This window comes from Mytilus californianus, unplaced genomic scaffold (genome assembly GCF_021869535.1).
Source record: "Mytilus californianus isolate M0D057914Y unplaced genomic scaffold, xbMytCali1.0.p SCAF_12, whole genome shotgun sequence".
NCBI classification, from domain to species: Eukaryota; Metazoa; Mollusca; class Bivalvia; order Mytilida; family Mytilidae; genus Mytilus; species Mytilus californianus.
In genome coordinates this window covers 64675482-64747570 of record NW_026262604.1, presented here as the reverse complement: position 1 = coordinate 64747570, position 72089 = coordinate 64675482, and positions in this window count along the sequence as shown.

Genomic DNA, 72089 nt, shown 5'->3' with positions numbered 1-72089 from the left:
TTAAGCTTTCTCGTATTTTTAAGGTGTCATGGATGACCCAAATTGTTACGGAACTACAAAATGTAAACCATGCTGTATTAGAAGTTGGATAAGGTGTAAATGAAGGAAAAGATTATTGGCTAGTAAAAAACAGGTAAATCATTCGTAATAATCTGAGACTAAATTTGAAACGCCCCCAAAACCTACAAAAAAAGAGCCCAACTTGCAAAATATTATATATATTCTAATAGCGGCAAAATATTCCAAAGGGACATTCATACTAAAATACCGAAAGTAATCTAAAAACGCCATGGCAAAACACGAAAAGTAAAAGACGAATAACAGTATACAAAACACAACACAGACATATGATGACTGAGCGATATCATCTTTTTACTGCTAATATCATACATATGCTGGTTATATTTATTATCTTATCACTTTGGTATAAAAGGGCAAGCCATACATGTACAAAACCCTCGTTTCATGTATAAAATGTAAAAGAATAAATATTTAAGTTTTAGCCAAAAGCGTAATGTGAACAATATCTGACAAAAGTATACGTAGATGAGAGCAAACATTTTTTTTTGGAAATTCTTGACATGAATGACACTGATACACAATTTAACATTAAATATATACATTTATTTGAGCATTTTTTCGTTAAATTATCATATAATCCTACAGCACTAAATGAAAAGTTTAATTGCAAACGGGTGTAATATGCTAATTATATATCAAGGATGTATGTTTCAGCTGGGGAACCCGTTTTGGATTTGGAGGGGTATATATTGATGTCACGAAATAAGAATAATCAATGTTCCATAGCGTCGTATGCTGTCATCCCAAAAGTAAAACATTCCAAAACCAATATGTTGAACCATGGACAGGCGTTGGATTTGAGATTTAAGAAGTGAGTTGTTTTGCCGGCCATTTTCTACTTGATCTTACTACATTTCTACATTTAAAGATACTTGTTGGCAGAAGGCACACACAGTATTGTAAATATGACACACAGGACATAGATTTAATAATGGTCATGACAGTATATCAAACTTCATAACAAATTTAAAACATAATATATAGAAGAAATTAGTATACTAACTTTTTCCTTTGCTGTTTTATGTTTTCTTCGTGAAAGATGTGGAATGATATAAGTTTTTGTTTTAATTCCATTTATTCAATATACATCATATGTTATGTTTACTACTTTCTATAGATGGATATTACTGTATTTCTAAATACATTACTTGTCGTGTTGTTTTACCATATGATGTTCTTTCTAGCTTATTATCTAAATAAGGGCGCAGTGTTAGTTATTCATGCGATAACCTCATTGTTTATATATATATTCAAAATCAAATAATAAAAGTCATAAATCTATAGAAGTAATACCACCTTTGTTTTCCTCTTATATTCTCTGTTAAAAAATTGTGCAGAATTTATCTTCGTTTCAAATAAATAAACACTTGGCATGAGTGAAGTTTGATCCTGTCCAGTACTACTGACAAAGTTTTACTTCACATTACAATGCATTTAAGGATGTTTGCTACTCTGTTTCAAATAACAAGCTTTTTAAAAGACTGTTATAAATTGATAGTATATGAATAAAGGAACTAAACAAGCAGACAAAAATGAAGGGTCCGTGTACTTGATTTCGAGATATAAGCCTTTGAAAATTTGAAGGGAAATGATTATCTCTAGATTTTTCAAACATTTAACATTGGCACCTTTCAAAAACAATGAAAAATAACAAGGATGTTATAAGATTTTCAAATATGGCTTTTCAAACTATATGTAATAAAATTATGAAAAGAAAAGTAGGGGTTAGCAGGCAATTTTTTTTTAATGGCACTATATAGATACAACCAGAGGATTCCGAATATCTGGCAAAAACTCAAAAACATGTGGAGCGAACATCCGTAAGATAATAACCATCACCAGAAGTCAACCAATCAAATGTTCACCCCCTTTTTTTCTGTTCACAAGCCTAGTTACCACGTAACCTCAAATTGCCAAAATATCTTAAAGAAGCACAAAAAAAAAATATAAAAAATGGCGCTTTGAAACACCCACGATACCTGTAAATTAATCAAAAAATATTTGATGCATTGAAATGCAGGGCCAACTTCATACAACTGTCAAATTCAAGAGAATATTTTCTTTACCCTTTTTCGTATGAAACCGGATGTGACGTACTATTATTTGGTAGTACTACACCTAAGGTAGACATTTTTGTTGAAGTACTTGTTATTTCAAGCAATTATGTCAAGTCTTGTTATTATCAGCTCAAAAGTTTGACAAGCAGTATGCATTTTTTCTTTAAATATATACATACATAATCTAGAAGATTCAAGTAAGCATGTTTCTTTAATCAATTTCAAAGGTCTCCTTCCAAACCTCAACCCACAGGGATTAAAACCAAGGGACTGCTGATCAGCCTCTCCGACCGCAAAAAGTAGAATACCAGTACCTGTCAAATGGAAGACAAAAAGTTTAAATATTAAATGTTTGATAAAAACGCTCTAAGGCACCTTCAGATTCTTGAAGATAAGCACTTGAACTATACGTATTAGATAAAATACAAAGGTAACAAAGAAACAGGCTGGTAACAACCGTTGCCCGATAGTTTTTCTGCACGAATAGTCAGGTCAAGGTCCGAGGCGATAGCCGAAGACCTTGACCTGACTACAAGTGCAGAAAAACTATTCGGCTGGTTGTTATTGGCGTGTTTCTTTTGTTACTTTTGTTTTTTATCTGACTTGTACGACGCGTCTAACTAAAAACTATTACATTTTACATTTTAAAGATAATCGCATATTAATAAAAGAAGATTTTTTTTAAAATTCCATACCGGTTTATGTACTACAATGTTTGGATGTATTTAGTCTTTAATTAATTAGTACATTTGCTTTAACTTAAGGGCTTTTCAAATATTTAAGTAGTGTCAGAATAAAATTTATACTATCTTTAAATATATATATGCATATAATCTCCACACCACTCCAAGAAACAAAGAAAGAATTCAACAAACAAAAAAAAAACCCAGTTCTTACAAATATAACGACCCCCCCCCCAAAAAAAAAAAAAACACAAAAAAAACCAAAACAAAACAAAAAAAAAAACAAAGAAAAAAAGAAAAAGAAACATGAATAACACATTTTAGAGTTTTATGACGTATAATAATCAAATTAGAAAAAAAAATCCATCAAACGTAAAGAAATGCGTACATATGAAAGCAATGAAATAAAGACATATATAAATAAAGACAAAAACGATTATAACTGTTTTATCAGACATTAAAGAAAAGAAAAGTATTGAATTTTGACTCGTTTTTAACTTTTTGTGTGGAAATCATAATGTTCAGTCTATTTTCGTGCTCGTTGGAATTATTTGATATTCGAGTAGACCCAGGAATTGAACACGTAACACACTATATTGGCATTTACCAAATCTTGATTGTTTAAAATGGGTGATAGTCTATTTGACGTGGAGACGGATTTCGCTTTGTCACAGTTCAATCTAAGCAAGTTTCTTGAAAATGAAGAAAAGAGGGGACATCTTCCGTACAGTTTAGATTTAGACAAAACGGAAGATTTTAGCCTAAATTACAAGCAAACCAATGAGAGGTTTGGACGACCAGCTACAATAGACGAGGTGCAGCTAACCATGCTAAAGAGCTTTCCGGCAAACACAGTCAAAAACACTAACTGGGGCATAAATACCTACGACGCATGGGGCAGATGGCGTAATGAATATGTTGGAACAAACGGGCAATCTTCTAGTGAACAATATACCCTTGTGCCTCCTTTAAATTCGGAACTATCTACCGAAGAATTGGATTTCTGGCTTACCAAGTTTGTTGTCGAGGTAAGTAAAATTTAATTGTCCACTTCTTATGCCATGAAAGTATTATAAAAAAAAATATGTTCAGCTAAAAAAGTATGTGTATCGGAATCAATGGACCCATATTTTGTTCAAGGCCAATCTTAAAGTGTTATACTATATTCGTGATGTTTAACTGTTTAATTTTATCAAATATTTGGATGATATTTGCAAACAACTCCAGACTTTTGTTCTGCTTTTATTGTTTTTTCTTTATTTTCTTTTTTAAGACCCTTTTTTATAAATTCACTAGTCTGCCATAACTATAAGAATTTAAAATCTACTGAAACATGGATACCCTTATCAGATAAAAAAAAACGACAAAACATCATGACAATCTGTTATTTTAAAAGATGTTAGTATACACGTCATATTTGTGCTAATTATGTATATAACAGTCGAGGCAAATAGGAAATTGCATAATATTATGAAATATCCTAATTTAACACATTATTATGAAACTTCATAATATTAGATAATCGGCTAATTTTGTAACTATATTATGGGATTTCGTAATTCATAAAATTATGGAAATACATAAGATAAGAAAAATTTTATAATTTCAAATATTTTTTTCGGTCGTTTTTTGGACCCCGTGACTAATTTTGGGAAATTTCTAGAAAAAAAAAGTTATTTTTGAGTGGCGTTTATACCAGGTCATAATGAACAACTGTCAGATTTTCATCGACACGCCTTAAATTCTCCCGACACCACCCTCTTTATTTGTTGTAAATAATTTAACAAAGGGAGACAACTAGTATCGGTTTAAAATACAACTTGCGGTTATAGTTCTTTGATAAATCGATCTTTTTATTGCTAATCTAAGGTTGAAGATGTGTTTTTGTTATATTTCTAATCTAATTTGCATGTGATTTACAGCTGCATATTTCATTTTCATTGTTGAAATCTTGAATTATCTAGTTTAAGACGTTTGAAATGAATATACTTGAAATAAATTTTAAAGGTTTATCTAAACAATTGTCTGTTGTCATATGCATGTTGAAACAATAAAATATCAAAACACCAAATAAAATATTATCTATCAAAGTTTATTTAATGCATAACGATGTATTTGTTAACTAAAATAATGCCAAAAAACAAAATTATTTAACAACTAAAATCATATGTCTGATCTTAATTTTGTAAATAGCGATATTTTCTTTACCGCGTGTAGAAACTTTATATTTCATTTAATTTTAGAATTATTTTTTAAATATTTTACAGTGTTCTTTTGTTGATTTAGGTACTATTAATTGGATCATGGAAGTATCATATTGTCAATAAACTACTTCCATGATCGGATAATTATGATAAGATTAAATCGTAAGATACGGCATTTAAGTGCATAACGATGTATCATGGTTTATTTTCATCACTGCTGTCAAGATATGTAGCGTGTACAACATGTAATAACAACTCATCTTGGTATGATTCGACCACAAAAGTTACTGTTTACAAAAGAAACGATTGTAGAAAATTTATGTTGTAAAAAGGAGTATTTGTTTTAATAACACACATTTGTACATATTTTTAACGAAACAATTGCTATATTACGCACACGTTTTGATTTAAATGATTCATTAAGTTTTGAATATTTTATAATTAAAAACTTTTTTATTGAATTTAAATTTTATGTTTTTTTATTTAATTTGAAAGTGGTGTTTTGTAAACATCTGCATTTGCATGTCCGTCTGCCTGTTTGTGATTTAGTTAAGAAAGAGAGCATAAAAATCAGACAAACTCATTATAATAAATATACATAAGAATAAAGGAATACTTGTATCACAATTATACACAAATTAAGAAATATTTTTGTATCAGAAAATTATTAACGTGAAAATTGATATGGAATAGAACAATTGTAATTGAAAGACTACGCTTTCGATAATTTTAATTTACAGGGAAGTGGCAAAGTAGGGAAGAGCAACAAAAAAGTTCATACAATTGCGAAACTCTCGAGTCAAGTAGACAAAACGATCTTTCGGCTTCAAAATGATTTACTTTGAAGAAGAAAAAAAAAATAGTGCTGTTTTACGAAATCGTTTATCGAATTTCAGTATATGATAAAGTTTCTTTAATTGACAAAAATATGGGGATTTTGAACTTCAATCTAGTAAGGTGATTATTTAAGATGCTTGCGTAGAAAATTATTATAGACTACATAATTATGATAATAAGAAATCGTCATATTATACATTTATTTCAATATGGTAGTTTGTAAAGATCTAACCAATCTTTCACAATGCTCAAACAAGCGCTTACTTTGGAAGTGTTTTTTTTCGGCTACATTAACAGGGACCCCAAAGGGTGACTGGGGGATAGAAGTATGGTCACGTAGTCTTCTTTCGACCGGCAGTAAAACGCTTGACAAAGTCCTTTTGGCTGTGCGGGATGTACGTATTTGCAGTCACATTCAGTCAGAATGGGGACGTTAAGTCTGATGCCTCATGTAAAGAGAGTGTAACGCTATCAGTAAGTTAAGAACCCTTAAAACAACTCTTTGAGGGGTCCGTAGGTGGCCTGTTGCAAGGCAAAATTTCTGTCCCTATCCAAAATACTCTCATTTTACAGTGCCAGTCCAAATTTCCCCGACCTTCATCCTGGATGGCCACTTATACAAGACCTGCCTATATATTGTATTTATTGTTAACTTGTTCTCGTCCTAAACATGCATTAAATATTTTTCACTGGACGTTAAGCAACGAAAAATCAATCAATCAATAATTACCAGTTTATATATATATATATATATATATATACAGCACAAACAACATTTTCCAAAAGACCAAAAGAGTGAAAAAGTATATTTTAACAAAACGCATTTGACTAACAGGTCGAACAACAAATGTTCTTAAACCCTGCTGACTGCCATTGGCGATTGCCAAATAAACGGATCACCGATGTAATAAATGGATCTTAAATATAAATTTAATACTAAATAGAAAACAATAAACTTGCGGAAAAGATGTTATACCGCAAACAAAAGGTGCAAAGGTTTTTGTACACCATATCCGGATTTCGACAATTAATGTCTCTTCAGTGATGTTAGGAATCGAAACGGTATTTGGAAAGCCATACAATTTACCTCAATTTAGGATAGACTCTTGAATTTTGAGGAGTCAAAATAGGATGAACGGATCATATAAACCCGAAGGCAAATATAATACAAGCCCAAACGAAAAAATATAAACAAGTCTAAATTGAAAACAACGTTCAAACCTATGATTGCGTTGGATAAAAACCGCAATTTTTATACGTGTGCATGCAAAACAAATTTCTTGTTAGAGGGGTCTAAATACAGCACAAACAACATTTTCCAAAAGACCAAAAGAGTGAAAAAGTATATTTTAACAAAACGCATTTGACTAACAGGTCGAACAACAAATGTTCTTAAACCCTGCTGACTGCCATTGGCGATTGCCAAATAAACGGATCACCGATGTAATAAATGGATCTTAAATATAAATTTAATACTAAATAGAAAACAATAAACTTGCGGAAAAGATGTTATACCGCAAACAAAAGGTGCAAAGGTTTTTGTACACCATATCCGGATTTCGACAATTAATGTCTCTTCAGTGATGTTAGGAATCGAAACGGTATTTGGAAAGCCATACAATTTACCTCAATTTAGGATAGACTCTTGAATTTTGAGGAGTCAAAATAGGATGAACGGATCATATAAACCCGAAGGCAAATATAATACAAGCCCAAACGAAAAAATATAAACAAGTCTAAATTGAAAACAACGTTCAAACCTATGATTGCGTTGGATAAAAACCGCAATTTTTATACGTGTGCATGCAAAACAAATTTCTTGTTAGAGGGGTCTAAATACAGCACAAACAACATTTTCCAAAAGACCAAAAGAGTGAAAAAGTATATTTTAACAAAACGCATTTGACTAACAGGTCGAACAACAAATGTTCTTAAACCCTGCTGACTGCCATTGGCGATTGCCAAATAAACGGATCACCGATGTAATAAATGGATCTTAAATATAAATTTAATACTAAATAGAAAACAATAAATCTTTTCCGCAAGTTTACGTAGTTGTCCAAGTCTAGCATTTTGCGTATTTTCAGTAGAGCATATTCTCTTGATTCGCAATGCCTGGCTGAATGGGATGCCACGGGAGCAGTGTTTAGGATGGCAACTTTTAGGAGAAAGGAATTGATGTTTGTCCGTTTGTTTGGTATGAAGGTCCGTTATAATGGTTCCGTTCTTGATGTAACTCGTAGTGTCGAGGAAGTTTATTTTCTCCATAGATGATTCATATGTAAATTTTATTGAATGGTGGAAAGAGTTACAGTGTCCTAGAAATTCATTAAGATGTTCTTGTGAGTCTGTCCATTTGAAATCAATATCGTCAATGAATCGGAACCATGATAAGGGCTGGTATGGAGCACTAGCCAAGAGGCGTTTTTCAAGTTGGCCCATAAATATGTTGGCATATGACGGGGCCATTTTTGTGCCCATACTAGTACCGTCTATCTGGAGATAATGTTTTTCATTGAAAGAGAAGTTGTTGTTCTCTAGCACTAGTTTCAGAAGTGTAACAAGGCACTCAGTTGGAGGATTTTTTTCACTACGAGTGTTCCATACCTCTTCACACGCTGCTATTCCTTCGTCTTGTGGAATGTTGGTATATAAAGAAGACACGTCCATGGATGCAAGTATAGTATTGCTTGGTAGAGGATTGAGGCTTTCCATTTTCTTTAGATAATCAGTCGTATCTTGGATGTAAGAGGGTAGTTCTTTCACGGCGAGAAGGAGAAGAGAAAATTTTTGGATCCACCAACTCCACACTTTAGAACCTGATGGTCTTAACGAAAAAGATGAGAAAAGATACAGGAAAGATAAAGAATAATTTAGTACACAGCATCGTCCTTTTTATCCTGTAATATTGGCCAATGGACGTTGCTAACTTCAACTACCAATTTTGTAAAAATCTTGAACTTCATCCAAATTATGTATTATTTTCAAGGCAGCTAAATTCAAGTGCAACATATACATTGAGCTGCAAAAGTTTCTTATCATCTACATCCGATTTCACCTGGATAGATGCACGCTTGATAAAGCTAGTTAGTCTAGCGAAATATTGCGTTTATTTTCATCATTTTGTAAATATTTTAAACATTCTTATATTTACATACTAAATAGTGTGTTAAAATTACATTGTTAGGCAATCTATAATTTTATTTGTGTAATTGAATTAATCTCTGTACTGATTAATCCACACTCCCATACATTTTTATGTCATGTGCTGCTATTTATAGGCACTTATATATATATATATATATATATATATATATAAAGGTTTATTCTTCTCCTCATTGTTATGCAATGATATGTGCATAACACTCGGCATTTTACTTTGCAGTAAGTACACAGGGTGGTTAATTTTAATACATGTACCTTTCTTTATTTACAACAGCTTATTCCCTTAAATCTAACATAAGAAACAGAAAGAAAAAATAATGTTTGCGTTATATCGCACAGGTTTGCCTTATTTCGCAAATGTTTGCGTTAGTTCGCAAAGGTTCGCATTATACGCAATTGTTTGTGTTATTTCGCAAAGGTTTGCATTATAACGCAAACATTAGGAGACATATAAGAAAACAAATGTATGGGATTTTTACGCTTCCGTAAAATAACGACAAAAACGAAGTTAAATCTTAAATGACATTGCCTATTTATCTATTTTTATTCATGGGTAGATCAAAACATTTTTTTTAAGACTCATCGTTAAAGGCCATACGGTGACTGTTAGTTCTTATCCTCTACGTATTTTGGTCTATAGTGGACTGTTGTCTCATTGGCAGTCTTACAGCATTTTCGTTTTATAGTTATTATATGAATATCTTTCGACAAAACCGTATTAATATATAATAGATATCTACCCAGTATATAATACTGCTTCCTGTTTGTTTTCATTAGAAATACGAGATTGCAAGTGTCGTCCGTATCATACTTATTTATTATGACATTCTTCTATTGAGTATTTATACCTTGTTATGAATCCAGGAGTTTCGTACATATTGTGCCGAATGTAGGTTTATAATTTATTATAATTACTTACCATACACCACTAGATCGGTATAAACATTGTTTTACCTTTTTAGTTTAATGTTATTTCTATTTCTTTCGAATGTAAAATGGTAGAAAGAAAAACAGTTGATGAAACCCATTTGAATAACGTATACAGGATGTACAATGATATATTAAAATGTCTATAGAAGTTGGATCTTTGAACGTGTAGTTGCATATACATTGTACACAAAGATACTGTTAAATGAAATTAGATATCCTGCATTTATCATGCTTTTCAATTATATATATGGTCGAATCGCAGAAAGATCCCTCCTTTAAAGTATTGACAACTACAAATCTGCATTGACAATAATATATTGGTGTACATTAGATACACCTATTTGGACTAACGCCCTCAAGGTGTATATAAAACAAACAAGTATAAATTAATGTCTACAGAAATGGAAATAATACATGTACATGTAACTGTGCGTATTGCTTTTTGTTTCTTTATTCTACATTGGCTAGAGGTATAGGGGAAGGGTTGAGATCACACAAAACTTGTTTAACCCGGCCGCATTTTTGCGCCTGTCCCAAGTCAGGAGTCTCTGGCCTTTGTTAGTCTAGTATGTTTTTTAATTTTAGTTCACTTATATGTTTTGGAGTTTAGTGTGACGTCCATTTTCACTGAACTAGCACACAATTTTAGTTAGGAGCCAGCTGAGGACCACCTCCGGGTGCGGGATTTTCTGCATTGAAGAACTATTGGTGGACTTCGGCTGTTGTCTGCACTTAGGTCGGGTTGTTGTCTCTTTGACATATTCCCCATTTTCATTCTCATGTATGTGTAACACATGGTTAGAAGATGTCAGGAATTATGTACAATTGATCCATAATAGCTTAATATTCGATGAAGTTGAAATTAAGATTGCGAAAAAAAAGACAGATGTCAAATGATAAGTTGAACAGTCACAATAGTCAGAAAAATAAAAATATAACTATGATGAATATAAACAATAATAAAATATTGATACAAACAATATTTTCTCTTAATTCAAAAACGATAAAATCCATATATCATGTGTTTATATTCTACATTATGAGTAAACAGGACATCTGAAAACATACCATATAGCTTTGATTTATCGAAAAATACAAGATTGTGCATTATATTTTTTAATACAAACTGGGAACCTGTCTACAATCCAAATTATGCAAGAAAAAAGAAGCATAACAAAAAAAGCAGCGTATTTGTTAACGAATGATAATCTTCTGAATATACGACATTCTTCACAATCTATATTATAATCTAATCAGATTTGGGAGACACACTCCTGTAGAAAAACGTTCTGTATGATAAGCTTACAATTATAGCATAATACTTAGCTACATTATTAGAAACAGATGTTTGCGATGATTATTAAAGGAACATTAGTTACTATTCTTATCGTTATGAAAGTGTTAAAACTTTGCTATTCAAAACTATTTACTTAATTAAAGATTAGAAGGGATATTGAGCAATAATTGGAAAAAAACACAGTATATCATCGATATAAAGCATTTGATATATCATTGTTATAATTTATTTATTGTGTACATGTATCGTTAATGATACAGTGCCCTCGTTAGAAAGGTCGTTGGCAAATATCTAGACGTTTTATACATATTGTGAAAATTGATCTAGAAAAAAAAAACAAATGTTAAACTCTTTAAATACATTTATTTTCAACTTGTTATATGACGTAATTGGAATCTTATTTTCACAAAGTCTTTCATTTTTTGACTACTCAGTTTTTCAAGCACACCGGTCTATTCACTTTCGTTTAAACTTTTAATATATTAAAATATTGAAATGTCTAGGTGAATATTATAAATTAACTAAGTGTGATCAGGGGCGTTGTTTATCGAAGCTGTCTTAGGATCTGTCCTAAGATCTATCTTTGAAATAAATTAAGTTTATTTTGAGTACCGACTTACTGTATATCGAAGCTATCTTAGCTAGGATGTGGCCTCACCACTTTTCTAAGTGTTACAGATAAGAAAACTGGGACTTAAACAAAATTTGTTTTTAGAATGCATCGAATTTCACCTGTAGTAATACATTCTAAGATTAAGTGTCCGATTCCCCAAAACGTGTCTATTCTCCCCAAAAGTGTTCGTAATATTCAATTGCCCAAACGTGTCCGATAATTGTTATCGCCAAAACGTGTCCACTGTTAAACGCCAGAACGTCTCACGTCTTTTAGCACTAATACATGTATGTCCTTAAATTTTGACTGAAATTGCTTATTGTTCAGTTGCAATTATTTCATGCTCATTTAGAGCGAACATACAAACAGTTCTAGTGTAGTTGAATTAATCGTTTACTATGTAAATTAAGTGTTACTAATAAACTCTGATGATGCCTTTTATATTAATCCCACGGCGGGCCTTCAGCAGACTTTACTAACCGTTCAAATCAAAAACTGTTATCAGGTTTTTTAATAAATTTTAGGTTTCGAGCATCACTAACGACACACAAACAAGAGCCATAACGTCCAGTGCCAAATATTTCATGCATTATTTCAACGACATTATGTTAACAATAAATACTGTAGATAGCGTGATTGGTATGATTGCCAATTAGACAAATCTCTACAACAGACAAATGACACAGAAATTAACTACTATAGATCACCGTACTGCCTTCAACAATGAGCAAAGCCCATATCGCATAGTCAGCTATTAGAGGCCCCGAAATGACAATGTAAAACAATTCAAACGAGAAAACTAACGGCCTGATTTATGTACAAACAAAAAACCGAAAAACAAATAAGTAACACATAAACAAACGACAACCACTGAATTACAGGCTCCTGACTTGGGACAGGCACAAACATGCATAATGTGGCGGGGTTAAACATGTAAGCGGGATCCCAACCATCCTCCAAACCTTGAACAGTAGTGTAACAGTACAACATTAGAACAAACTATAAAAATCAGTTGAAAAAATCTTAACTCGTCAGATGGATATAAATACAAATACAACTGTACACAGAGTGGACGTGGCAGGGTACTTGTACATCCCAACAACAAAAAGACAATATAAGTACAGATCTGAGAGTACTCGCAGTAACTGACAGCTAGTCCAAAGCCACTAGCAACTAATAAAAAAAATCATGCATCTAATACTAAATCTATAGGCGGGTTCTTGTCTCTTTGACACATTCCCCATTTCCATGCATAATTTTATACAATACTTTCACGAATGTTTAATACAATTTAGTTCAGACTAAAACAATTTACTCTGTAATAACGCGTTAATTTCACATTATGTAAAAATGAAACTATGTTAAAATATAATGTTATACCTAAAAAAAATTGCAGTTAATGAAAGTATAAGCCTGAAGATTCCATACGTTTCAGCCATTGGCCTTTTTATTGGAATTAAATAAATTACAATCATAAAGCTTAGATTCATTACGTATAACTACAACTTTACCACGCTTTTTCTCTTTTAATTTTTTTTTTATCGTTTGTACACAATGTTAAGTCTGTCAGGTCCTCACGTTTTTATTTATTTTATTCGAAGGTCTTTTTAGTTTTTTGATAAATTGCTGTGCCAAATACTCTTTTTTTTTCGCAGTGACTTTTATATTTTTCATTTATTCTGGAATGATGTAGCAATATTAGTTTGAATCAAATCATGTTTTCATACGAATGTCGGTTATTTCAAAGACTGTCCACTATACATCATTTTTATTTTGAAATATTCTATAAACATGCTTAACTATCAAATCTTCTATTTTCACTTGCAGCTTGACTCTTTCAAATCGCACTTTACTTTCGTAACTCGCAACTCGACTTTCTATAAATAAGAAATGTAGATTTTTTTTCAGTTCGATAATGACTTTCTTTAAATTTGTTGCCTAACAATGTAAATTTGTGGTTGTATTTTTTACTTCAAACTTTACGTCTTTAGGAAATTTAATCAATTTTTAATAAAGTCATCTATATCTGTCATAATTCAATAGAAACCCTTCAAAAGAATACGGGAATTCAAGGCTTTTTACCAGAGATACCGCTATGAATATAGAAAGATGTGAGAACAGAGGGCTATGAAATTAATAAACAATATTTGGTGTGCTAATGATATCGTTAGGTACCAACCTTCATTATTTTTTTACTTGATCTGTACGCAGCAGTAATACTAGGACTGATAGTTGATGGTTTACGTCCAGTGTCAAATATGTCATGCATGTACAGTATGCGATATGTTGATTTTAAAAGAAAGGGCTGTTCCGTTTGAAGGTTAGGAATTGGAGACAGCCACTGCTAGGGTATTGATAAGGACAGATATTTATCTAGCAATATTTCACCAGCATGTCAACCCTCAGGAACATATAGACATAAAGCATCCATCCAAGTTCCGATCGAACGTGGCTGCGTATTTATACATCCCGCACAGTTAAACGGACGTCCATCTCAAGCAAAGGTTACGATACCAGAATATAAGACGTTCAGCAGTTTTATTCAGAAAATAGACTAAAGTGTGAACAAAATCGATTGCTATTCAGGAAATATTAATACGAATTGGAAATTTAAGACACTAGGCAATTTCAAACACGGACTTAATTAAGTCCGATTGAAAATTTAAATGCATCTCAAAATGTATATGTACATATACGTGCACACATTGACACATTCTCAATATAAAAACACTAATACCCTTTCATTGAACAATTATGTCCTGCTAGTTAATCAACTCATAAAATCTATTTTCTTATTTTTATAAATGTACATTGCAGCATACTGTTTGAAAGCGGCAAACATACATTTGTATATATTCAATCGTACGGTCTTGAACTATGAGCAATACCAGTAGAGTGTAGTTTACTTTAAAAAGACACTGGTACAACATAATGTGAAATATTCTTTTCAAAAGAGCAAACCAACGATCAAATATATGTTAAAAACTATAAAAAAAAAAAAAAAAAAGTAATTAACGACCACTGCTAGTTTCGGAGACATAATAAATATTATAACAGGTCTAATCATATTTTGAACGCTTAATCCTCCCTCATCTAGTGACAGGCGTGTTGTGGCAGTACTCTTGTCATGCTTTAAGTTTAAAATAAATCATATTCTATAAACCGCTATACAGTATGGGTTTTCCTCAATGTTAAAGGCCGTGGTGTTGACTATATATATATATATATATATATATATACCCCTCTACCAAGAAATTTGTTTTGCATGCACATGTATAAAAATTGCGGTTTTTATGCAACGCAATCATAGGTTTGAACGTTGTTTTCAATTTAGACTTGTTTATATTTTTTCGTTTGGGCTTGTATTATATTTGCCTTCGGGTTTATATGATCCGTTCATCCTATTTTGACTCTTTCAAAATTCAAGAGTCTATCCTAAATTGAGGTAAATTATATGGCCTTCCAAATACCGTTTCGATTCCTAACATCACTGAAGAGACATTAATTGTCGAAATCCGGATATGGTGTACAAATGTTTGCACCTCATGTTTGCGGTATACCATCTTTTCCGCAAGTTTATCGTTTTCTGTTTGGTAATAATTTAATAATAAGATCTGTTTTGTTACAACTTGTGATCCGTTTATTTGGCAATCGCCAATGGCAGTCAGCAGGGTTTAAGAACATCAGTTGTTCGACCTGCTAGTCAAATGCGTTTTGTTAAAATATACTTTTTCACTCATTTGGTCTTTTGGAAAATGTTGTTTGTGCTGTATTTAGACCCCTCTACCAAGAAATTTGTTTTGCATGCACATGTATAAAAATTGCGGTTTTTATCCAACGCAATCATAGGTTTGAACGTTGTTTTCAATTTAGACTTGTTTTTATTTTTTCGTTTGGGCTTGTATTATATTTGCCTTCGGGTTTATATGATCCGTTCATCCTATTTTGACTCTTTCAAAATTCAAGAGTCTATCCTAAATTGAGGTAAATTATATGGCCTTCCAAATACCGTTTCGATTCCTAACATCACTGAAGAGACATTAATTGTCGAAATCCGGATATGGTGTACAAATTTTTGCACCTCATGTTTGCGGTATACCATCTTTTCCGCAAGTTTATTGTTTTCTGTTTGGTAATAATTTAATAATAAGATCTGTTTTGTTACAACTTGTGATCCGTTTATTTGGCAATCGCCAATGGCAGTCAGCAGGGTTTAAGAACATCAGTTGTTCGACCTGCTAGTCAAATGCGTTTTGTTAAAATATACTTTTTCACTCATTTGGTCTTTTGGAAAATGTTGTTTGTGCTGTATTTAGACCCCTCTACCAAGAAATTTGTTTTGCATGCACATGTATAAAAATTGCGGTGTTTATCCAACGCAATCATAGGTTTGAACGTTGTTTTCAATTTAGACTTGTTTATATTTTTTCGTTTGGGCTTGTATTATATTTGCCTTCGGGTTTATATGATCCGTTCATCCTATTTTGACTCTTTCAAAATTCAAGAGTCTATCCTAAATTGAGGTAAATTATATGGCCTTCCAAATACCGTTTCGATTCCTAACATCACTGAAGAGACATTAATTGTCGAAATCCGGATATGGTGTACAAATTTTTGCACCTCATGTTTGCGGTATACCATCTTTTCCGCAAGTTTATTGTTTTCTGTTTGGTAATAATTTAATAATAAGATCTGTTTTGTTACAACTTGTGATCCGTTTATTTGGCAATCGCCAATGGCAGTCAGCAGGGTTTAAGAACATCAGTTGTTCGACCTGCTAGTCAAATGCGTTTTGTTAAAATATACTTTTTCACTCATTTGGTCTTTTGGAAAATGTTGTTTGTGCTGTATTTAGACCCCTCTACCAAGAAATTTGTTTTGCATGCACATGTATAAAAATTGCGGTTTTTATCCAACGCAATCATAGGTTTGAACGTTGTTTTCAATTTAGACTTGTTTATATTTTTTCGTTTGGGCTTGTATTATATTTGCCTTCGGGTTTATATGATCCGTTCATCCTATTTTGAATCTTTCAAAATTCAAGAGTCTATCCTAAATTGAGGTAAATTATATGGCCTTCCAAATACCGTTTCGATTCCTAACATCACTGAAGAGACATCAATTGTCGAAATCCGGATATGGTGTACAAATTTTTGCACCTCATGTTTGCGGTATACCATCTTTTCCGCAAGTTTATTGTTTTCTGTTTGGTAATAATTTAATAATAAGATCTGTTTTGTTACAACTTGTGATCCGTTTATTTGGCAATCGCCAATGGCAGTCAGCAGGGTTTAAGAACATCAGTTGTTCGACCTGCTAGTCAAATGCGTTTTGTTAAAATATACTTTTTCACTCATTTGGTCTTTTGGAAAATGTTGTTTGTGCTGTATTTAGACCCCTCTACCAAGAAATTTGTTTTGCATGCACATGTATAAAAATTGCGGTTTTTATCCAACGCAATCATAGGTTTGAACGTTGTTTTCAATTTAGACTTGTATATATATATATATATATATAGAAGTCTATAAAAAGGACCAACCAGCAAATTTACTATGTACCGGATCGTCTAGAATAGACGATACTGTGCAGATAAGGAAAAAATTATAAGAGTCTAGAGATTTGCACAACGATACTAATATAAGATGGTATTATACGAAGATGTTGTTATTAAATCGTGTTGACAAATATTTCGGCTTAACAAATATTATATATATATTTTTACAATACGCATTTGGATAACAGGTCGAACAACAAATGTTCTTAAACCCTGCTGACTGCCATTGGCGATTGCCAAATAAACGGATCACCGATATAATAAATGGATCTTAATCAAAAATTTAATACTAAACAGAAAACAATAAACTTGCGGAAAAGATAATATACCACAAACAAAAGGTGCAAAGGTTTTTGTACACCATATCCGCAAGTTTATTGTTTTCTGTTTGGTAATAATTTAATAATAAGATCTGTTTTGTTACAACTTGTTTTTTGTTTATTGTTTTCTGTTTAGTATTAAATTTTTGATTAAGATCCATTTATTATATCGGTGATCCGTTTATTTGGCAATCGCCAATGGCAGTCAGCAGGGTTTAAGAACATTTGTTGTTCGACCTGTTATCCAAATGCGTATTGTAAAAATATATATATAATATTTGTTAAGCTTTACCACGCTTTTTCTCTTTTAATTTTTTTTTTATCGTTTGTACACATTGTTAAGTCTGTCAGGTCCTCACGTTTTTATTTATTTTATTCGAAGGTCTTTTTAGTTTTTTGATAAATTGCTGTGCCAAATACTCTTTTTTTTTCGCAGTGACTTTTAGATTTTTCATTTATTCTGGAATGATGTAGCAATATTAGTTTGAATCAAATCATGTTTTCATACGAATGTCGGTTATTTCAAAGACTGTCCACTATACATCATTTTTATTTTGAAATATTCTATAAACATGCTTAACTATCAAATCTTCTATTTTTACTTGCAGCTTGACTCTTTCAAATCGCACTTTACTTTCGTAACTCGCAACTCGACTTTCTATAAATAAGAAATGTAGATTTTTTTTCAGTTCGATAATGACTTTCTTTAAATTTGTTGCCTAACAATGTAAATTTGTGGTTGTATTTTTTACTTCAAACTTTACGTCTTTAGGAAATTTAATCAATTTTTAATAAAGTCATCTATATCTGTCATAATTCAATAGAAACCCTTCAAAAGAATACGGGAATTCAAGGCTTTTTACCAGAGATACCGCTATGAATATAGAAAGATGTGAGAACAGAGGGCTATGAAATTAATAAACAATATTTGGTGTGCTAATGATATCGTTAGGTACCAACCTTCATTATTTTTTTACTTGATCTGTACGCAGCAGTAATACTAGGACTGATAGTTGATGGTTTACGTCCAGTGTCAAATATGTCATGCATGTACAGTATGCGATATGTTGATTTTAAAAGAAAGGGCTGTTCCGTTTGAAGGTTAGGAATTGGAGACAGCCACTGCTAGGGTATTGATAAGGACAGATATTTATCTAGCAATATTTCACCAGCATGTCAACCCTCAGGAACATATAGACATAAAGCATCCATCCAAGTTCCGATCGAACGTGGCTGCGTATTTATACATCCCGCACAGTTAAACGGACGTCCATCTCAAGCAAAGGTTACGATACCAGAATATAAGACGTTCAGCAGTTTTATTCAGAAAATAGACTAAAGTGTGAACAAAATCGATTGCTATTCAGGAAATATTAATACGAATTGGAAATTTAAGACACTAGGCAATTTCAAACACGGACTTAATTAAGTCCGATTGAAAATTTAAATGCATCTCAAAATGTATATGTACATATACGTGCACACATTGACACATTCTCAATATAAAAACACTAATACCCTTTCATTGAACAATTATGTCCTGCTAGTTAATCAACTCATAAAATCTATTTTCTTATTTTTATAAATGTACATTGCAGCATACTGTTTGAAAGCGGCAAACATACATTTGTATATATTCAATCGTACGGTCTTGAACTATGAGCAATACCAGTAGAGTGTAGTTTACTTTAAAAAGACACTGGTACAACATAATGTGAAATATTCTTTTCAAAAGAGCAAACCAACGATCAAATATATGTTAAAAACTATATAAAAAAAAAAAAAAAGTAATTAACGACCACTGCTAGTTTCGGAGACATAATAAATATTATAACAGGTTTAATCATATTTTGAACGCTTAATCCTCCCTCATCTAGTGACAGGCGTGTTGTGGCAGTACTCTTGTCATGCTTTAAGTTTAAAATAAATCATATTCTATAAACCGCTATACAGTATGGGTTTTCCTCAATGTTAAAGGCCGTGGTGTTGACTATATATATATATATATATATATATATATACCCCTCTACCAAGAAATTTGTTTTGCATGCACATGTATAAAAATTGCGGTTTTTATGCAACGCAATCATAGGTTTGAACGTTGTTTTCAATTTAGACTTGTTTATATTTTTTCGTTTGGGCTTGTATTATATTTGCCTTCGGGTTTATATGATCCGTTCATCCTATTTTGACTCTTTCAAAATTCAAGAGTCTATCCTAAATTGAGGTAAATTATATGGCCTTCCAAATACCGTTTCGATTCCTAACATCACTGAAGAGACATTAATTGTCGAAATCCGGATATGGTGTACAAATGTTTGCACCTCATGTTTGCGGTATACCATCTTTTCCGCAAGTTTATCGTTTTCTGTTTGGTAATAATTTAATAATAAGATCTGTTTTGTTACAACTTGTGATCCGTTTATTTGGCAATCGCCAATGGCAGTCAGCAGGGTTTAAGAACATCAGTTGTTCGACCTGCTAGTCAAATGCGTTTTGTTAAAATATACTTTTTCACTCATTTGGTCTTTTGGAAAATGTTGTTTGTGCTGTATTTAGACCCCTCTACCAAGAAATTTGTTTTGCATGCACATGTATAAAAATTGCGGTTTTTATCCAACGCAATCATAGGTTTGAACGTTGTTTTCAATTTAGACTTGTTTTTATTTTTTCGTTTGGGCTTGTATTATATTTGCCTTCGGGTTTATATGATCCGTTCATCCTATTTTGACTCTTTCAAAATTCAAGAGTCTATCCTAAATTGAGGTAAATTATATGGCCTTCCAAATACCGTTTCGATTCCTAACATCACTGAAGAGACATTAATTGTCGAAATCCGGATATGGTGTACAAATGTTTGCACCTCATGTTTGCGGTATACCATCTTTTCCGCAAGTTTATTGTTTTCTGTTTGGTAATAATTTAATAATAAGATCTGTTTTGTTACAACTTGTGATCCGTTTATTTGGCAATCGCCAATGGCAGTCAGCAGGGTTTAAGAACCTCAGTTGTTCGACCTGCTTGTCAAATGCGTTTTGTTAAAATATACTTTTTCACTCATTTGGTCTTTTGGAAAATGTTGTTTGTGCTGTATTTAGACCCCTCTACCAAGAAATTTGTTTTGCATGCACATGTATAAAAATTGCGGTGTTTATCCAACGCAATCATAGGTTTGAACGTTGTTTTCAATTTAGACTTGTTTATATTTTTTCGTTTGGGCTTGTATTATATTTGCCTTCGGGTTTATATGATCCGTTCATCCTATTTTGACTCTTTCAAAATTCAAGAGTCTATCCTAAATTGAGGTAAATTATATGGCCTTCCAAATACCATTTCGATTCCTAACATCACTGAAGAGACATTAATTGTCGAAATCCGGATATGGTGTACAAATTTTTGCACCTCATGTTTGCGGTATACCATCTTTTCCGCAAGTTTATTGTTTTCTGTTTGGTAATAATTTAATAATAAGATCTGTTTTGTTACAACTTGTGATCCGTTTATTTGGCAATCGCCAATGGCAGTCAGCAGGGTTTAAGAACATCAGTTGTTCGACCTGCTAGTCAAATGCGTTTTGTTAAAATATACTTTTTCACTCATTTGATCTTTTGGAAAATGTTGTTTGTGCTGTATTTAGACCCCTCTACCAAGAAATTTGTTTTGCATGCACATGTATAAAAATTGCGGTTTTTATCCAACGCAATCATAGGTTTGAACGTTGTTTTCAATTTAGACTTGTTTATATTTTTTCGTTTGGGCTTGTATTATATTTGCCTTCGGGTTTATATGATCCGTTCATCCTATTTTGAATCTTTCAAAATTCAAGAGTCTATCCTAAATTGAGGTAAATTATATGGCCTTCCAAATACCGTTTCGATTCCTAACATCACTGAAGAGACATCAATTGTCGAAATCCGGATATGGTGTACAAATTTTTGCACCTCATGTTTGCGGTATACCATCTTTTCCGCAAGTTTATTGTTTTCTGTTTGGTAATAATTTAATAATAAGATCTGTTTTGTTACAACTTGTGATCCGTTTATTTGGCAATCGCCAATGGCAGTCAGCAGGGTTTAAGAACATCAGTTGTTCGACCTGCTAGTCAAATGCGTTTTGTTAAAATATACTTTTTCACTCATTTGGTCTTTTGGAAAATGTTGTTTGTGCTGTATTTAGACCCCTCTACCAAGAAATTTGTTTTGCATGCACATGTATAAAAATTGCGGTTTTTATCCAACGCAATCATAGGTTTGAACGTTGTTTTCAATTTAGACTTGTATATATATATATATATATATAGAAGTCTATAAAAAGGACCAACCAGCAAATTTACTATGTACCGGATCGTCTAGAATAGACGATACTGTGCAGATAAGGAAAAAATTATAAGAGTCTAGAGATTTGCACAACGATACTAATATAAGATGGTATTATACGAAGATGTTGTTATTAAATCGTGTTGACAAATATTTCGGCTTAACAAATATTATATATATATTTTTACAATACGCATTTGGATAACAGGTCGAACAACAAATGTTCTTAAACCCTGCTGACTGCCATTGGCGATTGCCAAATAAACGGATCACCGATATAATAAATGGATCTTAATCAAAAATTTAATACTAAACAGAAAACAATAAACTTGCGGAAAAGATAATATACCACAAACAAAAGGTGCAAAGGTTTTTGTACACCATATCCGGATTTCGACAATTAATGTCTCTTCCGTGATGTTAGGAATCGAAACGGTATTTGGAAGGCCATATAATTTACCTCAATTTAGGATAGACTCTTGAATTTTGAAAGAGTCAAAATAGGATGAACGGATCATATAAACCCGAAGGCAAATATAATTCAAGCCCAAACGAAAAATATAAACAAGTCTTAATTGAAAACAACGTTCAAACCTATGATTGCGTTGGATAAAAACGCAATTTTTATACGTGTGCATGCTAAACAAATTTCTTGGTAGAAGGGTCTAAATACAGCACAAACAACATTTTCCGAAAGACCAAATGAGTGAAAAAGTAAATTTTAACAAAACGCATTTGACTAGCAGGTCGAACAACTGATGTTCTTAAACCCTGCTGACTGCCATTGGCGATTGCCAAATAAACGGATCACAAAATGTAACAACATAGATCTTATTATTAATTTATTACCAAACAGAAAACAATAAACTTGCGGAAAAGATGGTATACCGCAAACATGAGGTGCAAAAATTTGTACACCATATCCGGATTTCGACAATTAATGTCTCTTTAGTGTATATACATATACAACTCGTCTAAACATCAGCCCAACAATGTATGTGAAGCCAAGGTGGTCGAGTGGTCTAGCGCGTCGGATACAGTGCAGGCGATTTGGTGTCACAATATTTCAGTAGCATGAGTTCGAATCCCGGCGAGGGAAGAACAAAAAAATTGCGAAAGCAAATTTACAGATCTAACCTAGATGGGCTGATGTTTAGACGAGTTGTATATACAGAATATACAGTAACACAGCCATATATCACCATCACTGCTGGTGATCCGATGAATAAATCTGTTGTAGAGTTGTCACTTGTTCAGACGTACTTATGTATATATAAATATATAATTGCATGCATGTTCTTTGTTTCAAGCTCGTTAGAAGTTTTCTTGAATACATGTAATGTTTAATAAATGAGGTTAACCAATCAAATCACTCACATTGCATTCCGATGACGTTTTCTTTTGGTCAACAGGCTATAAATTGCCAAATCGTCCTACTTTTTTTTTTCACTTGCGGACAAAAAAACTGATTTTTTAAGAACATTAATTGACATTTATTTTGCGTCCAACTTATATCTTAAAGAGATGCTTAAGCGTTCAATATTTTTAGATGTCAATTTGCCTGTTTTTGATGACTCCATCTTGCGATAGTTAAAATTGTGTAGCTAGACAAATGTCTGAAATTGTTTACCAACATACCTTAGCAAAATACGTATATCGGTAAAAAAAAATGACTTTAGTTCAATGTAATGTATTTCCTTTTAAGGTTTCTTGTATTCATTCAGTCAATTGGAGTTTAGAAATATTTGTTCTCCTTTTTGTATAAAAAAATAATGACCTGTTTTGCAGACATAACTGCACCCCCTTCCCCTCCCCCTTAAAAAAAAGGAAAGGAGACAACGTACGTCTAGTTCACAAAGGATACACAAATGTATGTTCCTCAATATATGAATGATTGTTGGTTGCACAACGTCCAGTGGCAAATATTGCATGCATATTTAGGACGATTTCTTGTCCTTTTTTACTAAGAACAACATTGATAGTACTATTGCTTTTATAAGCAAGTAAAAAAGAAAACAAACCATTGTAGTTTCCTACATATATTAACTGTATAATTAATCTGCAATCTGGTCATTTGTCAATTTTTTTGTCATTGAGTTACTGTCTTGTTGATGCATACGACATTTTTCTTTTTATTCATATTTAAAGTCTGTCCTTGATGACACTTTGTTTTCATAATATTTGCTTAATATAAAAGGACGACCATTTGATTTTCTCTGGGGATATAGGAGGATTAAGAAAATGATATCAAATGGTCGTCCCCTCTCTGTAAGTGTCCAAATTAAAAAGTATGATTTAACAATAAGAGGAAAACACAAGAATAATTTTAAAGATAATATGTTCACAGCAGCTATGATAATAATACATTACATGAATGAATTTGTACGAAAGCATTACAAAAATATCTACTTTTTAGACATAATATAAACAAATCATTATATATATATATATATAACGAGATCTACTCTTACATCGTTAGGTTGATTTTCTAGGCACTTTATATATACATATATAATTATATCCGAAATATCTGAAATTTGTTCATGATTTAATAATTTTTTTTGTGATGTTGTACCCTTTTAGACTTGTTATATATATATATATATTATATAGTTTGTTCTACTGAATAAAAGTAAAGATCCCGCCAGAATTTTTAGATCAAGGATAGGCTTGGCATTTGATATCTTTGTGGTTAGAAAACCCCATTCATGCAGTTACAACAGTTTTGACATGATTAATTTGATGTAATCGAGATAAACTGCTGACTTCTATATTCCCAGACTATAAGTACATGTGTAACAGTTAATCGGTATAGTATTGAAAACACACAAATGATATATTTTGCAGTCGCACTTGATTTATACAACGAATCCTATCTTACAAAAGTCTTGGCTTGATAATTGATGCAAAATAGTTTGAATGATACATCCACTTCGCTTTCTTTCTCTCTTTCTCTCTCTTGAATTTAAAAAAAGATAGATTGCATTTAAAAAGATGAATTTAAGGCAGACAAAAGTTTCGAAAAGGATACCTATATAATTAACTTTTTAAATAAAATGGTTGAAACTATCGTTTTAAAATTATTCGTTTATTTAATTACTTTTAATATTAATTGGAATTGGGGTTCGCGTGAAGAGGTAATGAGTAGATAGCATTTTTTTTTTAGATGAGGGGGGGGGGGGGAGGGGTGATGAAAATGATATAACGGTTGCCTATAGCTATAATATATACCTTTTATTTCAAACATTAAGATTTTAGAATAAATACCGTGTAATTATAAATAGTTTTTACAAAAGACAGATGCAATGCCATTCAGTGATATTACAATTTAATTAGATGATCTATAGGAAGATGAGAATATCAGATGACTTAAAAAATGTATAACCTATTCCAGCGGCACGTCCTATCACCTTGTATGTAGAACGTATCCCCCCTTTTTTTCAAGTCAACCGACTGATTTAATGAGGGGGGAGTGAAAATAAATATACTGCTGGCCTGGTAAGAACTGTTGATAAATAATCTGACACAAGATGGGATTAGAATATTTTGCAACACAAAATGCAGGAAACAATAGTGAACAGAAGGTTAAGCTTTTCTCTGACTATCAACGCAGTCTTTGTACTAAAACCAAGGTGAATGTGTTCTGATTGATATTTAAGGGCATACAATACAGTTTCGATCCCACAATGAATACATTTTACCAAAATTTGCATACGAGTTATTTTACAATTCAATTATGTAATAAAAAGTATACCTTATTATAGAATTAAATTATACGAAAAGAACCTCAGCGGCATCCCCTGTCACTGAATTAAGTATTTTAGTACCCCCTCCCTAATCTACGAAGTAAGTTACACACAAATTGATTACAAACTATTGACTGGATATTGTTCTGTAAATATAAACATGCAAAAATTAGTTAGGGAACGACAATTTAACTTCAAAAGAGATTTTTTTTTCTTTAAAAAAACAGTATGAAGCCAAGATTACAAAATTATCTTTTCTACCAATAGGAAAATAATGTAAAAAACAATCTTACTAAGGGCAAAAGAATAGCATGAAATTGTAATAATTAGAAAAATAGTTAATCTAGAGGAAGCGGGATAATAACCTTTACCGTTGGTCACTAAATAAGCATAACTCATAGAAAAGATCTGAAAAAAACCAACATTTTAGTCCACTCAAACATTTTTGTGTGTGTCTTTTAATGCTTTTAGTCTCTATCGCATGTTCAGGAGGATATATACAGCACAGAACATGCGGTATGTGGTTAAATAAAGATAACAAAAATTGAATCCATTCATCTATATGTTAAAATGTTTTAATTTGTGTGTGTATGTGTCTGGTGGGCTATACATATACTTCTTTATATTTTTGTTGTTTTTTCATATTCTTTCTTCTGAATACAAATATAATTATATATAAGCACACCAGTATTCACTTTTCTTTTGACATATTTACCTCTACCCTTTATGTTTTTGCCTTTTATCCACTTTTTGTGCACCCTATACTCTCTATTTCTGCCCATAATTCTGTATTTTGTTAACCCAATCAAGCCTCTTTTCTTTTTTGTCACATACAAATATATTTCCTACATTTTAGCTTAATTTTAGACTTGAACAAATGTAATGAAGAAAAATGCACTTTTCAATTTGTGTGGTCGTTATTATTATGAAACACCGAAAATAGTACCTCAACTACATTTTATAACGAAACTGGATTTAAAAAAAAAAACAAAATGACTGATATGAAAGATTTTGAAGAGCTTCCATGAATATCAAAATTAGAAATATGCTACAATTTAATTACAGTTCCATGTAAACGCCTATTGGTTTGTAGAAATGAATGACTAGTAAAAACTATTTCCCAATTGTATAGAGCATGACATATGGTATAGACTATTGTTTAGTGTATGTTCACTGGTGTTAATATGTCCTTTGATTGAGTTAAGCTATTTCAGTTGATATTTTATAGTGTGTCTTTCTATGTTGTGATGTTACACTATTGTTTCAGAAAAAGGGTGAAGGATTGGTACCATTAAAACGTTTAAACCCGCTGCATTTGTTTGTACCTGTCCTAAGTCAGAATCTGATGTTCAGTAGTTGTCGTTTGTTGATGTGGTTAATAAGTGTTTCTCGTTTCTCGTTTTTTATATAGATTAGACCGTTGGTTTTCCCGTTTGAATGGTTTTACACTAGTAATTTTTGGGGCCCTTTATAGCTTACTTGTTCGGTGTGAGCCAAGGCTCCGTTTTGAAGACCGTACTTTGACCCCAAATGGTTTACTTTTATAAATGTTGACTTGGATGGAGAGTTGTCTCATTGGCACTCATACCACATCTTCTTATATCTATGTATTGAAAACCATTTGCTATAGATAGTTTTTGGCTTGTGAGTTGTTGTATTTTTTGCCTTTTGGGTATTATATTGTTTTCTTATTACATATAATTCATCTTCCTCAAATCTTATTTAAGTCATACTCTGAAATCTACAGATTTTAGACACCAAAGAGCACTTTTGCAACTCTATGATTGATTGATAGATTGTTGGTAATTAACGCCACATTCATCACTATTGGCTCTTTATATTGATGAAGGAGCCGGCGTTCCAGGAGAGAACAACCGACCTTCGGCAAGAAAACTGGCATGCAATTCTATTCAATTAAGATGAGAGTCAAACGCAAATGTTTCATGGGGGTTTGAACTCACAATCTCAAATTGACAGTACAGCCGAGTCCAACCAAAGATTTGAACATTGCTATTTGATGCGTCTTCATTGAGTACGTGTCCTTTAGGAGTAGGAGCAAACACTAGTCGGATCGGAGTCAGAGTAACGTGTTACACATGTAATGTTTACTGTCTTCCAATCGATTTATTTGTTTCCATATTTTTTTAACTAACTACTCTGTTATAGCGGGAAACTGTTCTTACAATTGAAGAGTTCCGTTTTAGAGTGTTTACAAATTGTCTCATGATTGGGAAATTTCAACCTTGTCTTAAAAAAATTGCCTCATTTTACGGATTGGATTTACACCTACAAATATAATGCATTAAATAACTTATATAACAATCACTGACGAGAAAGCGACCCTTCATGGAGACGCTTGATCAAGTGTGCGCTTTATTAAATACGACTCTATCCTAAGGCAATTACTCTATTACCTTCACGGAGACGCTTGATCAACTGTGCGCTTTATTAAATACGACTCTATCCTATGGCAAATACTCTATTACCCTTCACGAAGACGCTTGATCAAGTGTGCGCTTTATTAAATACGGATGGTTGTTATGTACAAGACGCCATAGTTTATTACTTTGAATTTGAAATTTAATCGGCAGTAATAACAGAACATTCAGTATAATAAATTAAATAACACATATCTGAGAGGGTGATAGAGCAGATTGTTACCCCTCGAAAAGACATTGTCAACCTTGGCTTCGCCTCAGTTGACAATGTTTTCTCGGGGTAACAATCTGCTCTATCACCCTCTAAGCTATGTGTTATTTATATAATGTCAAGCGATGCCGACCCATGGGTAATAAAGAACGTAAACACGATATGATTACCTACAAATTCATTAAAAGAAGCACATATATGCTGTTCTTTTTTATGAAACAAAAATAATCTGGCCTATTCAGTTGCTAAAAAATATTATGACTTCATCTACAGCAAGTATGACATGTATGATGTTATTTTTTCTTCGCTCGCTAAAAAGATTATCCACACATTGTCAGATTGTAGTGTACTAGTACCTCACTTTCAAGATCTATGGACAAACCGACATACAGGACAGGACACACTTGTTAAACCTTAACTGAACACTTAAACAAATATTTACATAGAAGACATTTATCATAAAATATCGAAAGGACAAAATAGAAAAAGAATTTAAAAATCAAATGCTAAGAGTGTGTATTAGTATATATAGGATTGGTTCATTCAAATGTTGAAAAAAAATATTCTTGTTTTGGATTGACTGAAAAAAATATTCTTGCTCGGTTTGCATGATAAAAAAAATCTGGCTTGATATAAGAAAGAAAGTCAAATGGTCCATGTCTAATTGAATGAAAAAAAATCTAATGGTTTTTCATGAGTTAGATCATTATACCAAAACTTCAATCAAAAACTCATTAAAACTATGTATGTAAATAGTAAATAATAAGTCAGTGTTTGAAATATTTGTTAGAAATTTCAAACTTTTTGTTAGTAGGAATGAGCAGCTGAGACGCCAAGTACCCAACCCTTTTCATATATTTTGTTTAAAAAAATATATACCTTATCATACACAATTAACAAAAAAAACAGACCTATACAGCTTACTGTTTGGTGTGAGCCAAGGCACCGTGTTAAAGACCGTACGTTGACTAGACTTGCTACATGTCCCTTCCTTATTATTTTTATTTTCAATTTTCTCCTTTAACAATGTTACTACTACAACTAAGAGATTACCATCATACTGACATTTGCAGAGAAAGATCTGTTTCTAAGGACAATCAGTATACTGACAGTTTTCAGTAAATATATAGATTAGTAAGAAAGAAATAAAAGAAAGGGAATTGTAGCAAGTCTATTTTTTGGCCTATAATGGTTTACTTTTACAAATTGTGACTTAGATGGAGAGTTGTCTCATTGGCACTCATACCACATCTTCTTATATCTATAGATATATTTTGATATATTTCATCTTCTGGTACATAACTATGTAGATTTTTTGGGGTTCCGCTCATCGTCAGGTTCTTGTTTAGAAGCAACGCAGTAGTAATACTAGACGTGTTACGAAAAGGTATATACTCGTCGCTGAGGTTGGCAAATAAGACTTAAAATGAGGAGACTGTGTCAAAACATTGATTATCGATTAAAACAGGTAAAATTCAATTTGAGTTATGTTAACCGGGTATCCTACACACAAGTCTTGATTCATTAAAAGTTATACAAATTGAGTATAATCAGTTTCTGATATCATTGCTTTGGATAGATCATAGGATGGGCAAGGTGTGAGTATTTGTGTGTGTGGGGGGGGGGGATTTTTTACTTTATTCATTACGATATCAATCTGTCACTCCACTACTGTACCTCGTTCCGAAAAGCATGAAATATTTGTAACTGGACCAAAACATCCAAACAACATTCAATATAATATAATAAATCTAGGCAAAACCCGCATAAAGCTTTACAGTCTGATTGAATTGTTTTCGGATGTCTCCATAGGCTTCCACCGATTTTGGAAGTTGAAAAAGCATGACATATTTGTCACTGGACGAAAAAAACAAACAACTTTCAATCAATCTCTGCAAAACCTGTACAAAATTATACAGTCTAGTTGATTTTTTTGCAGATTTCTTCATAGGCTTCCACTGAATTTTTCAGCGTCTGATAGCGTGTTTCAAGTATACCTTACACCCGAACGATAATTGCAAGTTTATTTTTTACATTATATTTTTTCTGCTCTTGTTCTACACGTAGCTCTAAGTTGATGGCGCCAATAGAGGATAACGAACGGAGAACGACATGCGGTATTTCTATTTTACCTAATATGACTAAATTCCAGGGAAATCTTATTTCATACGTGGCAAATAAAAGGCAGTATATTAAACTGTTGAAAATCATCCTGTTGATATAAGAAACTACTCCGTGTGAACATGATATAATTTCTAGTGTCCACAACGGATCGAACCAGTCACATTTTACATGAATATAAGATAAAGGAATTGATTCCTGTGTAGGTATTAACAGATTAGTATATATTAAATCATTTCCAATGTCCAATAAGGGCTACTGAGGCACTAGAGATTAGGAGTTTATTGCTCAAAACGGGTTCCCTCTTCTCCTGCTCGACTGCATGTCAGCCCGCCCGCCAGCTAAATTTCGTAATATTGTATCAGTCAGTTTTGCATTCAGTACAACCCGTCCAAAAGTTCTGAACACGGGTAAACACACCTTTAATGAAATGTTCGTCACTATTGAGTTCGAAAAAAAAAGAATTAGCAAGTTGCTTTATTTTTTATGGATTAGCGAGGATTTTTTTTCTCCCATCCATTAATACTCCTTTTTTCTCGAATTTTAAATCCTTTCTGCAATACCCTCTCCTCCTGTCAGTGTCCCAAAATACAAAATAGGAAGAATAATTATGCTGTAGATTATAATTATATTCTTCACGAAATAATTACTATTGAGTATTTATTCCAAATATAACACCTTGCTTTTCAAATAAATTCGTCATTTCTTTAACACTTTTCTCTATTACCCCTTTTATATCTTTTATTATGAAGAAATTTTAATTTCAAAAGACAATTAAAGATGTTTGATCAGATAAATGAATTAACAGCCCAGACAGTAGCTAACACTTTCATTGAGTTTAATATTAATGAAAAACGGATAAAAAGTTACTTTGCCGTTCCCTCTTAAAGATTGAAATAAACAATTAATTTCCCCATAGGCGACAATGATAGCCTTTCTCGAGATACAGGCTTTAGAAAGTTGATTTTTTTTAACGAAACCTTGCTAGAATTAAAGAAAAGTTATTAGGGCAGTATTTTTTGGTCCAAAAAATATAGGTTCGCGTTGCTTTTCTTAGCGTAATTTGTACATATCTCCCATGCCTATCAATTTTGCACTTAAAAATACGTGTCTCATCCTAGCGTTTAAAAGACATCTCAGTTCCGTTATGGCTAAGGAAAATAATTTATTTGGCCTTTGGTATAATGCAGAATGCACGAAGTCTCTAATAACAAAAAATAACTAGTGTCAAGCTATCCAGCAATTCTCATCCTGCAATTCTCTTTATAAACATCTATCCTGCAATTCGTCATCCTGCAATTGCGTTTGGAAAACTACTTGAGCGACAATTTTATTTTTCTTTAAAACCATAGTTTTTGACTTTTTCGTTCGAAAACAAGATTTATATAGAAAATCAAAGACTTTTATATCCCATTAACAAAATTCTAAATTTAGTTTGCAAATTTCTAACTCATATTTACGGTTTTGTAATTAGCATTTACAATACTATCATGATGACGATTCAAACAAAGTATTATCCGTTAATAAGTCCAGTATGTGATTCGTATAAACCCATGTTGAACCCAAATTTGCGATTTTCGAAACTCATATTAACGACTAAAAATACAGAATTTTGATGTAAAAAGATTTTTTTCATGGTATACCTACAACACAACTTCTATTTAAAACTGGGTCACCCACTTGTTCAAAACCATTGCCCCGGCAGTTCTGTATGGCTAGGGGTTATAGATTCTGCTCTAATAAATAGCTTTTGGGTAGTACTACAACGTGGGGCCAAAGAATTTCTGGGGTAAGCATTCCTAGAGGACGAAAATTGCGTCCGAAACATGGAAATAAAGCCCAATTCGATAAAATACGCATTGGGGGCACCCACTTTCCGACCCATTGTTTCGGTAGTTCTTTATGGCTAGGCATTATAGACGCTGCCCTAAGGAATAGCTATTGGATAGTACTACAACGTGAGGGTAAAGAATTTCTGGGGTAAGCATTCTTAAAGGCCGAAAATTTCGTCCGTAACACGGAAAAAAAGTCATATTTGATAAAATATGCACTGGGGTCACCCACTTGTTCAAAACCATTGCCCCGGCAGTTCTGTATGGCTAGGGGTTATAGATTCTGCTCTAATAAATAGCTTTAGGGTAGTACTACAACGAGGGGCCAAAGAATTTCTGGGGTAAGCATTCTTAGAGGACAAAAATTGCGTCCGAAACATGGAAATAAAGCCCAATTCGATAAAATACGCATTGGGGCACCCACTTTCCGACCCATTGTCTCGGTAGTTCTTTATGGCTAGGCATTATAGACGCTGCCCTAAGGAATAGCTATTGGATAGTACTACAACGTGAGGGTAAAGAATTTTTGGGGTAAGCATTCTTAAAGGCCGAAAATTTCGTCCGTAACACGGAAAAAAGTCATATTTGATAAAATATGCACTGGATTCAACTAGAACGGGATAGTGCGTCATAAGTCAAATTAATTTTTTTTTTCTTTGCTTGCCATACATTGATTACAAAAAATAAACCCACCATCGTATTAAATTCAAGCGCAAGCCACTTGCACGAAAAATGTGTAATACACTTTTTCTGCTTTGTTTTACAAGACATTTGCTATAATACAGATAATATCAGTTACTCATTCAACATAGACATATTGTTATTTTTTCGGAACTACTTTAGAGAATGCCGAGAGTATGGAAGGCCATTTCACAGTATGACTGCCAAAATGAATATAGTGAAAAAGTTATTAGATAACACTACATTAAGATATAATCGGATTTTTTGGCGTATACATTCCTTAGATGCGAACATTCGAATCTTTGAAATATTTTTTGTGTTTGATGAAGATCTAGCACATTAAATGACATTAAATTGGTCTAAGAGATATGGGACGCACGATCGGTCTTATTCGTTTACTGTCAACGAAACAATGAACAGTGCCGAATGTTGGTACTGTATGAAGTATGTTCTTCTTTTAATAAATAAATCATTTATTTACTGATTCACATATGAAGTTGACACACTATAGTAATGACTACCCAGATAATTGGTTGGAAATTGGGTGACCCTAGAGCGTATTTTATCGAATTTTGCTTATTTCCATGTTTCGGACGACATTTTCGGCCTTTAAGAATGGTAACGCCAGAAATTCATTACCCTCCCGTTGTAGTAATATTCAATAGCTATTTATTAGAGCTGAGTCTCTAATCCCTAGCCATAAAAAACTACCAAAACAATGGGTCGGAAAGTGGGTACCGAAATGCGTATTATATCGTATTTGGCTTTATTTGCATATTTCGGACGAAATTTTCGGCCTTTAAGAAAGCTTACCCCAAAAATTCGTTACCTTCCCGTTGTAGTACTATATAATAGCTGTTCATTGAAGCAGAGTCTTTAATCCCTAGCCATAAGGAACTACCCAGACAATTGGTTGGAAAGTGGGTGACCCTAGAGCGTATTTTATCGAATTTGGCTTTATTTCCGTGTTTCGAACGAAATTTTGGGCCTTTAAGAAAGCTTACCCAAGAAATTCTTAAACATGCATAAAAACGAAACCATATCCGGGACTTCACAGATATATATCTCTTTTTGAATCGTCATGATTTTTCTAATTGTAAATTCTAGTTATAGACCGTAAAGATGAGTTAGAAATTTGTAAACTGAAGCTAGAAATTTGTGAATGGGATATAAAAAACTTTATATTTATCTTTTTTTTCAAACAAAACAAGTCAAAAACCATGATTTTGAAAAAAATAAAATTGTCACTCAAGTTGTTTTTCGAACGCAATTGCAGGATGACGAATTGCAGGATAGCTTTATCGCAAAAGAATTGCAGGATGATGACACTAGTCAAAAAATAACGGGCGCACATATCAACCAATCATGATTAGCTATACACTTAATTCTGAATACCAAGTTATGCTCATAAAATGGCTGCGCCCCTTAAATCTAATGGTTTATTGTAACCTATACGGTATTTAATACTTTCTAGAATCATGCAATTCATAGTTCGTTAGATGCACAAATATATATGCCACACAAAAATCATCTTCAAAACGTTCTGGCATTTCTCTCTGAATTTTCACATTTTTTTATCAGAGGTGACCCCAGTCAATAATTTAAAATCTAATGGTTTATTGTAACCTATAGGACGCTAGCTGTCACAAAGGAATTTCTTTAAATAATTGTTATCATATTTCATGTAAACAAACCTTTAATGTGAATTAGGTGCACATATCAAAATGATCGGATTTATTGCATCTATAAATAGCATCAGTGGAAATACCAGATTTCAGTAAATAGAGTTTAATTGGTTTGACAAATAGCTGATGTATTTACGGCAGCCGCATCAAAAATAAATACGGACATATAATTAGTATCAGATACTTATGATATAATCAAGCAAGTGATTATATCAACCTATCGATCGCGATGTATTCAATCTGATTTTCTCACCCTTTTCATGAAATAGTGACCTATTTTAGCTGATCACTACCACTCATTACATAGTAAGTGGCCCCGAGATCTTCAGATCTACCTTTTTAAACGCATTTAAGTAACATATGTATAATTGTGTGTGTTTTATCAATAGCTAATACTGTGGTATTATCTTTGTGGCGTTATCAACCATGTAATTACGCATGCTATTCTATGCATCGGTTTCCAATGTTTGAACGAGTTTACAAAAAATATTACTTGATATTGACCTTCAAGACAAAACCACAACCTTGATAAAGGTAGAATTTTGCGAAAGACTGTAATTATTTGTGGTACCGCTTTTAACAAACAGGATGTTTGATTATGATAAGGAAGAATTGAAGCTGCATTATGTTGTGTCAAAACTTTAAAGAATCCAGAGTGTAACAAAACTCCACTTAACTTAATAGTCATTTCATCATAAAGTTTATAACACAATTCCGTCTGTTGAACACGTACGGTTTCTACATTTTCCAATTTTTTTTAACATAAAACTACATATCACACATACAGAGAAAAGTATATTTAATTCTAGGTATCTATTTAAACTTAGGCCTACATATTATTTCTTGTTAATATCTCTTACTCATTTTTTTAGTTCGTAATACACTATACAATATAAAAAAGAAGATGTGGTATGATTTCAAAAGAGACAACTCTCCACAAGAGACAAAATAACACAAAAAAATAACTGCTAAAGGTGACACCGTACGGCCTTCAACAATGAACCCAAACCTAATAGTTAATAAACTTCACTTTCTTATCTGTTTTGGGACCTTATATCAAATTATCACTAACATTGGTTATAAAGATAATTTGTGTTGTTAGTTGATTTACAAAATTCAACTCCGACATTTGGTTTAAGTCTTAATGTTCTTTATCTTATATTATTGAATATATATATATTGAAGTTTTAAGTTTTGTCCACGCTGTGCATAAAAAAGGGGGAAAATTAAGACTGAAAATGCACCAAGTATTTATATTCAATTCATCCATGAGTATTTGTTAAGCAGTGAAACCAGTAGAATTCTATTGGAACATTTTTCAACAATTTGATGTTTGAATAGACAAAATGTGAATATTCGTATTGAATATGAATATATCGTGCATTTTCACCCTTATTTTTCCTATATTTTTTTTACCTATATATATACTTTGTCTATCCAACGCAATTATAATTTTGAACGTTGTTTTCAATTTAGATTTGTATAGTAGCATGAGTTCGAATCCCGGCGAGGGAAGAACAAAAAATTTGCGAAAGCAAATTTACAGATCTAACATTGTTGGGCTGATGTTTAGACGAGTTATATATATATAAATACTTAAAATTGAATTCTCCGTCCACACTAGTAGAAAAAGAAATAAAATTAAATTTCAAAATGCTCTTAAAGTCCTTTAATCTTCTACATTTTTTCACCAACCGGTTTCACATCTTTGTAATAATCATGGATGATAATGAATATATATATATATATATATATATAGTGAGGCCAACAATGCTGGATCTGTAAATTTTTGTTCTTCCCTGGTCGGGATTAGACTTCATGCTACTGAGATATCGTGGCAGCAAATCTCCTTGCACTATGCAATATTTTCTGAATTACAACCAATTCCAACAAATGTTATTGTACGAGAAAAACACAGACAGAAATTTGTTTATGCATATAATGATAATAATAATAATAAAAACACGAGGGTTTTGCCGTTTTACCACTGATAAGATTTACCGATAGCGTCAAAGAATTATACAACAAAAACATGCAATTGTGAATAAAAATGGAAACATAATATGATTGGAACGCGAGATTAAACATTGTAAACTATAACCTATGCAAAGATTTAAGTTATAAAAATCATGATAATTCGATAAAGTCTTATCAATTCATAAATTGGTACAAAAATAAATCATTGTAAAACAGATATGGAATGGATATATGGATTATCAAACTTGATAAGTATTACAAATTTATGTTGTATCCTAATTATACTTTTGATAATATTAAGTTATCTTCCTTACAACTTCCTTTAAGACAAAAGTTGTTATCTCCCATGTCTTAATTGTCAGAGTGAGTCTAAGAAAGATAACTCAAATTTTCCACAAGATGTAAGTAGAATTATGCTTTTTCATAATATTATGGTATTTCCTATTTGCCTCGACTGTATAAAGATATAAATATAAACGGACGCGCACGCACGCACCCACGCACACACACACATACGCACATGAAACACACACATACACACACACACACACATACACACACACACACATTTTTTAGTTTGCACTGTGCATTAACCCCCGATTTCAGGCATTTCGTGATTAGAGACTATACGTAAAATTCCATCCCTGTTCTGATTGGTTTTGAACCTACTGATATTTTGTAAACTATGAAATTAAATCTGGTCTGTTTTACATTAACTTTTTGGCATACTGCTGTTGAGTTATAACTTTAGTTAGAACATTTTTTCAATTGGATCAAACAAAAGTTTTTCAACATAGTAACGTCTTTTACAATACTTACATTCATTATCAAATTATTTGAGCACGAAGAAATTTGAAGAATCGAATTATCCAGTAAATATAAAATATCTAGTGCCTCCAATTTTTTCAGAACACATAATTAATTAAGATATGTGTTGCTTAAAATTTGAAATGCAGTTTTCTGATGGGATAAATATCTTCCGACGGATAAAGATGATGAACGGAATTAAATTACAGTTGATTTAAAATATCCATGATATCTTTGATTAAAAATCCATTGATACGTTTCTGATAACAACATTAATTCTTTCTTTTTTTGTTATACATTTTAATTGCATCTAAAACAAACTATTTTACAGACATACGTTTACATAAAGAGACTATTTTCATGTACATACATGTATATTACTTTACATTTTGTTAACACTATTGTACAAGATATCTCGTTTAACATTATAGGTTAAAAGACAAAATGGCACGGAGTACCCGGCAGACTCTTTGAGATTACTGTGTACGGCAATATGGAGACACCTCCGAGATACTTGTAGGCGGTACGATTTAAATCCTTTTAATAAGGAAAACCCTAAGTTTGCCACCTTCAAGTATACTTTAGACGGAAAAATGAAGGACATTGAACGCCTTAATCCTGACGTTCCAAAACGGGCTTAACCCATCACTGCAGAAGAAAAAAACAAAATTTGGATAGCTTTGTTTTATAACTATGAAAATGATTCAAAACGCCTGTCGTATATGCTGTGTATTTTTACAATTGTAAATTATTTGCTTTGAGAGCAGCCGACAAACATTCTGATCTAGAAGTCAATCAATATACATTCGGACGTAGTGAAGAAGGTTTTTATCTTCAGTTCCAGGGGAAAACTTCCAAAAATTGTCAAGGCGGTATCTACCACAAAAAGGCTGAAAAAAAATGTCTCCGACAGTATGAAAATACACTCAATTCGCGGTGTGTTGTTAAGCTGTTCCAGTTTTAACTTTCCGTGATACCATCAGACGGGGCCTTTTACAGACGTCCAATAGCAGGAAAGACGGCACCAGGACATCCAAAGTTTTCACGACAAAAGATAGGCATACATACAATCCAAGGCTACATGAAAGACATGTGCAAACAACCCGATGTTGGTGGCAGAAAAATAGGTCACTCAGGAAAGGTAATTTATTTTCTAATTTCTCATTGTAACTGCTTCTTGAACAGTTGAAGTTATTCGGGGGTATAAACAAAGTTTGACAGAATTATTTTGGGGTGGGTCGAAATGTTGTATATACCACTCTTTTTGAACAAATTTTAATAAACAAATAGTGTTAGCGGGCTTATATTCTCAGGCTATTCTTTCAACAATCGCATAGGCGGATAAGTCCCCCTTTTGTGGGAAAAAGTTGGTTGATTATATAGGGAATCACTGAAGCATGACCGGAGCGGGTCCCCCTTAGGTCAGTCAGTTCCCCCTCTAAATAAAAAGTTCTGGATCCGCCACTGAATCGTTTGATTTATAAAGAAAAAACTAGAAAGAGAAAATATTGTTCAAGCATTAAGGAACTATTCGCTAATAAAATTAAGAGATGGCTATTCAAAAGTTTAGAAGAAAATTAGTCATAAATCTACGAGCTTGTTGTCGTCCTACTTGACACACCATTTAAAAGCTTTTGAGTAATATCATATATATTTCTGTTCATATATTATATATACATCTGTTGGTTGAAAAGTTTTGTATCTGGTTATCTGTTAAAATATTTTAAAGATGAAATAATACAAATACTATCATATTTATGAAATATCATTTCATTTCAAGACTACATTATGTCAAAGTATGCTTATCTAAGAAAACATCATGTTGGCATGTATCTTCCATGGTGTGTTCGATTAATAAATTTCTCACTTATGTATGTTGCAATTCGTTTGGGAAAAAAAATAATCAGATATGTTACAATTTTGTACTGTTTACTTAAAGCTATGATGGGTTACTTGCACAAAATTATACTTTTCTTTTTTGTTGTGAAAACTGGTCAAAGTCTTGGAGGGATTAAGTGTTTTTTGCAGGTTTTTAAAAAAAAATGTTACCCAGAACTAATTTAAATCTGAGACACCCCACATCTTTAAATTGGTGAACCCTTTTTTCAGTTTACTACTGCAACAATGCTCTTCCGGGACAATTTCGACGAGCAGCTTATAAAAGAGCGTACGGGTCACAAGAGTGACGCAGTCAGAAAGTACAAAAGAATCAGTGAAGACCAAGTAAAAAGGATTTCTGCGGTACTTCAGCCTTCCGTAGATGTAAAGAAAGTAAAACCTGCCGACCAGAAAATATCTGAACCGCAGATGAAAATGCCAGTTGTTCAATCAAACAATGAGGGCAGCTATATCAAATTTTCCAAAGGAGATGTGTGTCTTGAATTTAAACTGTAATAAGCTGACCAACAAAATAGAGTGCAAATTAATCATTATTAAAATGTTACGTTTCAGTGATTTTCTTTTGAATGATCACGCATATTTATTTATGTTAAAACCCATATTCCGTCAGAGTAATTTAATTTTGAAGCATTAAAATCCTAGATTATTCGTTCGCTTGCTCGCACTTGTTGCTACTGTAATTTACCAAATTTGATTAGATTTGATTTCTTTTATATATATTTCCTGTCTTTTTCATTGAAATATAAACGTCGGTACAAGCATTTTCTTACCTTCAGCATGGTCCACACTACTATTCATGTAAAAAAAATTATTTACGGACAGACCTTTTAGCTTCAAAAGGGGGTATGTTTTTTTTCGGAGTAAGAAAATTTTATAGTTTTTCAACGCTATCACCCAAATATTGTTTTTCGAAATTAGAACTATGATATACAGTATACGGGAAATCAGGAATCAGAACATTGTCTTGTATATATATATATTTTTTATTGTGAAACTACCCCTTTGCAACGGGGGCAAGCGCCAGCGGGGTACTGACACCTGCGTCATAAAAAAAAAAAAAACATCGTAGTATTTACAAACAACATTATATTGTCATCTGCTCGACCACAATATATTTTTTCTCATAAAAATTGGGGATCAGAATATTTTTTTAAGTTAAATGGTCAATCATTAAGTGTACTGATATAAATAGTAATATACTGGAATTGTTTTTTAAATATTAATATAGTTATTGATGCCAACGTAAATATTTTAATGAAAAAGTCAGGAAATATGTCGGTGAAACAAAAAAGTTCAAATCTTATTGAAATTTAAAGTGCCCTTGAACAAACTGTCATGCACGAGTGATTATATTCATAAAAACAGTCCGTGTAACAACTAAAAAGTGTCCGTGTATCATCTAAAAAGAGTCCATGTAACACCCGTTAATGTACTTTTTTTCTATAGCTCTGCTGGGGGTAAAGTCGTACAATTAGTAATAACTGATAAACGACCGGCTAAAATAAATTTGTAAAAATGGAATTTGAACCCTGGTCGGACTGTATAGACTTACATGACTTAGGACGTCCTACTAGAGTGAGAAGTTTGATAAAAGCTTTGAAAATAGTTGGTGTCTTGATATGCCTTAACGGAATAGCATTAGGAGGGCGAGTTGATGTACACATGATCGTCAATAAATACGTATTTCCTGTCTTGGTTTTTGATAAAGGTCCAACGCAATCAATTAATACTTGACTGAAAATTTCTTCAAAGGCTGGAATTGGCAGAAGAGGTGCTGGTGGTATTATCTGGTTAGACTTACTTACAACCTAGCATATATTGTGTGACATCATTTCTAAGTCTGGCCCAGTCGAAATTTTGCAAGTATTTAAGGCAAGCCTTCCTTTTACCTAACTGTCTGGCCAAGGGGTTGTCGTGGTCAAGACCAATAATTTCTTGCCTATAGACTTCCGGCACCATCACTTGATATACCAATCTCCATTCCTCATTAAAACACCGTCTGGAAAGAGACAAGGATAGACTGAATTGGACTTTTAACAAGGAAAATCAATCAATTCTGGTCCAATGGAAATTATTTCATACATATTCAGGACCAAACACTACTTATAATCAATATATGTAGGTTCTATAAAATGGGCAGTAAATTGGCATGAATCATATTGGACAAATAGGATGTTGGGAAGGGACAGACATTTAAGCTTGAAACAGGTCATGTACGGATCACCAACAAAGAGTTGCTTCAATTGGTCTCAAACAAAAAGGGAACGTGACATATAGATACACAGCCAAGTGCGGTGGAAATAGTGATGTTTACTATGATGCCGCGTGTAGCGAGATGCTGCACTCGGCCTCATATTTAATGTCTCTATTCATTACGAACATGGCTGCGTATCTATATGTCCCGCAGTGACAAACGGGTAACCCACTTTAGCAAGGGTTTAATGTTGTTTGAGTTAAGTCCGGGAATGAAAATACTTTTCTTTACTCTAGTCGATTCGTGGGAGGGGTGTTTAAAAGATGTTTAGATGTTAGAAGGTGAGTTGCTTTTGTCCGAGGAGACTTCTTTTGATAGCTTCGTTTTTTACAGGGTATGGAGTTGTAAAAATGTTCCCCTCATCGTATTCATCTGAAGTCAGATTTAATTACAAGTACTGGTTAAACTGTCCTAGAACAGTTCTACCTAGAACAGTTCTACCCTAGAACTGTTCTAAGTAGAACTGTCAGAATCAGTTCTAGGTAGAACTGACTAAATCAGTTCTAGGTAGAACTGTCAGGAACAGTTCTAGGGTAGAACTGTCTAAAACTGTTCTAGGTAGAACTGTCCAAATCAGTTCTAACCGTAGAACTGTCAGCAGAACTGACTAAATCAGTCAGTACTGTAGAACAGTTCTAAATGACGTCACTAGAATTTAGAAAAAAAAATCAGTTCCAATTACTTTACTGTATAATAGCAGATTTTCTATATTTTTACTGATCAAACGTTACATGTAACGTTACAAATATCGAAGCGGATAGAAGTGTTATCCAACTCATCGGAGAAATATTTTTATATGATTGCATATAAACATCATGGTTTACCTTACTTCGTTCCCCGTTTTTAACAGTCTCTTCCTAAATATAACGCACGAGGATAAAAGCTTATGTGAAGGGTTACTGCCAGTCACCCAACGTCAAAACCGTAGCACTACGAATATTGTATACGCAAGTTAATGTAGTTCCAACCAAAAAAGGAAGATCTGAAAACCTAAAGGGAAACATTGTTATTGAGCATTTATTTGCCATTGAAGTGCAATCTTTCTTGATTATTAAATTAAATAGAATAACCTGTGATTTACAAGTAAGATTAATTCCAGCAAAACATTGAGATTAAAATCAACGCTGTTATTACATGCCACGTGACTCAGTTGTTGCTTAATATCATAAATTCTGTCAGTCTCTATAATATGCATTCTGTGTCTTTTAATTTTAACTTAAGGTTTCAGATATTTTATCTTTTGATTATCCTCTTTGTATTACGTTGACAATTACTGTTTATTGAAAATATTTAAAATACCATTAATAATCATAACAGGCAAAATGGTAGGTGACTGCAGGTCACATTTACATATCACCAACTTTTAAAATGTTGTAGATCTGTTCACGTAGGTTATCATGGATTTCCAATTATTCATATGAGAGTCAAAGAAGAAATTGAAGGCACGACCTCGGATCTGATTTTCAAAAGTATCTTATGACTAAGACATGTCCTACGATGGTTTTAGGACATCTCATAGTCGTAGGATATGTATTCGAAAGGATCTCAAGTTATGATATCTAACTAAATTTAAACAAATTATCAACTCAGATTATAACTCGTTTTCATATACATGTATACATTCATGTTCATCGTGTTCATTATAATGTAAAATATGAAATATTCGTATAAGATCAGAAAAGTAATAGTTTTTTATACATATATATTTTCTCTTTTGACTGTCATAAGAGCATCAAAGGTATGACTATCTTATGACAACCATGATTTTCGTTCTATGACATATTATATGATAGTCATAAGATGTCATAAAATTTGTCCTAAGATGTATCTTATGACATATCTTAGTATACTTTCGAAAACCAACCCCTGGACTTTTAAAAATCAACAAAATTAAATGTCTACTTATTAGTTCGTGAAAAACATAAGTATTTACTGTACAGCAACCGAATTTGAAATCCAGAAAATATCTACAGGGGCATATCTTGGAAGTTAACTGAATCAACAGGTGAACTCCGTCTTAGTTCAAATGTTGTTGTTTAGTGGAGTCTAGTTTCCATTCCCTTCCTTGAGTGTTGCAGCGTTTTTTTCCCCTTTTTTTGGTAATTCATGATGTCAAAGAGTAGTGTCCTGTTAAAGGACATTTAAATTTATTCAACTGTTATTTATGACCGTTTTACTCTACATAGACGATCTATTACAAACCCGCAGGATTTTCACTTAAAAGGGGGACATGTATGTGTTCACGTGTGGAATTATTAGGTGGCATCAATATTCTTTCAAGTAGTCATTCCAAGAAATTTCCTCCGTTGCAAATTTGAAAACATCCCATGGAGCAAATTACACAGATGATTTATATTGACCATTTGGTACATGGCAGGAGTCTAAGCGACATGTACATGCAGGGCATAAATTAATTTGTTGAATATTTATCTACTATTGGGTGTCGTAGAATGTCCACCACGGTTTAATTGAACTGTTCGTGGCATGACTAGTATTGCTAGCTGTCAGATCTTTTATTTTCTAATTAATAATTATAATTATATTTTGGTTTTCTGCCAATCTAATTTTCTATAATTTTTCATCTATATATTTTGAATGAATTTGCATTTGTACAATTACTTCATATTAAGGCTCTTGTATTGCCCGATGCAAAGAACTGTTCTGTTCTGAGCTGTATACTGGTAAACATGTAGGGTTAGCACCAGGGTTACTTCCATGCACATTGATGAAGCAACCAGATAAGAGCATCACAGAATTTGCATCTTAATAAATGTGGAACATGTTTAATTTTGTAATATCGGCCCAGGCATAATGCAGTTGACAATAAATACTAGAATTGCTTTGTTCATTGCATAATTCGCACTAAAATGCAGACGTCTTTCTGCTCGTCAAATGACAGATTACTGGTCATCGCAGGCCACTAATAGACTTGAGTAACTGCTACTAATACTACCCTTCAGCACAGGATTTACAGCTAGTCATACACAATAATCACGTGTTATTGCTAGTCATACTCAATAACACTGGGTTTACTGCTAGCCATACCCAATAATATATGGGTAGCTGCATGTCACACAAAAACGTATTGGTAAGGACAGGTTACTCCTGATAACATATTAACTACTGCTGGCCATTCAGTATGACATATAAAACTCATTGGGTTTTGCATGTAGGTCATCCTATTATTGATCTGTGCCATAATTATCTGAGTTCCCTGTAGGCCACCCTGTTATTGATCCGTACCATAATTATCTGAGTGCCTGTAGGTCATCCTGTTATTGATCTTTACAATAATTATCTGAGGTGTCTATAGGTCTCCCTGCTATTGATTTGTACCATAATTATCTGAGGTGCCTGTAGGTCACCCTGTTATTGATCTGTACCATAATTATCTGAGGTGCCTGTAGGTCACCCTGCTATTGATCTGTACCATAATTTTCCGATATGCCTGTAGGTCATCCTGCTATTAATCTGTACCATAATTATCTGAGGTGCCTGTAGGTCACCCTGTTATTGAACTGTACCATAATTATGTCTGGTACCTGTATGTCAACCTGTTGCTGATCGTTACCATATCATTTCAAACGTGCCGGTATGAAACCCTGCTATTGATATGTCATTGATATATCATTTCAAAGGAGCCTGTAGGTCACTCTGCTTTTGATATGTACCATATCTTATCAAAAGTGCAAGAGGTCACATTGCTTTTGGTCTCTATCATATCCTATCAAATGTGCGTGAAGGTCATCTAAACAGCTTCCAATTGCTTTTGAGCATTTCCATATGCTCAAGTCAATGGGTGTTTCGGATAAGCGAGAATTCTGATATAAGAATTTTGGTAGGCGACATTTTTTTTATATAAACTCAACAATAAGGTATTTAAAATATATACAAGTCAGATTTCTTCCTTTCATGCACATCATGTGTTAAAAAAGGAAGACAAGATCGACAATGTACATATGAACAGAAACTAATGTTATCCGAATTTGGATAGAAGACATAAAACACATTACCAAGCAGAAATAAGTGCTCTTATCCAAATTCGGATAAGAAGAATAGATGACCTACCTCACAGAGTTTAGTATGCAATCAGTATCCTTATCCACATTCGGATAGGTATATCTTTATTCAATATTAAGTCGTATTGGTTGTTATCCGAATTCGGATAAGAAGATAAAATGAATAATACATATGAGTACCATTCAAGAATGTTTTTCCCTAATTCAGATAAAAATAATATATTTATATATCAAGCAGCTTTTAGTTATTATTAAAGAGTATACATTAATTTTCTTATCTAAATTAGTTCAAGATTGATTGATTGTTGCTTATTTAACGTTCAGTGGCAAATATTTCATGTACATACAAATGAAAGCAAATTAATGAAGGCAGAGCAACGATTGGTTCTACAAACTGATTTCCTGAAAACAATGCAATTCTTTCGTTTATCATTGGCAAATGCGAGCATGATAGAGGGAAGGAAAACACCACCCTACATACCATCAAAAAGAACAATGAGGGCCTCGCCACGGCGGTCGAGTATCATAAAACGTTCAGGTCAGGCCGATTACATTGAAATAACGGACAATTTGACGATAGATAATCCAGAGATATTAAATGAAAATATACTAGTAAATCGACTAATCTATTTTTTATTATAATTCCATTCCCGGAAAATATTTACATAATGTACAGTTTACAAAATATATGATTCGAAGATTCACATAGAAAAATGTTAGGCACTCACGGTACATTACCTTCACAAGTTACCACAAACGGATTTCGTTACATTCTGTATAACAAATATATAACAAATATAAGGGTCCTCCCAAGATCTGCCAAAATCTGCATAGAATAACATAATTTATATTGTATTGTTCCTTCTCGCCTTCAATTCTTTCAACTCTAAAACAGAAAGTCCTTATATACACATTGTCACCAAGAATGCACCAACTTGGCACCAAGAATTTGACCAAAATTCTACTTGTTAACCTTACCTAAATTGCCACAAAATATGCACCAAAAAAGCGCCAACCTATTAATACATAGTAAAACTCTACTTATAATAAACAACACATGCTAAAAGGCTATGACCTCTATGAAATCGGATACATTACACACCACTGATAACTATGATAAAATCACTTTAACAGATAAGAGTAATATTGTCTTATTTACACTCTAAGCTATCATTCCAACCTTTCTATGAGCATGGAGATTTAATTGACCACAGGAAATTATCACAACAAATTTCAATAGGGTAATAAAACAAATGTAAAGTTCCTTTAACTCCGGATACTGACAATTTAACAACAAAAACAAGCGGTGAATTTACTTACTTAATATCAAAACAAGTTATATGAAAAACAATTCCAATAAGAAAATTGTCGAAGTAAATAGTAAAATGAATTGTCAGGAACACATGTTATTGTCTCTGCTAAATCACGGTAATGTCTACAAGGTGATATCACTAGTATAACGAGCATTATGTTTCTTCAATTGTTTTGGAATTTCATCTATTACAGTTATTGCCAAATGTTCAAAGTCTATTGTTTCTGCATCTACTCCTGTTGAATAGGACACATGCAGTGCTGTTTCTGGTTGTCTCCATACTCCCATCCCTGTAGATGTATGCAATATCCTTCTTATCAGAGTCAAAATCTGTGTAGTTGTAGTTGTGTCCACCACCGTAGCTTCTGGAGAAGAATTGCCATCTTCACTGTCACTAACAGCAATACAGTTTGTATATTCAATAGGACTTTCAGACTCTAATTCTTCAGCAATAAGTCTTAATTCATGTGGTAAATCTGTTTACTCATCGTCAGAAAGTCCCTCTGGTGAATTACATATTGTAACACTGAAATCCTCTGCTGACGCAATTAAGACCAGATCAACATTTAGTTCTTGTTCTTCTAATGCCACATACCACAAGACACATTTTTAGATGTAGATTGGTTAGGAATTTCATCAAAATCAAATTCATCCTCTGATATATCGGAATAATCATCAACTTTATCACTTGAATTTTATTTCTGTTTTATCCATATTTTGAAATATAATATAAAGTCACTATTTGTTCTTGTTGGATCCCACTTTTGGCAACACAAATGCCACGGCGGTCGAGTATCATAAAAATTTCAGGTCAGGCCGGGTACATTGAAATAACGGACAATTTTATGACAGATAATCCAGAGATGTTAAATAAAAATATACTAGTAAATCGACTAATCTATTGTTTAATAAGTCCATTCCAGACAAATATTTATACAAAATATATGATTCGAAGATTCACATAGAAAAATGTTAGGCACACACGGTACATCACTTTCAAAAGTTACCACAAACGGATCTCGTTACATTCCGTATTAAAGATAATTAAGCAACAGTGTCCCATACGGTGCACACAAAATATAAAAACACGCATAGTTTTCAATACTATGCGGACAAAAACCACGCAAGTGTCCTTCACTGTGCAGACAAAAAAAAAATTAAAACAAATGATTAGTATTTTAGCACAACCTTTCTGTGAATCTATAATTGTCCTCCCAAGATCTTCCAATATCTGCATTATTCTCTACCATATCCTACCATAGCTGCTGAAGATTATATTCCTCTTTATCTTTACCATATCCTATCATAATTATCAAAAGTGCCCAAAGGTCCCCATGCTATTGATCTGTACCATACTTATCTGAGGTGCCTGTAGGTAATTGATCTGTTCCATAATTATCTGAGTTGCCTGTAGAGCACCCTACTATTGATCTGTACACTAATTATCTGCGTTGCCTGTAGGTCACCTTGTTACTGATCTTTGCCATAATCAGCTGAGGTACCTGTATGTCACCCTGTTATTGATCTGTACCATATCATTTCAAAGATGCCTGTAGGTCATCCTGCTTTTGATCTGTACCATATCATTTTAAAGGTGCCTGTAGATCATCCTGATGTTGATATATACCATATCATATCAAAGATGCACGAGGTCACATTACTTTTGATCCGTATCATAACCTTTCAACGGTGATTGAATGTCACCTTCCTTGCGATTGATCTGTACCATATCCTAATGGCAATCAAAGATGCTTGTAGGTCATCATCTATTCGTCTCTATCATATCCTTTACCAAGTCAGGAATATTTCAGTTGTTATTAAATAGTTCGTTTCTATGTATGTTGGCGTTTGTTTTCAGTGTTTCTGTTGTTCCGTTGTTTTCGTCTTAAAGTTGATGTGTTTCCCTCGGATTTAGTTTGTAACCCGGATTTGTTTTCTCTCTATCGATTGATGACTTTTAAACAGGGCTATGCTACTGTTTCCTTTATCTATCATAGCTACTGAAGATTGCATTCATGTTTATCTTTACTATATCCTATCATATTTATCAAAATTTCCAGTATGTCACCCGTTATTGATTTGTACCATATTATATCATAGGTGCCTGTATGTCACAGTGCTTTTGGTCTTTATCAATCATTTGAACGGTGCCTGTGCGTCACTCTGTTGTCAACCATGTCATATAATAGATGCACGTAGGGCACCATGTTATTATCCATATCACATTATAGGTGCCTGTATGTCACCATGGTATTCATCCATATCATATTATAGGTTTTATAGGTGCCCGTAGGTCACCATATTAATTTTTTATCCTATCAAAAGTGCCTGTAGGTCACCATGGTATTTATCCATATCATATCATAGGTGCCTGTAAGTCACTCTGTTAATTTACATATCCTTTCATAGGTGCATGTAGGTCACCTTGTTATTATCCATATTACATTATAGGTGCATGTAGGTCACCATGTTATTTACCAAACCCTATCATAGGTGACTGTAGGTCATCCTGCTATTTATCCATACCATAAGTGCCTGCAGGTCACAATGTTATTATTAATTTCACTTACTAGCTATAGGTGACTGTAATTGTCATCACCATATATTGTCATAATTATCAAAAGTGACTGTAGGTCACCCTGTTATTGATCTGTACCATATCATATCCTATGTGCTTGTATGATACACTGCTTTTGATCTTTACCATATCATTTCAAATGTGCATGTACGTCACACTGTTGTTTACCATATCATTTATAGATGCCCGTAGGTCACCTTGTTATTTTCCGTATCATATTATAGGTGCCTGTAGGTCACCGTATATTAGTCTACATATCTTATCTGATCATAGGTGCCTGTAGGTCACCATGGTATTTACCCATGATATATCAAATATAGACTATAGAACAGATAAATGTCAGAGTGACTTGCAGGCACCTATGATAGTCTATGGTACACATAAAAAATTGTATGACCTGCAGTCACCTATAGACTATGGTACAGATAAAACGCTCTGGGACCTGCAGGCACCTATGATAGGATTTGGTGCAGATATATGGTGATGTGATCAGCAGGCACCTATAATATGCTATGGTACAGATAAATAGCAGTGTGACCCATGATAGGCTATGGTGCAGATAAAAAGTTGTATGACCTACAGGCACATATGATAGGCTATGGTGCAGATCTATGGTGATGTGACCTGCATGCACCTATAATAGACTAAGGTACAGATAGATAGCAGTGTGACCTGGAGGCACCTATTATAGTATATGGTACAGATAAATAAGCAGTGTGACCTGCAGGCTCCTATGATAAGCTATAGGCAGATATATGGTGATGTGACCTACGAGCACCTATGCTGGGCTATTGAACAGATAAAAAGCTGTGAGACCTGCAGGCACCCAATGATATGCTTTGATCTATGGTGATGTGACCTGCATGCATCTATGATAGGCTATGGTACAGATAAATAGCAGTGTAACCAGCAGGTACCTTTGATAGGATATGGTGTAGATCATAAGTGAATTGACATACAGGCACCTATGATAACTGCAAGTACTCTCAGATCTGTACTTAGTGTTTTTTGTTGTTGTTGTTATTCGCATGTACAAGAACCCATCTACCTCCACTTTGTGTTTTTGTTAGATGTATTTCTGTTTTTATCAATCTGATGAGTTAAGCCTTTTTCAACTGATGTACGTATACATAGTTTGTTCTTATGTTGTACTGTTACACCACTGTCCCAGGTTAGGGGAGGATTGGCGCCTTCAAACTATTTCTGTTTGTGCCTGTCCCAAGTCAGAAACCGGTAATTTAGTGGTTATCATTTGTTGCTGAGTTACATATTTGTTTTTCGTTCATTATTTTGTATATAAATTAGGCCGTTAATTTTCTCGTTTGAATTGTCTTCTATTTGTTATTTCGGGGACTTTTATAGCTGACTATGCGGTATTGGCTTTGCTCATAGTTAAAGGCCGTAAGGGGACCTATAGTTATTAATTTCTGTGTCATTGGGTGTAATTGGGTCTATAGTGGAGAGTTGTCTCATTGGCAATCATAGTTACCACGTCTTCCTTTTATATATATGGTGCAAATCTATAGTGATGTGCCCTGCAGGCACCTACCATACAGATATATATATTAATGAAAGTGTGACCTGCAGGCAGCTTTAATAGCATATGGTGCAGATCTTTGGAGATGTGACCTGCAGGCACATATTATAGGCTATGGTACAGATAATTAACAGTGTGACCTGCAGACCCAAATTATAGGCTATGTTACAGATCTTAAATGATGTGATCTGCAGGCACCTATGGTAGTACCGTACAGATACATTTTGATGTGACCTGCAGGCACATTTGATACAGATAAATTTTGGTGTGACCTGCAGGCACCTAAAGTATTGTTTATGATTATACGCGTAGGTATATGCAGCACTACTTTTTTATACGTGGTGACTGGCAGTAACCGTTCACATAAGCTTTTATCCTCGTGCAAATATAACTCTGCATTTAACTCATGGAATTTGATCGTAATTTACCTTGTTTGCCTTGGATTTACATTCATGATTTCAGATTTTTTTTTGACAAATGTTCAAACGAAAATTGTACAGTGGATGAATTATGGGATATTAATGAAATACGTGTTGTATAAGTATGTACATTTGCATCATCTCGTCAATTTAGACAGACTTATACATAACGGTTATAAATGATATCTGGGAGTCTGGGACGTCAGAAAAATATACTCGATCTGAACATGAATGAAACATTTGCCCTTGGACGAAAATAGGCTACACACAAAATCAATCTTCTTTGCCTTCTTCAAAATATATTAACGGTATACTATTCCAAGAAGAAAACTTTTCATACATGTACTTTTCATTTTAAAGTAAATATCAGTCATGCAGGAACATATATACTGTTCCCAGAGTCATGTGAGTGTTGGATGATGCCGTTAAATAGTTTTGTTTAAAACAACAAACCATCACGAACCACTGACTTTAGTGACGGTTCATTATTACGGATACAGCATGTACAGAGAGGAAATAATGGCACTCTAAATTGATGTTGACAAACTTTTGTAGTCATGGTAGTCATTGTGTTCCAAAGTTGGTGTCATCCTTATCATACGATCCGTCCTGACATAGATATATTATTGGTTTACAATGAGGCCATATATATTTCGTGATAAAGTGTAAACATGTTCAGTTTTGGTTGATGCGGTCAAATACTTTTGTTAAAACGATTCAGTCTGATATATCGAAAGTACTGAAATTTGTTTACGATTCAATATTTTGAATAAAAACATGAAACAGATGACATGCTGGTACTCTAAATTGATGTGGAATTTTTTTTGTAGCCAATGTGTTCCAATATTGCTGTCATTTGAATTTTACAATCCATCGTTATATTTAACTATAAGTGATTTACTATGCGTCTATATATATATATATTACGATTTACATAATAAAGTGCAAATATGGTCAGTTTTGGTTGATGCTGTCACATATGGTCAGATTTGGTTGATGCTGTCAAATATGGTCAGTTTTGGTTGATGCGGACAAATAATTTTGTTATATGAGTCAGTCTGAGATATCAAAATTACTTAAATTAGTTTACAATTCAAAATTTTGAATAAAAAGAGGACATGCTGGCACTATTAACTGATGCGAGCATAATTTTGTAGTCAGTGTTTTCCAATATTGCTGTCATTTGTATTATACAATCCATCCTGATATAAAAATATAGGTGATTTACTTTGCGGCTATTAAGATTTACATAATAAAGTGCAAATATGGTCAGTTTTGGTTGATGCGGACAAATAATTTTGTTATACCAGTCTGTCTGAGGTATGAAAACTACTGATATTTGTTTATGATGCAATATTTTGAATAAAAAGAGGACATGCTGGCACTCTAAATTGATGCAAACAAATTTTGGTAGTCATTGTGTTCCAATATTGCTATCATTTGTATTATACAATCCATCCTTACATAAAAATATCACATAAAAAAGAGCAAATATGGTCAGTTTTGGTTGATGCGGTTAAATATGGTCAGTTTTGGTTGATGCTGTCAAATATGGTCAGTTTTGGTTGATGCGGACAAATAATTTTGTTACACGAGTCAGTCTGAGGTATGAAAACTACTGGTATTTGTTTCCGATGCAATATTTTGAATTAAAAGAGGAAATGCTGGCACTCTCATTTGATGCGAAAAGAAATTTATGGTCATTGTGTTCCAATATTGCGGTTATTTGTATACTACAGTCCCTCTTGACCTAAAATTATAACTGAATTACTGTGCAGCTATATAGATTTACATAACAAAAAAAGCAAATATGGTCAGTTTCGGTTGATGCGGACAAATAATTTTGTTACACGAGTCAGGCTGAGGTATGAAAACTACTGATATTTGTTTCTGATGCAATATTTTGAATAAAAAGAGGAAATGCTGGCACTCTCAATTGATGCGAGAAAAAATTTGTGGTCATTGATTTCCAATATTGTTGTTATTTGTATACTACAGTCCCTCTTGACATAAAATTATAACTGAATTACTGTGCAGCTACATAGATTTACATAAAAAAAAGCAAATATGGTCAGTTTTGGTTGATGCGGTCAAAAAATGTTATTACACGAGTCAGTCTGGGGTACGAAAACTACTGATATTTGTTTACGATTCAATATTTTGAATAAAAAGAGGACATGCTGGCACTATAAATTTATGCAAACAAAATTCTGTTGTCATTGTTTTCCAAAAATGCCGTTACTTGTATATTACAGTCCCTCTTGACCTAAAATTATAACTGAATTACTGTGCAGCTATATAGATTTGCAGAAAAAAAAGAGCAAATAATGTCAGTTTAGGTTGATGCGGTCAAAAGATTTGTGTTAAACGCGTCCGTCCCTGGTATGAAAACTACTCGTAAACAGATATCATATTTGTTTACGATTTAATATTTTGAATAAAAAGAGGACATGCTGGTACTATAAATTGATGCAAAAAAATTTGAACTCATTGTTTTCCAATATAATTGCTGTCATTTGAACAATCCATCCTTGCCTAAAAATATAACTGTATTTCTGCAGTGTGCGGCTACATGTATATAGATTTACATGCTGAAGAGCAAATGTTTAATTTAAAAACATATTTATTTATAATAGTGGATTGGGAAACAAGTTATTACATTTGGTTAATGAGGTCAAATAATTTTGTTATACGAGTCATCCTGACTCCCGGAATGACAAATGTAAAACAATTCAAATGATAAAACTAACGGCCTAATTTATGTACAAAAAATGAACGAAAAACAAATAATTTATGTAACACATCAACAAAAGAAAATCACTGAATTACAGGCTCCTGACTTGGAACAGGCACATTCATGCAGAATATGGCGGGATTAAACATGTTGTCTTGATTAAAAATCTGAAATAAGACCGGCAAAATAGCAAAACTCTATATAAATCGCTATTTTGCCGAAGCCTTATGTTTAAGACAAAGAGTTCTTAAAACTTATAAATCAATTCTAGCCGTAGAATTTATAAATCAATTCTAGCCGTAGAATTTATAAATCAATTCTAGCCGTAGAACTTATAAATCAATTCTAGTCGTAGAATTTATAAATCAATTCTAACCGTAGAACTGTTCTAGTCGTAGATTTGGTCAGTCCTAGGTAGAACTGTCTAAAACTGTTCTAGGGTAGAACTGACCAAATCAGTTCTAGGTTAGAACTGTTCTAGCTAGAACTGTCTAAAAGGTGTCAGCCTGACAGTTCTACATACTGTCCTAGAACAGTTCTTCTGACAGATTCTGACAGATTTAATGAGAGGTTAGAAGTGATCTCCACTGTATCTATTATAAGTCATTAGAAATAAATATAAGGTTTGGAAGAGACACTAAACTTTCTTAGTGTAATGTTGATGGGGAAAAAAAGGAAAGAAATGAAAAAAATAAATAAATAACAAGATAAAAAAAAATGAATAAATACATAAATGAATACTAAATAAAACAAAAATTAAGAAAATTTCAAACAAAACGGTGAGTGTCACTCGTATGTTTCAAACATATTCAAAAATAGCAATATTCATATCATAAGAAAATAATCTGTTTTCAAAAAGTAATAAGTCAATATTTATTGCAACATTATCAACAATTAAGTTAATAGAATCAAGTAAAATCCGTCTAACATCATTGTACTTAGGGCAAATAAAAAAGAAATGCTGATTATCCTCAACAGGGTGATTACAGTTTGCACATATAGTGTTCTCCGATAAGAACTCATTAAACAAATGAGATTTTAGGAAATTCAAAGCTATTTTATTACTATAGATATGACCATTCAAGATTATCGACTGTCTCTTCTGGCATTATATGGTCCCAATGGGGACTCTCCAACTTTTTTTGAAGATATAAAAAGTCTAGCATCTGGTAAAAAAAAAAGCTCCATAATTATGACTAGAGACTGGAATGTGGTGCAAGACTTTGACACCTCAAACTAAAGTGCTAAAAACAATATAAGAGCACATGATAAAATTTTAGATATGATAGAGTCCCTGGACCTTGTTGATATATGGCGAGCTTTAAATCCGGATACTAAAAGATTTACATAGCGTGGACATGGGCTTAAGCAAAGCCGTTTGGATTACTTTTTGATTTCTTCTGACCTTGAACCATTTGTAAAAATTGTAGACATAGATATACATTATAGGTCTGATCATTCTCCTGTGTATCTGGCCTTACAGTTTTACAATCAAAATAAAGGTAAAGGCACATGGAAATTTAATAATAGCTTACTACATGATGTGGTCTATGTAACTGAAGTAAAACATTGCATTAGGGAAACTATAAATCAATACTTTCCGCCTGGAAATGATCTAGAAACAGAATTATCAGTAAACCCACACATAATTTTGGAACTCTTAAAATGTATGATAAGTGGTAAAACTATAGCATATGCCAGTTATATTAAAAAAAAGAAAAACACAAAAACCGAAAATGATTTAGAACTTAAGTTAGCTAAATTACGTGAAAATTATGAAACAGATCCCTCAGAATTAATAAATACAGAAATTAATATTTTAGAAGGTGAACATGTTTAACACAGAGAGAAAATAGTTACAGGTATAATAGCAAGAGCAAAGGCAAGATGGGTAGAAGAAGGTGAAAAAAGTACTAACTATTTTTGTTATCTAGAAAAAAGAAATTATAATGAGAAAATAATTCTAAAATTAATTAAGGATAATGGAGAGGAAATTCCTAATCAAGGTGATATTTTAGAAGAACAAAAATCATTTTATGAAAAATTGTACTCCTCAACAAATTCAATTTTTCATCAAGATAATGAAAATTTATTTTTTGATGAAAATAATCCTTTTATCCGCAAACTTTCTGATGAACAGAGAATACAGGCAGAGGGTAATTTGAATGCAAATGAATGCTAAATACATTAAAAAATATGAAAAATGGTAAATCTCCAGGGATGGATGGATTTACAGCTGAATTTTATAAATTCTTTTGGATAGACCTCCATGAATTTATTATAAAATCTTTTAATTATAGCTTAGAAACTGGAACTTTTTCTGTTTGTCAGAAACAAGGAGTAATAACCTGCATCCCAAAAGAGGGTAAATCAAAATTTCAATTAAAAAACTGGAGACCAATCACTTTATTAAATGTTGATACAGAAATTACATCAGCTGTTTTAGCAAATAGAATAAAACCTTTTCTTGAGGATATAATCAGTGAAAAACAGCAAGATTTCATAAAGGGAAGGTATATTGGAGAATGTACCAGGCTTATATTTGACATTATGGAAATAGCAGAAGATGATAATCTTCCAGGTCTTTTACTTTTATTAGACTTTGATAAAGCTTTTGATACTCTTGAATGGTCATTTATAGACTTGGCTCTGTCTTTTTTAGGATTTGGTCCTATTTTTTTTTGTAAATGGGTCAATACCTTATATTTAGAATCTCAGAGCTGTAGTATAAACAATGGATACTGCTCTCAATTTTTTAATATTGGTCGGGGTGGTAGACAAGGTGATACTTTATCTCCTTATCTCTTTTTATTATCTTTAGAACTTATTACCGCTGCACTTAAAAACAACCCATAGATAAATGGTATGAAAATAGATGATTTAGAATATCTACTAAGCCAGTATGTAGATGACTCATGTCTTTTATTAGACGAGAATGAGCAATCTGTAGAAAATGTTTATATACTTTAGAAAAATTCCCTGAGTGTGCTGGACTTAGGGCTTATTTTGATAAAACTGAAGCCATATGAATTGGTTCAAAGATTCACTCGAGGGATAGAGTAACTACAAGAAATTTGAACTGGAATTATTCAGGTAAATTTAAACTTTAAGGAATAAAATTTGATATGTTCAGTGAAAATAAAACGCTTGTAAATTTTGTGGAAAAATTAAAAAAAAAAATAAAAAAAAATAAAAAAAAATACTTAATTCCTGGGTATAAAGAGATTTAACATATATAGGAAAGATCACTGCTATTAAATCATTAGCTCTACCTATTCTAATTCAGTCATTGACAGCTTTATCAAACCCACCGGTTGATAAAATAAAATAAATTCAAAAATATGTTTTTAGTTTCTTGTGGCCAGGAAAACCATAAGATTAAAAGAAAAGTTATGATAGGGTTATATGAAAAAGGGGGGTTGAAAATGCCAGATATAAAATCTTTTAATTATTCACTATAGATGACATGGATAATTAAACTTTTAGAACCCTTAAATATATCCCCATGGAAAACACTGTTGATAGATCAATACAACAAATTGGAGCAGACAAAATATGGTTGATGACCCCTGATGGTATCCAAAAGATTTCTACAAACTTTTAGAAAGACATTTTACTAAACTGGAATACCCTAAACACTGCCACTAATGACACTGCTGTAGGGATCATGAAACAATCCATATGGCTAAACAAGAGTTAGACAATAAATAAGAAAACTGTCTTTTACCAGAGGTGGGTTGAATCATGAGTTTTCTTTGTAGGTGATTTACTTGATGAGAACAGTGATTTTTTTACTTTAAAGGAATTCTGCAGAAAATATAATTTTAATATTAATTTCCGGGAATACCATTCTATACTTCATATGATACCAAAATCTTGGAAAGATCTAATCACTGCTTCAGAGAAAATAATGTACATATCTAATGAAAATTTGAATTTATGAAAAACAATAAAAAATCATGTCAATTCTTTTATAAAAAGTTCTTGTCAAAGTATACAGAACGTCCTACAAAACAAGAAGACAAAATGTGTAAAGAACTAAGCACTCATATAGAAAATTGGGATTTCATTTATAGTTTACCATTTTGTTGCACTAAAAACAACAAATTTAGTATGTTCCAGTTTTAGATTTTGCATAGAACTCTCGCTACAAATGCATTATTGTAGAAATATAGGTTAACAGAAACTAACTTATGCAGTTTCTGTAATAAAACTAAAGAAACTGTAAGTCACCTTTTCTGGGAATGTACTCTAGTTAAAAATTTCAGCACTTTTTCAACTTAAATATAATTTAACTTTAATATTTAATGCAAACAATATTATTCTTGGTTCAGAGTCTTGGGATGTTTCCCTATACTTATTCACTGTTCTGATTAAGTTTTACATTTATACATGTCGCTTTAACACTTCATTACCGACTCTAACAGGTGCGATAGCTATGATTACAATTCCTACCAAATAGAAAATATATCTACCTCCTTTTACAGATCCCCTAAAGAAAGAGAGAAATTTGATAGTAAATGGGACTTGATTACAAACTTAGTTTACATGTGAGGAGAGATCTTTCTTTTTTGTACTCACTTAAGGCTTTATAATAAATCATGTAGAATAATAATATGTTGATGCACATCACAACTGGACAGTGATTAGTGTGAATCATAAAATTGCTATCTTTGATGTTTATTGATATTTTTTATATATATATTGATATACTTGTTTTTGTTTGATTGTATTTGAATTGTCTCCCCTTGAATTTGGTTGTTATTTACTGTTGTTATTTATTTTGCAATTCTGTCCAACATGTCCTGTCTGACCCTTATCTGTTAATGATCTCTGGTGGCCTCTACTGGTACCTCTCATGTTCTACAGCAATAGTATTGACAGTGATGCATGTGGTAAGAGGAGAAAGCTGATGCCATCATTAACTTTATCAACATATTCATGTTATCTATTCCAGAGTGATAAATGAGATATCATTTAAGTCATAAGTCAAAGAAGCAGCTGCTACAGCATGATCATCGTCTACTCTCACAAATAAAGAGGTGTCATCTGCAAAAAGTCTACTATCATTAACAATGTAATTTACTATATCATTAATATAAATCAGAAACACAGAGGGTCCCAAAACTGATCTCTGAGAAACACCGGCATGTATACTTCTAAGAGTTGATAAAAGCCTTCTGAGACTACCCTTTGTTGACGATCTGACTGGTAACCAAGATATGAGCTGATCATTTCAGCCAGATTGTTTAAGTTTAAATAAAAGTTTAATATGCCAAACTTTATCAAAAGCTCTAATTACATCACAAAATACAAACCTTACATCCCTCCAACTATCTATATTACTGATAATTTTATGATGTATTTCAATTATCACTGATTAACAGTAGAGTCACCTGGTTGGAATCTAAATTGAAACTTTGACAATAGGTTATTACTATCCATATAACTATACAAGTGTTTAAAAAGAACATTTTCCATAATCTTACAAACAAAACTAGTAACAGAAATTGGACGATAGTAAAGAGCTGAATGTGGACTACCTTTTCCCTTGAAAATAAAATTAACATGTGCAATGTTCATAACAATGGGACCTTTTTAACTGAAAGAGACATATTAGATAATTTGGTTAATGGTTTAGAAATATAGCTAGCAACCTGTAGTCTAACAATTCTAGGATTGATACCGTCAGGTCCAGATGGTTTATTAATTATATTCAAAAATTTTAACTGGTCTTAAATTTCCTTGTCAGTGATAATGAATTTGTTTAGATGACATAGAGGAGGCTCGTTATTATCAGGAATTTCTGGTTCCGTATCAATATTAGCTATATTTGCGAAATGATTGTTCAGAATCTCTGATTTGTACAATGGATAAACAAAAATTTGACCATCATGTTCTCTTAAATAGGGGTGTTTTTATTTTTCTTTGTAAAATTTGACACGGACATGGCAATGCGCCACCATTTACCATGGGGAATATTTTTATCTACAAGTTGTGATGTCAGTTTGCACTTATAGTCATCTTTTGCCTTTCTACCTAAAATGATAATTTCATTACGAATTTCTCTATTTTTTTCCCAGTGATCTGGACTATTTGAAGTTTCTGCTTTATGGTGAATGCATTTCGTTTTCTGATTTTGTTTCTAATAAAGTTGTTCATAAATGGTTTATCATTTGGTCGTACTGCAATAGTTTAAGTAGGTATATATTTATTGAAAGTAATTTCAAATGTTTTGACAAAGTTCATATAAATATCATTTATATTATTTGAATTTAAAACTACATAATCCAAGTCAGTTTCGATCAACTGGTTTTTAAGACCCTCATAATCTGCACGTTTAAAATCTTGAATTGGTCTTTTAAACGGGTGTTGTTTAAAAGTTTTAAATGAAATTTCAACCGAAACAGAAGAATGAGAACTGCATATCGGAGTAAGAACAGTTACTGATTTATTCAAGTTTTTATGATTTGTCACACATAAATCAATACAAGAACCTGTTAGAGCTGTGGAGTAAGTAGACTTCAAAACAACATTTTCAAAATTTAAACGGTTAGGTAACTTTTTCAAAGAGTTGCTTGTGCTTGACAAGATATCGCAATTTAAATCACCACAAAGAAAAAGTGGCAAATAACAATCAAGTGCTTTAGCTACTAACTCACTAAATAAGTCCCATATATGAGAATTTGAGATTAGAGGCCGGTATAATACACCAACTATAAACTTTTCATTATAAATGCACGAGGATAAAAGCTTGTGTGAAGGGTAACTGCATTTATAAAAAATATTGCGCCGCATATACCTACGCGTATAATCAAAAATAATACTATAGGTGCCTGCAGGTCACACCAAAATTTATCTGTACCATAGGTGCCTGTTGATCACATCAATTAAGATCTGTAACATAGCATATCATTTGAGTCTGCAGGTCACACTACTAATTATCTGTACAATAGCCTATAATATGTGCCTGCATATATCTGCACCATATGCTATTAAAGGTGCCTGCAGGGCACACTTTCATTTATATATCTGTATGGTAGGTGCCTGCAGGGCACATAACTATAGATTTGCACCATATATATAAAAGGAAGATGTGGTATGACTGCCAATGAGATAACTCTCCACAATAGAACCAATGACACAGAAATTAACAACTATAGGTCCCCTTACGGCCTTTAATAATAAGCAAAGCCCATACCGCATAGTCAGCTATAAAAGACCCCGAAATGACAAATGTAAAACAATTCAAACGAGAATATTAACGGACTAATTTATGTACAAAATAATGAACGAAAACCAAATATGTCACAAAGCAACAAATGACAACAACTGAATTACCGGTTCCTGACTTTGGACAGACACATACATAAGGTTAAACTAGTTTGAAGGCGCCAACCCACCCCTTATCTTGGAAAGTAGTGTAACTGTACAACATAAGAACAAAAAATGAAATGTATAAAAATTAGTTGAAAAAGGCTTAACTCATCAGATGGGAACAAATAGAAATACATCTAACAAAAACACAAAGTGGACGTGGATTGGTATTTGTGCATGCGAATAACAAAAACAAAAAGCTGTAAGTACAGATCTGAGAGTACTCACAGTTATCAAAAGTGCTTGTAGGTAACTTCACTTATGATCTGCACCATAGCCTATCATAGGAGCCTGCAGTTCACACTGCTATTTATCTGTATTATAGCCTATCATAGATGCCTGCAGGTCACATCACCATAGACCAAAGCCTATCATAGATGCCTGCAGGTCACATCACCATAGACCTAAGCCTATCATGGGTGCCTGCGGTTTTTACAGCTTTTTATCTGTTCCATAGCCCATCATAGGTGCCTGCAGGTCACATCACCATAGATCTGCACTAGAGCCTTTCATATGAGCCTGCAGGTCACACTGCTTGTTTATCTGTACCATAGACTATAATAGGTGCCTGCAGGTCACACTGCAATCTATCTGCACCTTAGTCTATTATAGGTGCCTGCAAGTCACATCAACACAGATCTGCACCATAGTCTATCATAGGTGCCTGTCAGTCACTTCACTACAGATTTGCACTATAGCCTATTATAGGTGCCTGCTGGTCACATCACCATATATCTGCAACAAAGCCTATCATAGGTGCCTGTAGGTCCCAGATAGTTTTATCTGTACCATAGTCTATAGGTGACTGTTGGTCATACAACTTTTTATGAGTACCATAGACTCATAGGTGCCTGCAAGTCACACTGATATTTATCTGTTCTATAGTCTACCTTAGGTGCCTGCAGGTCACATTACCATAGATCTGTACCATGGCAGGTGCCTGCAGGCCATACAACATTTGCATAGTCTAGCATATGTGCCTACAGGTCACATCACCATAGATGTGTACTATAGTCTATCATGGGACTATCATAGGTGCCTGTAGGTCACTTCACTATAGATCTGAACCAAAGCCAATCATAGGTGCCTACCTATGGAACGCCGTAGCTGTCTTATAGTGTAAATATTTAATGTGTTTTGTCGCTTTGTCTTTACGTCCTGTCATTTCCTCTTTATGTTATGTGTAAGTTGCTTTATTTCCTGACACTGCATCTCTGTGTTATGTCAAAATAATTGTTTGTTTGGTCAGACAGTTATATGATATGTCATTGCTATTCTTTGTTATGTGCAATATGCATTACTTTATGTTGTATCTACTATATGTTCTGTGAATACCTCTAAACGTTATGATCCACCACCTTTACTTTCTGTCACATTATCACTATGTTGTGTCAATTCTTCCTTTAAGTAAGTCAGTTAATAATTGTGTCCTGTCTCAAATCTGATTGTTATGTTGAATATTAATGTTCTAAACGTTTTGTATCTTCTGTGAAAAATATAATACATCATGGTATAGCTTATATGCGTTTTGACGAACACTTGATACTCCCTGTTAACAGTCATTACTTCATGTGCAAATGCCTATTACATAATGTGCAAACACCTATTACATTATGCTCAAACACCTATTACATTATGTGCAAACACCTATTACGTTTTGTGGAATCATCTTTTACGTTATGTGCAAACTTCTATTACGTTATGTGCAAATACCTATTACATTGTGTGCAAACACCTATTACGTTATGTGCAAACACCTATTACGTTAAGTACAAATACCAATTATATTATGTGCAAACACCAATAACGTTATGTGCAAACACCTATTACGTTATGTGCAAATGCCTATTACAGTATGACCAACAGTTTATTACATTATGTGTAAACACCTATTACGTTATGTGCAAATGCCTATTACATTGTGTGCAAACACATATTACGTCATGTGCAAACACCGACTACGTTAATGACAAACGTCTATTACGTTATGTGCATTCACCTATTACGTTTTGGTAAACGCTTTTTTAACACAAATTAAACAAAACGCACCAGTGATATAAACATTTACAGTAACATGAGAAAATCAAAAGAATGCAGCATGTTGAAAACAAAATGCAACCGCATTTCTTTACGGAGAATGTGAACGGAAAATAAGTTGAAGATCTTTTTCACCTCCACCAACAGGGTCATTATATAGGTCGCCATAGCTTGCATACATACTTATTACATATGGTTTTGAAAGGCGGCTAATTATATTTATTAATTATAGACTTTTGACGAGGTCAATACGCTATATATGGACCTGTTCAAATTATATTAGCCGAGGACGAAGTTATTTGCCGGCCCCCTCTTATCTTTGATTTTTAAAAAATTAACAGGGAGTTAAATACACAATTAAGCCAAATTTTCATATCAAGGATTTGTTGCACATCTGAGAAATCTTATTTTCTAGAATATAAGATTGCATACAAATATATTCTATTGGATCTCCATGTAATCATTCCAAATAATTGTGTATTTAGCTAAATTTATCAAACCATTCGCGTTCTTAACTTAACGCATCGAACATAACCGTTTTAATACCGTATCCCACAATAAAATTCATTGAATTTATGACTCCTTTTGGAAAAGTACATAGATGTTTCTAATTTATACGACGATATTCGTTGACAAAATGAACAATAACAACGGTGGAATAAAGTATTGATTATACATATATCAGCGATTTATCTAACTGTTACCTTTTTTTTTAAAACTGGTGAAAAAATGAAATGGGGTTAACAAATAAATATACTAGCTGACTATACGGTATGGGTTTTTTTGTTGAAGGCCGTACGGTGACCTATTTTGAAATTACTTTGTCATTTTGTCTCTTGTGGATAGTTGTCTCATTGGCATTCATACCACGTCATCATATTCTTATAGTCAACCAAAGAAACGATACAACACTTTTATAAAACAAAATTGTAGAAAACAGTAACAATTAGATAAAATATGTATTTTTTATCGTTCTTCAAGACACGTTTCGGACAATTACTGGACCAAATACGGATGAATCAAAGTCATTATCTGGAATTGCAGTGTGCGGGATGTGATAGCGAGTAAGGCCAGTGAAGGTTATACAAGGCATATTACCCTTTTTATTCAGAAGAAATATGTGTATTTGTCATTTTTGTGGATTACAGATAACATGGATAAGGCAGTTTTCAATATGAAAAACAGTTTTTAAAGAAAATGCAGCTTTTTAATATACCCTTTTGCCTGTCTTGTATATTTCTAATCGAAAATCAAGAATCGGACCAAATTTTTCTAAAAATCCCTGTTCATTTAAAAAAAATCCGAGATAATAGGGGCGGGCCACCTGCCCCGGCCCCACCCGTCTCAACCCGCCTCGTCGGGAACAGAGGGATCAGTAGGTCTTTGGAATGTTATTCAGAATAATATATAGGTTAGTGGGAGGGTTGGGCGCCCGCTTATATATTTAACGAGCCACATTCTATATGGTCCTGTCCCATGTCAGGAGCCTGTAATTGAGTGATTGTTGTTTGCTGCTGTTTATCAAATGCGTTTTTTTATTGTTTTGTACAGTTCTTGTATTGTATTGTTGCACTTCTGTCCCAGGATAAAGGGGAGGGTTGGGCGGCCATTAACATGTTTAACCCCGCCACATTCTGTACGTACCTGTCTCAAGTCAGGAGCCTGTAATTCCGTTGTTGTTGTTTGTTGATGTGTTACGTATTTGTTTTTCGTTCATTTTTGTACATAAATTAGGCCGTTAGTTTTCTGGTTTGAATTATTTTACATTTGTCATTTCGGGACCTTGTATACCTGATTATGCGATATGGTCTTTGCTCATTGCTGAAGGCCGTACGGTGAACTATAGTTTTTAATTTCTGTGTCATGTGTTCTCTTGTGAAGAGTTGTAACATTGGCATTCATACCACATCTTCTTTTTTATATTGTATTGTTCTTTTCGACTGCACTTCTCGGAAACTACTGCAAAACATTGACATAAAGTATCGACATCCAAAATTAAAAGTAGGGTAATGTCATAGGTATTTGCACATAACGTAATAGGTGTTTGCACATAATGTAATAGTCATTTGCACATAACGTAATAGGTGTTTACACATAATGTAATAAGTGTCTGCACATAACATACCAGTAGATTCACTTGACATCCTGAATGTTAACAGATAATATCAATTGTTCGGCAAAACGCATATAAGCTATACCAAGATATATCATACTTTTAACAGAAGATACATATGTATAAACACAAGACAGTGCCAATAGAATATAATATCATGAGGTTTTCATACAACAAAGATGTATCAAAACAAAATGTTTAGAACATTTAACACAACAATCACATTTGAGACAGGACGCAATTATTAACTGACTAACTTAAAGGAAGAATAGACACAACATAGAGGAAATGTGACAGAAAGTAAAGGTGGTTGATCATAACGTTTAGATCCGGAGCACCTGCGAATCCCCCCGGTTTTTGCTGGGGTTCGTGTTGTTTAGTCTTTAGTTTTCTATGTTGTGTCATCTGTACTATTATTTGTCTGTTTGTCTTTTTATTTTTGGCCATGGCGTTGTCAGTTTATTTTCGATCTATGAGCTTGACTGTCCCTCTGGTATATTTCGTCCCTCTTTTAGAGGTAATCATAGAACATACAGTATATACAACATAATGTAATGCATATTGCATATAACAAAAAAAAGCAATGACATATCATATAATTGTTTGATCAAACAAACAATTAATTTGCCATAACACAGTGATGCAGTGTCAGGATATAAAGGAACTTACACATAAAATAAAGAAGGACTGACATGACATAAAGACCAAGAAACAAAACACATTAAATATTTACACTATAAGACAGTTACGGCGTTCCATACCTACCGGCCACATCGCCTTATGTATGTATCAAAGCCTTTCAAAGGAGCCTGCAGGTCACACGGTTATTTATTTATACCACAGCCTACCTGTAGGTCACACACCTTTTTGATTTACCATATTCCATCATAAGTGCCTGTAAGTTTATCATAGGTGCCTGTAGGTCACGCAGATTTTTGTTTGTACCATATGCAATCAACGGTGCCTGTAGGTCACACAGCTTTTATGTGTACCATATACTATTATAGTGGCTGCAGGTTTATTATAGCTGCCTGTAGGTCATACCATTTTTTTATGTACTATATCCTATAAAAAGTGCCTGCAGGTCACACCAACATTTTTCTCTACCATCATTGCCTTCAGGTCACACTTGTATCCATATGTAACATTAGCCTTTTAAAGCTACCTGCAGGTCACACTGATATGTATCTGTACCATAGCCCATCATATGAGCCAAAGATTTGTATCATAGTTGCATGCAGGTCGTATCCTCAAAAATCTTTACCAGAGCGCATCATAGGAGCCTGCAGGTCACACTGCTATGTATATGTAACAAACCTTTATTTTTGAGCATTAAAATATTTTCTGCAGTGGGTCAGGAACAGGTGGAAGACGGCATTTTGGTAGGTCGTCATCTTGGTTTTGCTGAGTTGTTTTTGGTTTGTTTACTATTTTGTTGTTTCTTTACAGTCGATACTCCACAACGGCTGTCTTCAGTGCCAGGTTAATCAGCTGGGCAGCCCGCTAACCAAGACGATGTGTTGTTGGTAGATGAATCATTGACTCTGTAGTAAATGACTGCAACCTGCACGAAGCTAAATACACGTAGCCCTCGGACGTCTGGGCAGCATGTGACACTCACTCATCCACAATGGGTTTCAGAGTGTCGCTAACGCGGGTCTACTTTTAAGGTAACATCATAAGCTAGTTTGTCGTTAAACCATCTGGGCAGCGTAACATGTTGTAGCCAACGGGTAATCAGGAGCTGATCCAGCACGTCCTTTCAGCTGTAAGGACTGATGAATGATTGGACCTACAGGCACCAATGAAAGGATATGTAAAATATCAGAGTGACCTACAGGTACCTATAATATAATACCGGTAGGGAAATAACATGAGGATCTACAGACACCTATGGTAGGATATGTAAAATAACAGGGTGACCTACAGACACCTATACTATGATATGGAACAATACCATGGTGACCTACAGGCACCTATGAAAGGATATGTAAAATATCAGAGTGACCTACAGGCACCAATAATATAATACCGGTAGGGAAATAACATGAGTATCTACAGACACCTATGGTAGGATATGTAAAATAACAGGGTGACGTACAGACACCTATAATATGATATGGATCAATACCATGGTGACCTACAGGCACCTATGAAAGGATATGTAAAATAACAGAGTGTTCTACAGGCACCTATAATATAATACCGGTTGGGAAATAACATGAGGATCTACAGGCACCTATGGTAGGATATGTAAAATAACAGGGTGACCTACAGACACCTATAATATATATGATATGGAAAATAACATGGTGACCTACAAGCACCTATGATAGGATATGTAAAATAACAGGGTGACTTACAGGTCCTATGATATGATATGGATAAATACCATGGTAACCTACAGGCACCTAAAATAGGACATGTAAAATAACAGGGAAACCTACATGCATTTATAATATATTATGGATAAATACCATGATGGCCTATAGACACATATGGTAGGATATGTAAACTAGTACGGTGACGTTCAGGCACCTATGAAATGATACGGAAAAAACAAGGTGAACTACGGGCATCTATATGATATGGTAAACAACAGAGTGACGTACAGGTACCATTGAAATGATATGGTAAAGATAAAAAACAGTGTGACATACAGACACCTAGGATATGGTATAGAACAGACCAAGAACTGGGTGACCTACGGGTACTTTTGGTAATTATGATAATACATGGTAATGACAATTGCAGACATCTAGTTCTAGTTGAAATTTATTATAACTTAGTACCCGCAGGCAATTATGGTACTGATAAATAGCAGGATGATAAAAAACAGGCACCAACGATAAGATTTGGTAAATAACGGGGTAACCTAAAGGAACCTATAATATGATATGGAAAAGAACAATGGGACCTACGTGCATCTATAATATGACATGGTAAACAACAGGGTGACGTACAGGCATCGTTGAATTTAATTTCAATTGATTGAATGTTCATTATTTCACTTTATTCATCTAATTGCTATAATATTAATTTGTACAACTCAATAAAAGATTTTGATAAATGTTTGTTTAAAATGAAGCCATATTTTCCAAATACATATATGGTCCAATTCGTTCTTGACCGTATGAGTATACTCATATTGTCCGACCGTACGCGTATGGGCGGACCGTACGAATATACGCATACGGTCTGGACAAATATTTTGATTAAGCGTTTATTGAAAGAATTTGCAACAAAAATTAAATTCATAAGTTTGTTCCACGTAGCGGCGGGGCTGGGGTTAAAGGGCTTTGATCGGGAAAAGAATATTAAATATTTTGATTAATTGTTTAATGAGAGTCAAATGGCAAATGTTTCATGCAATGCAACAAGAAACAAAAACTCATGATTGCTAAGACGTAACGCATGATAATGGTGTCTCTTTTTGGTAACGTCGAATGTTAACGTAAAAGCATATATACTATTGACGTGTTGTAATAAAAAAATATTTCATAGCGTTTCAGTATAACTTTTTTATACCTTGTTTTATGTATTCAAAAGAAAATTAGGGTATACAACATGTTCTCGGTAGTAAAAGGAAATGCGAGGTAATCGTAATGTGTTCTGTGAATCAAAGAATATGTGGGATTTATAGTACATGGCAATAACGATTCATCACTTACAATTTGTTGCTATATTTTTCATATGAAAGGACGTTTTTTTAAATATTGAGGTGCCGTTTCAAGTTGGATTTTATTTTGTTTTGAAGCATTTTAAAATAAACAATTTCTGATGATATACATTTCTAAACACAAAATTTATTTTTTGTCCGAAAATTGGCAATATATTCCAACCAAATTAAATTGTAAAAAAATCAACACTTATTCGAATCAGAAGAAAACAAAAATTACTAAAGAAAAAAATAAACTTCAGACAATTCTTCGTCTTTCAACACATGGTTTTTTGAAGATCCAACTATAAAAGCCGTCAAATTTTTTATTTTTTTAAAACGTAGTTTCACATAAAACAATTATAATTTGTGTATTGACTGACTGATTTATTTGGGTAAACGAAAGCCAGAAATAATAAAAAAAAAAATATGAGTACTGGAGATCATGGATATAGGATAAAGGCAATGGAAACTTACTTCTTGTATAGAGTCCGAACACCAACAATTGTGGAACTATAATATAGACATTGATAAACTGTAAACGTCACATCAAACTTCACGGTATCTCACTCATACAATTTTCGGATTTATTTAATTACTTTTTATTTTAAAATTATTTTGAATTTATAAAAGGCTGCATGGAAGACTGGTATGAAGTTTGAGCTGTTTATTTATAAATATTTTAGTAATTTTTCTGTTCTTTCGATACAAGTTTGCAAATTACGTAAATTTAATACTGTTCAATTCTTAAGTTTAAGACCAACATTCACCAAAAGCAGTCAGTAGCAGGATATTACTCTAGCCATGTATTTTTGTGTATTATTGTGTATTATTGTGTATTATTAGCATTCAAATTTTTACATCCTGTTTGCTTTCCTTGCGTTTGAAAGGAATACAATCAATATTGAATTGACCTACGTAAAGGAATATACCGTGACTATATAGGGGCAACGAATGTGATTATCAGAAACACATCGTAAAATAATATACCGTAACTATAGAGGGACACCAAATTTTACTATCAGAAATACTACGTAAAGGAATATACCGTAACTATAGAGGGACACCAAATTTTACTATCAGAAACACCACGTAAAGGAATATACCGTAACTATAGAGGGGCACCAAATTTGACTATCAAAAATACTACGTAAAGGAGTATACCGTAAATATAGAGGGGCACCACATTTGACTATCAGAAATACTACGTAAAGGAATATACCGTAAATATAGAGGGGCACCAAATTTGACTATCAGAAATAGTACGTAAAGGAATATACCGTAAATATAGAAGGGCACTAAATTTGACTATCAGAAATAGTACGTAAAGGAATATCGTAAATATAGAGGGGTACTAAATTTGACTATCAGAAATAGTACGTAAAGGAATATACCGTAAATATAGAGGGGCACAAAATTTGACTATCAGAAATAGTACGTAAAGGAATATAACGTAAATATAGAGGGGCACCAAATTTGACTATCAGAAATACTACGTAAAGGAATATACCGTAAATATAGAAGGGCACTAAATTTGACTATCAGAAATAGTACGTAAAGGAATATCGTAAATATAGAGGGGCACTAAATTTGACTATCAGAAATAGTACGTAAAGGAATATACCGTAAATATAGAGGGGCACCAAATTTGACTATCAGAAATACTACGTAAAGGAATATACCGTAAATATAGAGGGGCACCACATTTGACTATCAGAAATACTACGTAAAGGAATATACCGTAAATATAGAGGGGCACCAAATTTGACTATCAGAAACACTACGTAAAGGAACATACCGTATAAAGGAATATACCGTTACTATAGAGGGGCAATAAATTTGACTATCAGAAACAGCATGTTTAATTGGACATGACAATGTTTCAACTAAGTCTTTTGTTGCCTTATATTCAAGATAAAAAGTTACATATATATTTCATCGTGCAATTTCAATGAAAGGAGATTTACCTGTATAAGATATATTATCCATTGAATCATTCATCAATGTTTTATCGCTTTTCACTGGCAGTTAGTTGTAATCTTTTATGAAAAAAAAAGTAGGAGTTATATGCTAATTGAAAACATTAAAAGAACACGTTATTGATTTCGTGCGAATGAAAAAAAAGCACTTTTCTAGATTTTCCTTCATCAAGAACGCTCAAAGCCAAATATTTGATAACAAATAATGTATAAGAACCGAAACAGTTGAAGAGCTATAATACCTAAAGGGACCTACAAAAATAGCCACATTCAATTAAGGTCATCTTTGGCTGAGGGAGTTGAAACCTTAGTTTCAAATAATTTCAAAATGTATTCACGGTCAATTTTTGAAAGGTTTGGAATAAATCATGTAAATAACCAAAGTACTGACTACTGGACTGAATGGCCAATTAAAATAATTTAAGACCGTAGGGAAGATTAATTATGTAGTTCTATAGCTTAGACGTCTATAGAAAGAATGATAAATTTATACTGTAAATGTTTTTGATGTCTCTGTAGTGCTCAGTGGTCGGATTTTTCTAACTTAATTATTCTATTATTTGTTTAAATTAGATATCACCATTTAACTAATGACCAGTGAGTGAGTGGATTTCATCT